At 33.9% G+C, this 72,089-nt stretch overlaps 1 pseudogene; it reads right to left on the bottom strand.

Annotated features, from left to right (window-relative positions):
• Positions 1-39,967: 39,967 nt before the first annotated feature.
• Positions 39,968-58,999, bottom strand: LOC149570258 (mannan endo-1,4-beta-mannosidase 6 pseudogene; annotated as a pseudogene).
• Positions 59,000-72,089: the final 13,090 nt, after the last annotated feature.

The following is a 72,089-nucleotide window of genomic DNA, read 5'->3' as shown; positions in this document are numbered from 1 at the left end:
AATATATAAATATAAATAAATTATATAGAGAAACTTCAGATACTTAGCCACTAAGTTATGATGAAGGAAAAGATAAGATTTCTAGAAATGAATTAAAGTTGATCTATTGACATGCCTTCAACTAATCAAGTAGCTCATGCTCCTGCAAGCTCCTAGAAATTTAATAAGCTACTTGGAAAAGAGTTTTATGGTTCTTGACAAATCTGATTGAATAAATCAGAAAATTCTAATGAAAATACTAATATTACAAATCCAAACATTCTCTTTTTCTGATAGAGTATTCTAATATAATGTACAGGCTCATAAGTCCTATAATTGAAAAGGTTACATTTAATGTGCTTTCTTATTAGTATCACCAATTCCATTTATCAATCACTACCTAGTAGAGAATATAACCTTTCTCTCAAAAATAATATCATATAAACAAGTTATACTTCAAATATTTTTCTCTGTTCTTGTTTGATAAACACATAACTGCATTCACTAGAACTTAAGTAACAAGAGTTAGAGTTAGTATTCCTACAATCATTGTTAACCACATGTTTAACTCACTTCATCCTTCCTCCGTGTAATCTTGCTAGTCATTTTATGATCTCAAGAACAAGTTTCATTCAAAAAAGTACACTAATCTAAACCATTTTCATTCTTAGACAAATTTCTAACTACCAAAATCTAAGTATCTTTAATTTTGAGGCTTTCTATAAGTATGTACATCATATGTGTCCATTAATAACAACATTTATATACCTAAATATATCCAATTGTCAATAATCTCTCCCTTTGGCATTGATGGCAAAAAAATAGGGAAAACTGGCTAAGTATAAAAACTTTACAAAAACTTATAACATTACTACAGTTACCATCTATTACAAATGCACCATCTTCATTTATTCAAGTTCTCTCCCTTTTTTATATAACTATAAAATGCATAACTTACTTACAATTTTCTTATACAACTTATCCCCCTTTGACATCAATGAAAAAGGTTAGAATGTCTAAAAAAAATTTGTCAAAAAGTTCTATCTAACTACTATAAAAAACTATCAAAATTTTTGTCTTGCTACTGGACATGCTGATAAAATCTTCATAAAAACATTAATATTTTTCTATATACTATCCATACCTTTCTCCTATCTTTCATTAGTTGCTTTGATAGTAGTGAGAATTTCACCTAAGACATATGATGTTATCTCAACAGCATTAAGGTCAAAATATATGAATTTGGAATAAGTGTCCTTTGTTTTAACACATTCCTCCAATTGTCTTTCAATGGCTGATAGTTTCAAAGCTATAGATTCTTTGAAATTTGATAAAATTTTCAAAATTTTCTCTTTTTCAAGTTGTAGTTTCATGATGTCAGTGTGAAAACTGACAACTTGTCCTTCAAAATCATCAACTCTACTAGAGAGTTGTTGTAACCGACTTGTCAGAGCTTCTAGCTCATTCAATTTCCCTTCAATCTTATTATCCAAATCTATATTCAACTTGTGACATAAAGTACATTTTATGTATAGTACCTTCTCATCTTTTTGACATCCTCCAAGTTTCTTGTTATAAGTATCAAGACTCAACAAATTATTCTTTATGTTTTGACAAATAGAGCTAAAAAGATTTGCATCATGAGAAATTTGAGTCTTTGACTCTACAACACTTTAAAAATTTTTAAATTCATCATCAAAAGACTTTATTACTACTTTGGCTCTTTGTTCAAGGTCTTCTTATGTATGTTTGGCTACTAGAGTGCTATGTAATCTATCAGTCACCTTTTTTAATGTCCTTTGTAGACTCTTGAATTTTTTTCTTATCAATCAACTTGGTCAAAGATGATATCAAGTTAGATTGATCATCATCATCACCTATAAGGTTGGCAAGAGATAGTGGAGTGGATGAGCTAGATGCTTTAGTCTCATCTTCCTTTTTGTTCTTCTTTGTTGCCTTCTTTTCCTATTCTTTCTTGTCTTCTTCTAGCTTCTTTTGTTCTTCCTCTTCTCTCCTCTTCTTTTCTTCTTTCTACTTCTTTTCCTCCTCAAGAAATTTCAACTTGGCTTCTCCAATATTTTTCCTTTCCTATTCTGACAACCATTCTCCTCTTCAATCAGTTTTAATGAATTTTGAATTTTTTCAGAATATGAGTTAGGCTGATCAAAACTTACAAAAGTATCATAATCAATATTATTAGTAACTTTTTTTTGATCAATTTGCATTGTATCACTACTTACTGCCACTTCCAAAGTTTTCTCTATAGTGGTAGGTGTTTCCTTTAACTCAAACATCATCTAGTTGATGGATACAATTGTTTTGCTTCTTATGACTTTCTTCTCATCTCCCATAAATAGAAATGAACTCATCTTACTCCGTAAGTAAGGAGCTCATTTTTTCATCAATTTCCCAATTTCTTCATCAACTTTAGTTTTATACATAGTTGTTATAATAGATTTCCAAAGTTCCATATCTTCCTCATGAATTGGTTCCTTCTTTTCTATAAGCCCATCATAGACATTCTGATTCACAATGCCTTCAATCTCTTCAAGTTTCAAATTATTAAGAATAATATATCTCATAGTAGAGATATAGATCTTCTCTTTCTCAATATCATTGTATAAATAATAAAATGTATTCATTTGTACAAATTTTCCCTCGTTGACAATAGATTTTTTAATCTTTTCTATCTTCTATTTCTAGGGTTGCCTTGTTTTACTCGCCGGTTGTTTAGAAGCAATAACATTTTTAGGTCATTTGACTTCTTGTTCCTTTTCTTCTTTCTCATAGGAATCATTAATTGTAAACAATTTTTCCTTCCTTTTTCTAGTTTTAGTAGCATGTTGCTTGACTCTTTGTGACTTGTGAGTCTACACTTCTACTAGTCTTTCAAACTTCCTCTTGGGTTCACTAGGTTTCTCAGTTGATACAACAACATATGGGATGCTTTCCTCTATAGTAGTTGCTACAATGGATACACTAGATGCTTGACTAAATAATAGAGGTGGCACATAAATCACACCTTTTTCACTAGTTTGTTTTAGTCTAGAGATTGTTTATCTAATTTCTCGTGATTCTATTTCTGTCATACTGACCTTAATCAATGCTTTCTTCATCATAGTCTCAACCTTCTTATTAGATTCTTTTTTAAAGGATTCCTGATAAGCTAACTGAGTTATCTCTTTAGTAACCAATAACTACATCATCACTCAATTGATAACCTAAGGGTTCATGAAATATTTCCCTTGGTTCTACTACTTAAACATATGTTAGGTTTGTATCTACAATAAAGCATATGTCATCCTTAAATCTATCAACAATTTCTAGTGCAATTTTGAATCTCTATTTCATTTCATTTTGGAATGTTCTCATAATCAAATTGATGCTATCCAAAGTTTTATTTGTAGGATTCCTTCTGCATACATCTATTATCTTATCCATAGTACATCTTTCATTTCTCATGATCTTTGTAATTGATAGAAATGGAAATCTATTAAGTACATGAAAGAAAATATGGTTGATTAGTGACTAAAATCTAATTTCACTATTCTTAGATCTTTTAATCTTCCCTAGATTCTCAAGGAATGGTGTTGATCACCATTTCCTTTCCATTATAAATTTCTTTAGTATTGAGTGCAACCTTCTTCTTGACTGATTTCTCACCAATGGGTACACTACCTTGTTTGCTAAGACTAGTATGGTCTTAATGAATAAGGTTGATAGATATGTCAACTACATTGTCTTCCATCCAAAACTTCCCATTATGAATTCTACTTAATATAATTTGAATCTATTCTTCATTCTGAATTTCATAGTCGAAGTAATATCTAAATAGGTCTAAATCTTTCAGATGTTCAAATCTGGGCTTTACAGTCATATCATGGTTGAAAATAATTTTCATATCCTTGTTCATAAGTTCACCTTCAACAACTTAAAACTTTCTAGACAAGTAACTTCCTACATCTTCCAAATAAACTATGTTCTACAGAATTATTGATAGAGATGAATTAAGGTTTCCTTCTAAGGGTTTCATAGGGACAACCATCAATTTGGGTCTCTCAATATTCTCAACATTGTGTACTACTATCATATCCATGATTTCATCAAAATCTACATGAAAAATGATAAAATATCTTTTAAAAGTAAGGTTTTCTTGAAATCACTTTGAAAAATTGCTTCTAGGTGCTCTAAGCTTCTAGGATGCTCACGGTGTGAAAGTAATTAAGTTTTTACTCTATTTATTTATCTAGCTCGAAATTGCATCAATTGTATACTTTGCTAAATCAAAAAAGGTTTTTAATTTCACTTTGAAATCAAATATCTGCTCAAAATATTTTGTCTAATCTTCAAATGCTACCTAAGCTTAACCATAGCTTCATTTAATCATGGCAATGCTCCAAAAAAATTTGCTCCATGAAATTTTCTATGAAAACATAGATTTCATCTTCTATCATAAAATAAACTTGTTTTGTTATAATAGTAACTCTTATTTCATTCATACCTTGTTTTGATAAGCTCCTAATTGAAAGCAAGCATAGCTATAGTCTAATGTCGTCTAGATAGATCTTTTCCCAACCTTGCTACACATAGTTCAATCTATAAATGAAGTTTTAAATTTTGGTGTTGTGAACAAGCTTAATTCAACTTGGTTGAATTAAACTCAATTACTGACTTGAATCTTCCTTTCTCTACATCATCTAAGTTTTCATTAATTCCAATAGTTAATCCCTTTACTAATGTTTGATCAAGTTCTTCTTGAATTTTATGAACTACAGTTCTTTGATATTCATTATCTTTGTTAGTTCCAAAGTTCCTTTCATGATTCTTTTTGTCATTTATTAAGTTTATTTCATTGTTCCTTCTATTTTTGAAGTTTCTTTCATTGTTCCTTCTATCTATTCTACAATACTTTCCTATTTTTCCCAATTTATTATATAAGTAACATACTAGAGTTCTACTTCTAGCATTTTGTTGATCAATAAGTGTTTGAAAATCCTAGGCTATGTGTCCAAAGTCGTTACACTTATAACACATGATTTTCTTTCTTTCTTTATAAGGTCTTCTTTCCATTGATGTCCTCTCATTAGATCTTCTTATATCTACAAGGTTAGTATTTCCAAACATTCTACTATTCCTTTCATCATTATCATATTTAGATTTCTTACAATCAATTTCTTTATGACCAATACCATGAAAATTATGAAAATAACATGATTAAATGACTTATTTGTATAATCCCTTTTCATATGGCTAATTTCATTAGATAAAAAACACTTACCTCTAAATTCATACCTAGTTTCTTTAGGATATTCAATGTGCTTAGGTTCATCCAATTTCTTAGTTTCCCTATCTTGTCCAACTTATTTAGAATTATCACAAGATTTAATGGATTCAATCTTATCATAAGATTTATCTTTTTCTTTTAGATCTGATCCACTTTTAGATTTATTTACAAACATGCTAAATAGGTAACAAAGACCAATCTTATCATAAGTAGGTCTTTGTACCAACATCTATTCATCAAGATTTTCTCTACTAGAACAAAGCTTTTTAGGATGTAGCTTGCTTTGTGTTAGTTCACCTTTCACAATAGTGTTGTACTTTTGAAGTTCTTCATGATCTACTTTTAATGCTTCAAGTTCAGATCTACTGTTTGCTAGATTGACTTTAAGATGTAAATCTTCAATCTTCAAATCAAATTTAACTTTACTAAGATTATTCTTCAAACTAAACTTTTGATTGGTAATCTTAAATTCATGCTTCAAGATCTTGTACTTTGTCTTTAACTCTAAAAATTCATCATCACCAATTGTAGATTCAATAGACTTAGACTTGGATTTGAGATATTCAATCTTTACCTTTAGTTGTCCAATGTACACTTTTGAATCTCATGTCTATTTCTCAAATTATCTCTTTCTTTAGAGAGGAGATCAATTTGTTCAAGTGCATCTTCAAGGTTCTTCATCAACTATTCCATATCCATAGGGATCTTACTCAAGTTTTTAAGCCTCTTCTAAGTAATTTCACTCTGATACCAATTGTTAGAAATATAGAATATTGAGAGGTTGTGGGGTGAATAAATATTCTACAAAAATTTTGTCACCAATTCTAGATATTATTTATTACTTTGAACCATACATAAGAAAGTGAAAAGGTAATTTTGAACACTAATAGTAATCATGCACAAAGAGAACTCATAACAACGTATTGTGTTAACTTGGCAAACCTTGTCCAAGGGAAAAAATCAATGGGGATGATACCCACAAGATGATGTACTAATATAATTATTCCTTGTTAGAGGATGGACCCCATTAGGAGTCTATAAACACATTTAGTACTTAGAAATCTCTATTAGGGGACTTTGAATCCTTGTTAGGAGATTCTAGCCTTGTTAGGAATTGTGGTACAATGTACATGCAAGAAGATCGCATTGCCCAAACATGCACTTTCAATTACAAGAAGAGCTCACTACCCAAATAGGTAATTTATCCTTTAAGTTCATCAAATATAGTGGCAGAGGTGTTGTAAATTCTTTCTAGATAATCTCTAACCTTGGCTCAATCTCATATGACAAAATTAGGTTATTAAAAACTTGATTCTTGCATATGATAAAAAAATTCAAATTCATGACTTCTGAATAAGCTCACAAGATGTATTTGCATAAATACCATAACTTTTCACAAATTTATACTAGGTTGGGTAGGACCAAAATAAAATTTTCAACTTAGAGTAAACATCTAGGATGTCATCCCTAATTGTTCAAGTAATTATTTTGAAAACAAAATAATTCCTTTATCTTTCATTCCATTGTTTTGTACATAGTTATGTTCAAAAATCTTAAATATCTCTTTTTCATATTGTCTATATTAATTTCCATAGCTATATACATTATCATTAACATGTAAATTATTTCCATATAACCTTTCTCTCAAAAATAATATCATATAAATAAGTTATACTTGAAATACTATTCTTTGTTCTTGTTTGATAAACATATAACTACATTCACTAGAATTTGAATAACAAGTGTCAGAGTTAGTATTCCTACAAGTGACATTAACCACATGTTCAACTTAGTTAATTCTTCCTCATGTAACCTTGGTAGTAATAGTATGATGTCAACAACAAGTTGCATACAAAACAATACATTGTTGTTAACCATTTTCACGCTTAGATAATTTTTTGAGTACCAAAAAGCTAAGTATCTTTATTTCCAAGGTTTTCTATAAGAATTCACTATTGGAATAATGATACATTTGTCATTAGTTACAACACTTATTTGATTTTGAATGCTTACCGAGTTCATCACTCAGTTTACAGTTTATACTGAGCATTCGTTGGTTACTAAGTATGTTCAGTAGTGTTTACTGAGTCAGGAAGGTAAACGAAGGATTTAGTATTTACTGAGTTAGGAAGGTAAACAAAGGATTTAGTGTTTACCGAGTCAGGAAGGTAAACGAAGGATTTAGTATTTATCAAGTCAGGAAGGTAAACGAAAGATTTAGTATTTACCGAGTCAGGAAGGTAAACGAAGGATTTAGTATTTATTGAGTCAGGAAGGTAAATGAAGGATTTAGTTTTTACTGAGTCAGGAAGGTAAATGAAGGTTTCAGTGATTACCAAGACAGAAAGGTAAAAGAAGTATTCAGTGGTTACCAAGTGAATCATCAGAGTTAGTTTCTACCGAGTGACACAATGTTTACCAAGTCACTAGTGGTTACCAAGTTCCAAGCTACTCAGAATGATTAGTATGGACCATACCCCTGCTCTTACTGAGTACATGACAATGCAGTGTATTGTAGTGGATTCCAAGTGTCAGAAGGTCACCGAGTGAGTTTGAGGAACCTGAGTTTTCTACTATCTGGCTGACTCAGTAATGTTTTTTCCACTTGTGTTTAGCTGACCTTGTTGCTATAAATATTAGAATGGTATAGATGTAATGTATTGTGCCATTTGCAATTATAGCTAAGTAAGAACGTAATTGAGCGAATTGAAAGAGAATCAACAGCAGAGTATTCAGAAAGGTTATCAAGGAGCAACAAAGATATATCCATCACATCAAGTGATCAGTACATAAGATCTAATCAGCAAACCAGTTGCAAGCAAATCCACTGCTTCATCTTAACAGGTGAATCAGTTTGTAAATCCTTTAACAGGGTAGACTTAAAAGTCTTTTGTAAATCTCCTAACAGAGTGCATACTTCATTGTATGTTTGTAAATCCTCTAACAAGGTGGATCTAGCAGTCTTACTTGCTCCTAACAGGGCAGATCACCAGAAGTGATCATTGTAAGCCTTAACCGGCCAACTTTATACTGCAGTATTGAAGTTTCGTGGGTATCATCCCCACCCCAGTTTTACTTTCAAATTGAAAGGTTTCTGGGTCACCAAATCAGTGTGTTAATCTTTTCATGCGTACAGTAAAGAAGATGAAAGAATGGTGAATTTTTTATTATGCAGAATTGGTTTATATTTTTTAAGTTTACTGATTCACCCCTCCCCTCTCAGTAACCTTGTTAGTCCTGAATATTTCCAACAATTGGTATCAGAGCATTATGGTTCTCAGGATAAAATTTAAACAACTTGAGAAAAGATCAAGGACAATGGAGATATTCAAGCTTGATAAAACTATTGAGAATGAGAAGCTAGATTTGGAAATGGCCATGATACAACTCAAAAAAGCAAAAGAGCATCTTTCTCTATCCCTAAAAAGAAGGAAAGATCTTGCAAAAGAAATGAATGATCATCAGTATACTGAAACAAAAATTGAAGATCTCATCCCATCAAGTAGTTCAAATGAAGCTAATGAGGCAGACAAGGCAATCAAAGAACTTCTACAAAAGAATGGATCTTTGCAAGAAGAAGTAAGGATGCTAAGATTGGAACAAGAAACTCAATCAATAAGATTTTGTGAAATTATAGAGCAAAGAAACATGATGCAAGAAGAAATAGAAAGAAGGGACAATGAAACTCAAAATCAATCCCTTGAACATGAAGATCTAGCAGATCAACTATCCAATGCAAATGAAGAAATTAGGATTCTCAAAGCACAAAGTGAAAGAATGAGAAATGAATTGAATATTGAAGGACAAATCAATGAAAGCCTAAGAAGAGACCTAAGATCTGAAAGGAAAATCAATGAAAGGTTGGAAAATGATCTAAATGTTGAAAAACAAGTCAATGAAAGGATGATAAAATCTCAAGCAGACATGAATCAATTGAATCAGAAAAATGAGCAGAATTTTTATAAGAAAAAAGGTAAAGCTGGTCTTGGATACAAGGAAGAAGGTCAATCTTCTAAACAAGGTACCCAAAGGAATCAAAGACCCACTTGTAATCATTGTGGAAATATAGGTCATACATCTAACAAATGTTGGAGTAATGGTAATGGTAAATTCAATGGAAAATGTTTCAATTGCAATCAGCATGGTCACAAAGCCAATGAATGCAAGGAGAAACCAAAGTTTGAAGGCGAATGTCACAAATGCAAGAAACAAGGACACAAGGCATTTGAATGTAGATCAAAATCATTCAATCCATCAGAACAAATTGTCAAAACAATATTTGGTTGGGATTACAATACTTGGTGCAGATGTCACTATTGTGGAGAATATGGTTACATAGGAACAAACTATAGAAGGCATCACCTAAGGAAGAAAGATACAACCATAAGATGCTATACTTGTACTAAACTTGGTCATATAGCCAAGAATTGCATGAATATAGGCAAGGTTGAAGGTGAAAAGAAAACTAGAGCTGATAATATTCGAAAGCATATGAAACAACAGTGGATTCCTAAGTCTACCGAGCAAGAAAATTCAAATGATGGAAATGTCACTCTAAAAGTGGGTGACTCCACCATTCCTAATTAGACTTATCAAGAAGGATAAGGGACTGCATCTTCAAGCCATATCCTAAGCAGTTCCAGAAAGGAGTGGAAATGATAAATCGGTATTGCAGATACAAGTCATAATTCACAGTGTTGCATCTACCGAGTAAGGTTGGTTTTCAGACTTTACCGAGCTTGGTTGGGAAAATAAAAAAGGTTTTATGTGTTCACTTAGTTGCAAGGTTTACCAAGCAAGTCAATGACTATTTGTTAAACCCTAATTCTCAGCTACCTTCATACCTAAGCATTAATGATAGAATTTTGATCAAAAAGGTAGAATTTGATCTCATTTTTCACCGTGAATCCAGAGTTCACAAAGAAAATATATTTTCAAGTGCATCCAAGTGAGTTCAAGTGATTTGAAGTGATTTTCCAGTGAAGAATTTGTGTTATGAAATCGTTCTCTCACCGAGCAGCAATGGCATCCGCAAGCACTAGTGGTAGCAAGGCGAAGAAAGGTTTTGAAATGCTTGTGAAGGGAGTCGAATGGAAGGCGCCCAATTTCAAAATCGTTCCTATCGTAGCTGAATCACTCAACCCGCATGGAGCGCAATCGTAGATCCCTCCAAAGGTACTTCTTATCAATGATATTCGTACTCATTTCAAGTGTACTGTGCAAGAAATAGGGAAACTAGATATGGATAGTACCCTAGCCAATTTATGCGTGGATGGAACCCTAAAACTCGAGTTTAAACATTTGGAAACCAAAGGTTTAACCCATATCCTGCATCTACCAACGAGTTTCCAAGTGAAATGGGTAAGGTATATCTTAAGCCATGTGCATAATGGACAATTGTGGTTAGAGCAACCCATCCTCATAATGAAGAAGATGATCCACAAGATCACAGGTTTACCAATGTTGACCAAAGCCAAAACCACCAAAACCCTAGGTTGAGATGAACTTCAGAAATTAACCCAAGCTGTATGGGATGGCAGAGGTTTAAAGCTTAACAATGTTTGAGATATAGAACTAAAATTTGGTATTTGTATTATTGCATAGAAACTGTATAGTTCCAGCAGGCTGAATAGTGTACCCTATGAGGCTGTAGATTTGGCATATAAGATTGTGAAGAAAAACATGGAGTTTGACCTAGTTGATGTGCTATTAAAATAATTGAATAAAAACATGGATAGCATAAGGACTGCAAAGAAAAACCCCTATAAATTTGGTTCTTTGCTAGTTTGTTTATTTTTCTATGTACAAAAATTCTTTCCATCTAAAGGTGTAGTTGTATGGAGGAAAGATACTCCAATTTTGTATCAAATAAACGAGTTCATAGTAGAAATGGGTATCAATTTTGACAAGGTAATGGATAATTATTTTGAAGATTTCAAGGAAAGGATGAACAACAGGTTCAAGATACCTCCAAAACTTGTTGAAGATTATAAGGATGATGTCTGTTTCATGGTTGACTATGAAAGAGTCTACCTCCAGGCAGTCAAACCCCGAGTGGCATGGGTAAAATCATTGCCCTATGAGCTAAATATTGATGATACAAGAGATATCATTGAGGCACTGGTAAATGAACCGGTGGATCCCAAGTTGCCTGCATTTGGAACCTATGAAGAGGCAAAGGTTAGAATAGAGCTTGAAATCAAGCTTCCTCAAGAAATCTCTAAAGGCAAGAGAAAGATAGAAAAGCTGAAAGCTGATATTGGACCTCTTATTCTTACCAAGGGCAGCGGTGAGGATGAAGAAAAGGAAGAAGAAGAAGAGGAGCTAGAAAAGGAAGCAGAGCCAGCAAAGAAAAAGGGTAGGGTAATCATTACCAAACCTCAGGCGTTGTTCACAAGGAGAACTAGGAGAGGCAAGAAAGAAGTTGTGTTCAGCAAACCTCCTCTAACATTCGAAGAAAGGATGAAACAACTAAGGATTGGTGTAGGAATCAGCAATTTCAAGGCATTGAAATATGAAACCAGAACTCCTACTGAGCAAAAAAGAAATTGAGGATCTAATAATGCAGAAGTTGGGAACCTGGAAATTCTCCCCAGACCAATTTGTTTCCCAAATTCCTGCTGAACTGTTTGATAAAATAAAGGTCAGATGGGAGAACACCGAGCAAACAGTTAAAGACATTTTTGAGCAAAGATTAAGAGAATTGGTCTCCAACCTAATAAATGCAGAAATCAAAAGCGCATTGAAGGATCATGAAGGAAAAATGAATATGAGATTTAATACATGTCTGATATTGCTAAAAAGCATTGAGCCAGTTGTTAAAAATGCATCTAATGTCTGGAGTGATGCATATAAACTGCATAAGACAACTGAGGAACCCATAGAGATCAAGGATGATGACGACTATGGTGATGATGAAGAGGATATGGATGGTGGCAACACCATTTCCATGGAAGTAACTAATGAAGACCTTGAACAGGTAATGAAAAAGAAGAAGAAGAAAATGAGGAAAAAAATGTTAAGAGGATGATGCAATCAAAATTGCTGTAGCTATCATTGCCTCCCTTCCTCACTCTGCACCAAAGACTGTAAAATCTACTATGGAGATAGGATCTTCAAGCAAGATTGTGAGCACAACAGAGACATCCATTGCTCAATTTCCTCCAGTCTCCTCTCAGCTCCAGGTTTCTGCAATACAAGTACCAAGCACTTCATCTCCGGAGCTGGCAGTCACTTCTTCATTTACTGAGCTTCAAAACACATCATCAACAGTAGTTACTTCACCGAGTCTTCCACCTGCAGCTTGTATAGTAAGTCTTCCAAGTTTCTTATCAATTTTGTCTTCCTCAGCCACATTGGCCCCAATTTTTGCTCCAGTCAGCTCTCCAATTGTATTGGGAAGTATATCAAGTTTTGATACAGCCAACACTTCTCTTAGTTTACCTTTAGTTGGTCCCATTCTAGTCTTCATTGCTAGTCCTGCATCATCAGCCATTGTATCTACTTCAAAAGGAAAAGAGGTAAGTACTGCAGATAAACCAAAGACACCATTGAAACTGCTGCTTACAGGAAAAGTATTAGATGGTGATATAGATTTGGATGAAGAAATTGTCATTCCAAAGATAAATCTAGAAACTACTACAGTTAATGAACTAAGATTGGTTAGTCAGCGTCTAGAGCAAAAGGCACAGCAAATGCAGCTAAGGAATGAAAGGGATAGAGAATTCAACATAATTGAGAGTGCTAAAAACATAATAACTGAGGCTATAAGTGTTGATGTGGATTTATCTCAACACATTTTCTTGCAGCTAGAAGAAGCGGTGAATAAATTTAATGAGGATATCTCAGGACAAGAAAAGTTAATGGAGAAAGCAGAAAGGAAATTTGAAAATAAGGTGCTTGAGTACATTGCTCAGCACTTGGCAATAAAACAGGTTGAATTAACCTCAATTTTGTCTAACATTGAAAATTCTTTTAATTACGTAACCTCACTTTTTGCAAAACTTTGTGATGTTACCGAGTATACAAAGGAAATAAGAGAAAAGTTAAATAAGATAGATAAGGATCTACAGATAAGTGCCCAATCATTGAAGCTTGACCCCAACTCAAGCTCATCTCATCATCTTAGGATCAAATTTTTGGCAGAGAAGCAGGCAGAGCTACTCAAAGAGGAAGGAAGGATAAGGTCTACAATGCTAGAAATCTAGAACATGATCCTTCCCATCATGAACACAATGCAAAAACACATTGCATATTCAAAAACATTGATCCATGACAATAACTTCTCTGTTGCAGACCATATGATTGAACTTTTTGCAGAAGTTCAAGTAGCTCTCTCCACATGTAAAATCTTGCAAGACAATTGGGATAAAACTCTGCAACTAATTCTTCAGGTACATTCTGAGTTTATCACACATTTTGGTGTCTCCATGTAAATACATTCTTTATTCTTTGGCATTATTGTCAAAAAGGGGGAGAAAGTAATGTATAGAGGAGAATCAGACACAAAAAGCAATAAAGAAATAATGATAGTGGTGATAAAATTAATAAAGACATATAACTCATGTAAAAACCTTATGTATAATGTATGGGGGACTTATATGTAAGGTAGCCCATGTATATTCAACACAGCAGAATCAAGTCAATGTTGTCAGATCTTGTATATAAATTTTGGCTCATAAGTGTTTTTGTCACTAATGCCAAAGGGGGAGATTATTGGAATAATGATACATTTGTCATTAGTTACAACACTTTTTTGATTTTGAATGCTTACCGAGTTCATCACTTAGTTTACAGTTCATACCGAGCATTCGTTGGTTACCGAGTATGTTCAGTAATGTTTACCGAGTCAAGAAGGTAAACGAAGGATTTAGTATTTACCGAGTCAGGAAGGTAAACGAAGGATTTAGTATTTACCGAGTTAGGAAGATAAATGAAGGATTTAGTATTTACCGAGTCAAGAAGGTAAACGAAGGATTTAGTGTTTACTGAGTCAGGAAGGTAAATGAAGGTTTCAATGATTACCAAGATAGAAAGGTAAAAGAAGTATTTAGTGCTTACCAAGTGAATTGTTAGAGTTAGTTTCTACCGAGTGACACAATGTTTACCGAGTCACCAATGGTTACCAAGTTCCAAGCTACTCAGAATGATTAGTATGGACCGTACCCCTACTCTTACCGAGTACATGACGATGCAGTGTATTGTAGTGGATGCCGAGTATCAGAAGGTCACCAAGTGAGTTTGAGGAACCTGAGTTTTCTATTATCTGGCCGACTCAGTAATGTTTTGTCCACTTGTGTTCAGCTGACCTTGTTGCTATAAATATTGGAATGGTATATATGTAATGTATTGTGCCATTTGCAATTATAGCTAAGTAAGAATGTAATTGAGCGAATTGAAAGAGAATCAACAGTAGAGTATTTAGCAAGGTTATCAAAGAGCAGCAAAGATATATCCATCACATCAAGTGATCAGTACATAAGATCTAATCAAAAAACCAGTTGTAAGAAGATCCACTGCTTCATATTAACAGGTGAATCAGTTTGTAAATCCTTTAACAGGGTAGACTTAAAAGTCTTTTGTAAATCTCCTAACAGAGTGCATACTTCATTGTATGTTTGTAAATCCTCTAACAAGGTGGATCTAGCAGTCCTACTTGCTCCTAACAGGGTAGATCACCAGAAGTGATCATTGTAAGCCTTAACCGGCCAACTTTATACTGCAGTATTGAAGTTTTGTGGGTATCATCCCCACCCCAGTTTTACTTTCAAATTGAAAGGTTTCTGGGTCACCAAATCAGTGTGTTAATCTTTTCATGCGTACAAAAAAGAAGATGAAAGAATGGTGAATTTTTTATTATGCAGAATTGGTTTAAATTTTTTAAGTTTACTGATTCACCCCTGCCCTCTCAGTAACCTTGTTAGTCCTGAATATTTCCAACATTCACATCATGTGTTTCCATTAATGACAACATTTACATATATACATATAGCCAATTATCAGCTCTTCCTTGGAGCCAAAAACACTCAAATCCTCTATATCCTTCTTCTCCATAGTGCAAACATTTCCCATGGAAGCCTCCTCTTCCAAATCCTTTCCCTTTGCCTCTTCCTCTCTGATCTCTATTATTTTGATCATGGAAAGATTTGAAATTATTTCCCTTCTAGTTCTAATTACTACTTCAAGCCTCATCCTTATTCTTCTAAACATCATTTTGACCTCCATAAGACTGTCCACGAAATATTCTACCACAACCTCTTCAACTATTCTTTTTATCAAGTTTTTTCTCAGTTTCTCCTAAACTTTTAGGGAAAAATAGTATGCCTCCTAATTATTAATTATTCAAACTAGACTTATCTCTTCTTGAATTCTAATGCAGGAGCATCCAAAGGTATAAGGGAAATCATGTGTCACCCAAAAAATGTACTTAGAGTTAGTTTATGTTTAATGTGTTTTCATTTTTGGATACCCATTTAGGTCAAATAAAGGTTCCAACACTCACAGTTCCACTATCAGTGTTCAAGGATAGAGTATTTGAACACCTTGGGATATGTGTAAATGCTAAAAAATAAGAGTATGTAATTGAGCCATCATTTTGGTGAACTATGAGGTGTAAATTGGCTAGATGAATGTAATTGTAATTTAGAGCATTCCACAAAAAGAATCAGGTCAAAAGGCCCCACGGTTTGAAAGTTATCACAATTTTTTGAGTTTTGGAGACCTCCTAACAATGCTTCAAAGTTAGGTTAGGGATATTAAATGAGCTCAAAAAGGGCCAAAAATGGGGGATGAGTGAAGCTAGTCCATAGGGCTATAGACCATTTTGAGAGCTTTCCAAAAATGTAAACGGTTTGTCAATGGGAGCTACGGTTCAAAAGTTATGCCTCCCAGAAGTTCAGTTACCATTTTTGGATTCTTCTAGATTTGCACCAACTTCTAACATAGTTTCTGGAGCCTTCTACTTGGTTGGTGGATGTCTACTAGCACTTTATAGAATGTATTCTTAGTCCTTAACCCTCCAGGGTCTATTTAAGGACCTTTCTAGCATTGTAAAAGGTAGTTTGGAGTGGAGTTTGAGAGAAGGTACTGAAAGGAGAAATTATCTCTAGATTTATGTTATTGTAAGCCCTTAGGACATGTTTTGAAGTATATTTTCTCTGTACTAAATGTACTAGCTTATTTTCATAGTTCATACAATTTCCCTTTTCCTGTTGTGTCCATTATGTGTGTGGGTTGTGTCTCCATCAAGTGGAATCAGAGCTAGTTTTCCTGAGTGTGTACACAAAGTGCCGAATGTGAGGCAGTTTGCACCAGGACTGTGTGGTTGTGGGTTTGAGTTAAGAAAATGCTTCCATGAAGAGAGTGTGGTGGAAGGGCCGGAGCTATTAATCCTGAGGAGGTTAGAGCCCTCCAAAGGCAAGTACAAGCATTGCAGGAGGAGCTCCATAGAGTAACAAATGTTTCCATAGGCAACGACAGTGAGGATGAAAATGAAGAAGAAGAAATTAGACTAGAACGGGAATTTTATGGGGAAGTTTTGAATCAGATAGAGGAAAGGCTTTTTAGGGCCATTACTAAATTTGGAAAAAGACCTACAATTGATGTGAGTGTATTTTCAAGAAATCTTAAACTAGATGAGTTGATTGACTAGATCAATGAAATGGAAGAATACTTTGAGTATGAGGATATTAGTGACCTAGATAGGGTTAAGTTTGCAAAGACTAAATTGAAAGGCCATGGCAAAATCTGGTGGCAAGAGGTTCAATTGGAAAGAAACAGAAGAGGAAAGGAGAAGATCATAAGGTGAGATCGCATGGTGGACAAATTGAAGAGGCAGTTCATTCTTGTTGACTACAAGCTTGATTTGTTTAAGAAGATGCATGGGCTAAAGCAAGCAGGAAGATCAGTCCAAGAATATACAAAGGAGTTTTATCAACTTTTGATTAGAGTAGGGCATGCAGAATCAAATAAGGAGAAGGTTGCTTGTTATTTTAGTGGGTTGCGACCTAGCATCTAGGAGGAATTAAGCCTGGTAAGAATGACCAACATTGAAGAGGCATACCAGTTTGCCCTATGAGTTGAAGAAAAGTTGACTAAGAGGTTTGTAGGGAGACAAAGAGGGCATGGTCAAGGAGGAAGGGGAAGCAGTAGGTAATCTAGAGGTCAAAATGAAACCCAAAACAAAAATGAAGATGTGGGTACTAGCAGGAACTAGAGGAATGAGTGTTTTAACCGCTCCTGTGATCAAGACTTTGGAAATTAGAGAGGAAGAGGTAGAGGACATGGACAAGGAAGAGGAGGCTTCCATGGTATCTATTTCCATTGCAATGAAGAAGGTCATCGTGCCTTTGAATGCCCTCAATGACAAGGAAGGCTAGATAGGAGAGTTGAGGGTCAAGCTAGGGTAGCTCATGTGGATGAGGATGCACAGTCATCACATTCAAAGGATGTAGAAAGAGGAGAGACCTTGATAAATGACAGGGTTTTACTAAGTGGTGAGATTGAACTAGGACAAAGGAGGAGTTTGTTTCATACCAGGTGCAAAAGTGAGGAAAAATGTTGTGATGTGATCATTGATGGTGGTAGCACTGACAACTTGGTGTTAGAGGAGATGGTCTCTAAGTTGAAGCTCAAGAGGGAAAAACATCACCAGCCCTATTGAATTGCTTGAGTAAAAGATGATCATAAAGTCCTGGTAAGTGAACAATGTCTCATGAAATTCAAAATTGGGAGTTACCATGATAAAGTTCTCTGTGATGTTATTCCAATAGATGTTTGCCATCTATTGTTGGCTAGACCATAGCAGTTTGATAGACATGTAGTACATGATGGTCATGCAAACACATACTCGCTAACAAAGGATGGAGTTTGCCACAAACTGAAGCCCATGAGAAAGGAAGGTGAAAAGGTATGTAGTAGTGCTAAGATTTGTCTTATAGATGGAAGAAAGTTTTTAGATGGAATGAAACATCAGCATATGTGCTATGGTTTGATTCCTCAGAAAGAAAAAGAATGTAGTAGTGAAATACCACTTGAAGATCTAGATTTACTAGGTCAATTTGGAGATATTATCTCTGATAATGTTCCAGAAGGATTGCGACCAGAGAGGCAAATCAGTCATCAGATAGATCAAATTCCAGGAGCAAGTTTTCCTAACAAGGCTACTCACAAGATGAATCCTACTGAAACAAAGGAGCTAAACAGACAGGTTCAAGAGCTGTTAAGGAAGGGCTTGATTCGGGAGAGCTTAAGTCCATGTGCAGTACTAGTAGTACTCACACCAAAGAAGGATGGAGAGTTTAGGATGTGTATAGATTCTCGGACTATAAATAGGATAACCATCAAGTACCAGTTTCCTTTGCCAAGAATGGATGATCTTATGGACTGCTTGAGTGGAGCTCAGTACTTCACAAAGATAGATCTCAAGAGTGGTTATCACCAGATATGAATACAAGAAGGAGATGAGTGGAAAAAAACCTTCAAGAGCAAGGAGGGTCTTTATGAGTGGTTAGTCATGCCCTTTGGATTGACAAATGCCCCAAGAACCTTCATGCGGCTTATGAATGAGGTACTTAAGAAGTTCTTGGAAAAATTTGTTATTGTCTATTTGGATGATATTTTAATTTTCAGCAAGACTTTGGAGGAACATTTATTGCATATTCATAGCATCCTTGAAAGGTTAAGGGAAGAGAAACTATTAATTAATCTGAAGAAGTGTATCTTTGCAAAAAGGGAGTAAGTCTATTTGGGGTTTGTTATATCACCTAAATGTCTCAAAATGGACCCAAAGAAGGTATAAGCCATCTTGGAATGGCCTACTCCAAGGTCTGCTACTGAGGTAAGATCATTTCATGGTCTAGTTAGTTTTTACAGGAAGTTTATTAAGAATTTTAGTGGCATATGTGCACCCCTAATTGATACAATAAGAGGGGATAGAAACAAGTTCAAATGGACTGCAGCAGTTGCAAGAAGTTTTGAATTGCTGAGAAAGAAGGTGACAGAACAACCTATGTTGGTGCTTCCAAATTTTAGAAAGGTGTTCCAAGTGGATTGTGATGCTAGTGGCAGTCCTATTGGGGCTGTATTAAGCAAAGAAGGTAAGCCTATTACATATTTTAGTGAAAAATTGAATGATGCAAAGAAGAAGTATTATGTTTATGATCAGGAGTTCTATGCAATAGTTTAGGCCTTAAAGAAATGGAGGCATTATTTGTTACCAAAGGAATTTATTTTGTATACTGATCATCAGGCATTATAGTACCTAAATAGCCAAGGTAAATTGAATAAGAGGCATATGCAGTGGGTAGAGTTCTTGTAGAGCTATACATTTGTGTTGAAGCATAGAAGTGGAAAATCTAACAGGGTTGCAGATGCACTAAGTAGGAGACAGTTGTTGCTTATAGTAATGCAGGTTAAAGTAATCAGGTTTGATGAACTCAAGAATTTGTACCCTGAGGATCCTGATTTTGCTAAAGCATGGACAACTTGTAAAGAGTATGTTGCTATAGATAGAACCAAGTGGTTAGACTATTTGATTCAGGATGGCATGTTGTTCAAGGGTAGTTAATTGTGCATTCGAAGGAGTTCCATGAGGGAAAATATGATTAAGGAGAAACACATCAGAGGGATGGCAGGACATTTTGGTCGAGATAAGACCATTGCCATTCTTAGATAACATTATTTCTAGCCTCAAATTTAGCAGGATGTGAAGAAGTTTGTACAGAGTTGCCAGGTTTGTCAAGTTACCAAGGGATTTAGTCACAATACTAGACTATATCAGCCATTGCCCATTCCATCAAGGCCATGGGAGGACATAAGTATGGATTTTGTTCTTGGATTTCCAAGGACACAATGCGGTAATGACTCAGTATTTTTGGTGGTTGATAGGTTCTGAAAAATGGCACATTTCATTCCATGCCACAAGACTCATGATGTTGTCCATATTGCAGACTTGTTTTTTAGAGAGGTGGTAAGACTACATGGTCTCCCAAGGAGTATAGTTTCTAATAGAGATACTAAATTTGTGGGGTATTTCTGGAGGACATTATGGAAGAAGTTGAGAACAGACTTGAAATTCAGTTCCATGCATCACCCATAGACTGACGGCCAAACAGAAGTAGACAATAGAAGTTTGGGCGATTTGCTGAGATGTTTAGTTGGGGATAAGCCCAAGGGATGGGATTTGATTCTACCACAAGCAGAGTTTTCTTATAATAACTCTATAAACAAGAGTACTGGAAAATTGCCATTCCAAATTGTATATGGAAGTAGCCCAAGGACTGCGCCAGAATTGAGGAAGATAGAGCAAGGAGAAAGGACAAGTGTTGAAGCTAAAGAATTTTCTGAACATATCAAGCGTCTACATGAGGAGGTTCAAGCACACATTACCAAGATGAATCAAGAGTATAAAGCTAGGGCTGATCAAAGGAGAAGACATAAGGAATTCCAAGTAGGGGATCTAGTTATGGTGCACTTAGGAAAAGAAAGATTTCCAACCGGTACTTACAACAAGCTGGAAATGAAGAAATTTGGCCCCTGCAAAATTTTGAAGAAACATGACTCAAGAAATGCATACAAGGTGGAGCTGCTAGATGGTGTTCACATTTCTCCTATTTTCAACATTGCAAACTTAACAGAGTATCATGATGATGGTGTAGATGAGGAGCTGGTGTTAGAGCAATGTCCAATTCCTGCTTCTAAGAAGGAGGAGATAGAAGACATTCTAGATAATCGTGTGGGTAGAAGTACTAGAAATAGGTAGTATGAAGAGTACTTGGTCAAGTGGAAAGGACGTCCGATCAAAGACTCAACTTGGAGTTCAGTAGTTGAGATTTCCTATTTGGGGTATCCTCTACCATTCATAAAGTGACAGGGTCACTTTTCAATCTACCCAGGGTGTCTAATGCAGGAGCATCCAGAGGTATAAGGGCAATCCTATGTCACCCAAAAAATGTACTTAGACTTAGTTTCTATTTCATGTGTTTTCATTTCTGGATACCCATTTGGATCACATAAAGGTTCCAACTCTCATAGTTCCACTATCAGTGTTCAAGGATAGAGTATTTGAACACCTTGGGATATGTATAAATGTCAAAAAAATAGGAGTATGTAATTGAGCCATCATTTTGGTGAACTAAGAGGTGTAAATTGGCCAAATGAATGTAATTTTAATTTATAGCTTTTCAAAAAAAGAATCAGGTCAAAAGGTCCAACGGTTTGAAAGTTATCGCAGTTTTTCGGGTTTTGGAGACCTCCTAAGAATGCTTCAAAGTCAAGTTAGGGGAATTAAATGACCTCAAAAAGGGCCAAAAAATGGGAGATGAGTGAAGCTGGTCCATAGGGCTATAGAGCACTTTGAGAGCTTTCTAGAAATGTAAACGGTTCGTCAATCGAAGCTACGGTTCAAAAGTTATGCCTCCCGAAAGTTCAATTATCATTTTTAGATTCTTCTAGATTTGCACCAACCTCTAACATAGTTTTTGGAGCCTTCGAATTGGTCAGTGGATGTCTACTAGCACTTTCTAGAATGTATTCCTAGTCCTTAACCCTTCGGGGTCTATTTAAGGACATTTCTAGGATTGTAAAAGGCAGTTTGGAGTGGAGTTTGAGAGAAGGTACTGAAAGGAGAAATTATCTCCAGATTTAAGTTATTGTAAGCCCTTAGGACATGTTTTGAAGTCTATTTTTTCTATACTGAATGTACTAGCTTATTTTCATAGTTAATACAATTTCCCTCTTCCTATTGTGTCCATTCTGTGCATGGGTTGTGTCCCCATCAATTGGTATCAGAGCTGGTTCTCCTGAGTGTGTAGACAGAGTGCCGACTATGAGGTAGTTTGCACCAGGGCTGTGTGGTTTTGGGTTTGAGTTAAGATAATGCCTCCATGAAGAGAGCGTGGTGGAAGGGCTAGAACTATTAATACTGAGGTGGTTATGACCCTCCAAAGGTAGGTACAAGCATTGCAGGAGGAGCTCCGTAGAGGAATAAATGTTGTCGCAGGTAATGACAATGAGGATGACAATGAAGAAGAAGAAATTGGACCAAAAGGGGAATTTGATAGAGAATTTCTAAATCAAGCAGAGGAAAGGCTTTTTAGGGCCATTACTAAATTTGGGAAAAGACCTACAATTGTTGTGGGTGTATTTTCAGGAAATTTGAAACTAGATGAGTTGATCGACTAGATCAATGAACTGGAAGAATACTTTGAGTATGAGGATATTAGGGACCCAGATAGGGTTAAGTTTGCAAAGGCCAAACTAAAAGGCCATGCCAAAATCTGGTTGCAAGAGGTTCAATTGAAAAGAAATAGAAGAGGAAAGGAGAAGATCACAAGGTGGGATCACATGGTGGACAAATTGAAGAGGCAGTTCATTCTTGTAGACCACGAGCTTGATTTGTTTAAGAAGATGCATGGGCTAAAGCAAGTAGGAAGATCAGTCCAAGAATATACAGAGGAGTTTTATCAACTTTTGATTAGAGCAGGGCATGTAGAAGAAAATAAGGAGAAGGTTGCTCATTATATCAGTGGGTAGCGACCTAGCATCCAGGAGGAATTAAGTCTGGTAAGAATGACCATCATTGAAGAGTCATACCAATTTGCCCTACGAGTTGAAAAAAATTTGAATAAGAGGTTTGAAGGGAGACAAAGAGGGCATGGTCAAGGAGGAAGGGCAAGCGGTAGGTCATCTGGAGGTCGAAATGAAACTCAAAATAAAAATGAACATGTGGGTACTAGCAGGAACTAGAGGAATGAGGGTTTCAACTGCTCTCATGATGAAGACTTTGGAAATCAGAGAGGAAGAGGTAGAGGACGTGGACAAGGAAGAGGAGGCTTTCGTGGTATCTATTTCCATTTTAATGAAGAAGGTCATATTTCCTTTGAATGCCCTCAACAACAAGGAAGGACAGATAGGAGAGCTGAGGGTCAAGCTAGGGTTGCTCATGTGGATGAGGAAGCACAGTCATCACATTCAAGGGATGCAGAAAGAGGAGAGACCTTGGTAAATGAAAGGGTCTTACTAAGTGGTGTGATATAACCAAGACAAAGGAGGAGTTTGTTTCATACCAGGTGCAAATGTGAGGAAAAATGTTGTGATGTGATCATTGATGGTGGTAGCACTGACAACTTGGTGTCAGAGGAGATGGTATCTAAGCTAAAGCTCAAGAGGGAGAAACATCCCCAGCCCTATCAAATTGCTTGGGTAAAAGATGATCATCAAGTCCTGGTAAGTGAAAAATGTCTTGTGAAATTCAAAATTGGGAGTTACCATGATGAACTTCTCTGTGATGTTATTCCAATGGATGTTTTCCATCTATTGTTGGGTAGACCATGACAGTTTGATAGACATGCAGTACATGATGGGCATGCAAACACATACTCGCTAACAAAGGATGGAGTTCGCCACAAACTAAAGCCCATAAAAAGGGAAGGTGAAAAGGTATGTAGCAGTGCTAGGATTTGTCTTGTTGATGGAAGAAAGTTTTTAGATGGAATGAAACATCAGCGTATGTGCTATGCTTTGATTCCTAGGAAAGAAAAAGAAGGTAGTAGTGAAATACCACTTGAAGTTTTAGATTTACTAGGTGAATTTGGAGATATTATCTCTAATAATGTTCCAGAAGGATTGCAACTAGTAAGGCAAATCAGATATCAAATAGATCTGATTCTAGGAGCAAGTTTGCCTAACAAGGTTGATCACAGGATGACTCCTACTGAAACAAAGGTGCTAAACATACAGGTTTAGGAGCTGTTAAGGAAGAGCTTGATTTGAGAGAGCCTAAGTCCATGTGTAGTACCAGCAGTACTCACACCAACGAAAGATGGAGAGTGGAGGATAGGTACAAATTATCGAGCTATAAATAGGATAACCATAAAGTACCAATTTCTTTTGCCAAGAATGGATGATCTTATGGACTGCTTGAGTGGAGCTTAGTACTTGACAAAGATAGATCTCAAGAGTGGTTATCACCAAATATGGATACAAGAAGGAGATGAGTGGAAAATAGCCTACAAGACCAAGGAGGGTCTTTATGAGTGGTTAGTCATGCCCTTTGGATTGACAAATGCCCCAAGCATGTTCATGCAGCTTATGAATGAGGTACGTAAGAAGTTCTTGGAAAAATTTCTTATTGTCTATTAGGATGATATTTTAATTTTCAGCAAGACTTTGGAAGAACATTTATTGCATATTTGTAGCATTCTTGAAAGGTTAAGGGAAGAGAAACTGTTAATTAATTTGAAGAAGTGTATCTTTGCAAAAAGGGAGTTAGTCTATTTGGGGTTTGTTATATCACCTGAAGGTCTCAAAATGGACTCAGAGAAGGTAAAAGCCATTTTGGAATGGCCTACTCCAAGGTTTGCTACTGAGGTAATCTCATTTCATGGTCTAGTTAGTTTTTATAGGAAGTTTATTAAGAATTTTAGTGGCATATGTGCACCCCTAACTGAGACAATAAGAGGGGATAGAAAAGAGTTCAAATGGATTGCATCAGCTGTGAGAAGTTTTGAATTGCTGAGAAAGAAGGTGACAGAACAACCTGTGTTGGCACTTCCAAATTTTAGAAAGGTGTTCCAGGTGGATTGTGATGCTAGTGGTAGTGCTATTGGGGTTGTATTAAGCCAAGAAGGTAAGCCTATTACATATTTTAGTGAAAAATTGAATGATGCAAAGAAGAAGTGTTCTGTTTATGATCAAGAGTTTTATGCATTAGTTCAGGCCTTAAAGAAATGGAGGCATTATTTGTTGCCAAAGGAATTTGTTTTGTATACTGATCATCAGGAATTACAGTACCTAAATAGCCAAGGTAAATTGAATCAGAGGCATATGAAGTGGGTAGAGTTCTTGCAAAGCTATACATTTTTGTTGAAGCATAGAAGTGGAAAATCTAACAGGGTTGCAGATGCACTAAGTAGGAGATAGTTGTTGCTTACAGTAATCTAGGTTGATGTAGTCAAGTTTGATGAACTCAAGAATTTGTACCCTGAGGATCCTGATTTTGCTAAATCATGGAAAGCTTGTAAAGAGCTTGTTGTTGTAGATAGAACCAAGTGGTTAGACTATTTGATTCAGGATGGCATGTTGTTCAAGGGTAGTCAATTGTGCATTTGAAGGAGTTCCATGAGGGAAAATCTGATTAAGGAGAAACACAGTGGAGGGATGGCAGGACATTTTGGTCGAGATAAGACCATTTCCATTCTTAGAGAACATTATTTCTGGCCTCAAATTTCACAGGATGTGAAGAAGTTTGTACAGAGTTGCTAGGTTTGTCAAGTTGCCAGGGGATTTAGTCACAATACTGGACTATATCAGCCATTGCCTATTCCATCAAGGCCATGGGAGGACATAAGTATGGATTTTGTTCTTGGATTGCCAAGGACACAATGCGGTAATGACTTAGTATTTGTGGTGGTTGATAGGTTCTCCAAAATGGCACATTTCATTCCATGCCACAAGACTCATGATGCTATCCATATTCTAGACTTGTTTTTCAGAGAGGTGGTAAGATTACATGGTCTTCCAAGGAGTATAGTTTTTGACAAATATACTAAATTTGTGTGGTATTGCTGGAGGACATTGTGGAAGTAGTTGAGAACAGACTTGAAATTTAGTTTCGCACATCACCCACAGACTGACGGCCAAACAGAAGTGGTAAACAAAAGTCTGGGCAATTTGTTGAGATGTTTAGTTGGGGATAAGCCCAAGGGATGGGATTTGATTCTTCCACAAGCAGAGTTTTCTTACAATAACTCTATAAATAGGAGTACTGGAAAATCGCCATTCCAAATTGTATATGGAAGTAGCCTAAGGACTGCGCCATAATTGAGGAAGATAGAGCAAGGAGAAAGGACAAGTGCTGAAGCTAAAGAATTTGTTGAATATATCAAGCGTCTACATGAGGAGGTTCAAGCACACATTACCAAGATGAATCAAGAGTATAAAGCTAGGGCTGATCAAAGGAGAAGACATAAGGAATTCCAAGTAGGGGATCTAGTCATGGTGCACTTACGAAAAGAAATATTTCCAGCCGATATTTACAACAAGCTAAAAATGAAGAAATTTGGCCCTTGCAAAATTCTGAAGAAACATGACTTAGGAAATGCATACGAGGTGGAGCTGCCAGATGGTGTTCACATTTCTCCTATTTTCAACATTGCAGACTTAACAGAGTATCATGATGATGGTATAGATGAGGAGCTGGTGTTAGAGTAATGTCTAATTCCTACTTGTAAGAAGGAGATAGAAGACATTCTAGATCATCATGTGGCTAGAAGTACTAGAAATAGGCAGTATGAAGAGTACTTGGTCAAGTGGAAAGGATGGCCGATCGAAGACTCAACTTGGATTTCAGCAACTAAGGTTTCCCATTTGGGATATCCTCTACCATTCATAAAGTGACAGGGTCACTTTTCAATCTACCCTGGGTGTCTGATGCAAGAGCATCCAAAGGTATAAGGGCAATCCTGTGTCACCCAAAAAATGTACTTAGACTTAGTTTTTGTTTCATGTGTTTTCATTTTTGGATACCCATTTGGGTCAAATAAAGGTTCCAACTCTCACAGTTCCACTATCAATGTTCAAGGATAGAGTATTTGAACAACTTGGGATACGTGTAAATGCCAAAAAAATAGGAGTATGTAATTGAGCCATCATTTTGATGAACTAGGAGGTGTAAATTGGCTAGATGAATGTAATTGTAATTTAGAGCATTCTAGAAAAATAATTAGGTCAAAAAGCCCCACGGTTTGAAAGTTATCGCAGTTTTTCAAGTTTTGGAGACCTCCTAAGAATGCTTCAAAGTTAGGTTAGGGGCATTAAATGACTTCAAAAAGGACTGAAAAATGGGGGACGAGTGAAGCTGGTCCATAGGGCTATAGAGCGCTTCGAGAGCTTTCCAAAAATGTAAACGGTTCATCAATCAGAGCTACGATTCAAAAGTTATGCCTTCCGAAAGTTCGGTTACCATTTTTGGATTCTTCTAGATTTGCACCAACTTCTAACATAGTTTTTGGAGCCTTCTACTTGGTCGGTGGATGTCTACTAGCACTTTCTAGAATGTATTCCTAGTCCTTAACCCTCTGAGGTGTATTTAAGGACATTTCTAGCATTGTAAAAGGCAGTTCAGAGTGGAGTTTGACAGAAGGTACTGAAAGGAGAAATTATCTCCGGATTTATGTTATTGTAAGACCTTAGGACATGTTTTGAAGTCTATTTTCTCTGTACTGAATGTACTAGTTTATTTTCATAGTTAATACAATTTACCTTTTCCTGTTGTGTCCATTCTATGTGTGGGTTGTGTCCCCATCAAATTATTGGCCTTAATCTATTTAGATAACAAATAACTATCCCCTTATCATCTTTTGCATGGCCAATTTTTATGACAACTTGGTAGAACTCCATGGTAAACTCTTGAATAGATCTTCCTCCTTCCTTGAACCCTTACATTTTCTTCAATAGATCAAGCTAATAATAAATAGGAAGGAATTATTTCTTCCTTTTAGCTGTCATTCAACCCCATGTGGTGATTCCTTACTTCTCTCTTTGATTTCTCTCCAACTAGATCTCCTATCACCAAATCTTTGCATAACCCTTCAATTTAGCCTTTGCAAACTTGATCATATATAGATCTTCAATATCTTTATTTTCAAATTAGTCTCCTAATTCATTAATTCAACGAATCTGCACATCTAGGTTAATATTTCCCAAAAATGTGGGAACACCAAACTTATGTCTTTTTCCAATCTTGGAAATGCTTTTAAAAATCCTTTCCTCCCATCTTCTATAGTTTGATCAATGTTTCCTTGTTGTCTCTCATCCTCTCTTTCTTCATCTCCTACTCTATGCATATTTTCTTGCAAGCATTGCATTTTCCTCTAAAGAGATCTAAAACCCTCAAGTCTAACACCTATGACTCTCCCACCATGCTCTCTTTGTGGAGGCATCTTCTTACTTTTGTAAATATCCTTGTACAAACTGCCCTACAATCGATGATCTGTCTACACACTTAGTCCAAACCATGGTCCTATTGTGAACTACCACATGATTGGCAATCTATCAACAAACTTAAGAACTCTAGCTCTACTACCACTTGATCAAGTGTGCTCCCGTCAATACCATAAACACATAACAAAAATAATGAACAACAACAATTTATGAGAACAAATATGGGCTTCTTATTATCATTGCCGATGCAAAATTACACAATTTGGAAATATTATATTCTAACCCACATAGGCATCTTCATTAGAGTAATTTGCAAGACAAATCTATGAACTATCACCTAGAGTTGTCCTAGAAAATGTTTGGGCATTTCTTGAATAAGAAATTGTATGTTGGTTGAGAAGGTTTTAGACACTCAAACTTAATATCTAGGGTAGACTAACTCTAAAATTACATATAAAGTCAGCCAAATACATTTTTGAAAATTTTTTATGGACCAACTTTGGAAAGCCATAATTCTCAAACAATTGCTCTGATTGGCTATTATAGCCACTTTTCAAAATCCTCAATCATGATCTATAGGCTCAAATCCTTGCATGCTCACATCTGTCAACTTTTTAGGCATCATCCAAGAACATTTGTGCCTTTAATAGCAAGCCTAAAGTTTATATACCAAAATAACAAACCAAAAATTCATGATAAATCCATGAATATGCATGATATGAAATTGACCCTCAACTAGTAGGCTAATATATCCAAGATGATTATCCACCTCTAAAATTAGGACATTCTAAGCTCATAAGACTAAGTAGCAAGCCTCCACAAATAACTACTCTCCGTCAAGGCAACCCTTATTAAACCAACTAAAATGTAATATATTTGGCTGATGGAAGATTTTTGTTAAACCTAGGATGCTGCTACATCAAAGAATTTTTTAGCATTCAAACACCATGTAATTGTGATATTTACAATTTGGAAAATCTCAACATTTGACTTTCCAACTTGAGAGATCATTAAAGTCTTATATATATTTATACCATTTTATACAAAAGCCTCAAACCAATATATTAGGACTAAGGAACAGGTTCACTCACCTAGGTACTATAGAACCTAAAGTGTAGGGGAATAGGATCTTCATTGATCATTCCTACCATTTGGGAAAGTTTAATTAAATATCACAAAAACTAAGAGGGAAATCTCATAGTATATCCAATATGTTCATTTGGACACAAATAAGTTATTTTATTAGTTATCTTGTTCATAGTTTCACAAGTTAAAATGGAATTACTGGATAGATAATGATGCACGAGTATCCTGTGGTGTAAGAAAAATCCTGTATCACCTAAAAATATTCTTAGTGTTAGTTTCTACTCAATGTGTTTGTATTTCTAGATACCCATTTGGGGAAAATAGTGATTCGAACTCCCATAGTTCCCCTATTGGTTTTTTGGGCTAGTGTTTTTGATCTAGGTGTATCTTAAAGGCCTCAAAAATTTAACCCACTCATAATCTCCCAAGATTGGCATCAGTTCAAAGAGCATGATGAAACTTTCCTATCACAACTTAAACTGTATCAAAAGGAGTCTATTTGCTCAAGATATGCTTGGTAAAAGTTTGGGTCAAACTACTAAAGTAAGGGCTAACCAAAAAGGTGAAATTGGACAATCTTAAAAGTGGTCAACAATGATTCTTAATGAAGACCTCATTGAGATCTTTCCAATGTATTTTGAATGAACAAAATCTAAATTCATATGCAAAAGTTATGACCAAATACAATTTTACAATTAAAAAGATAACCATGTGGCTATTAATGACGTAAGCATGAAATGGAAAACACGATGTTTTCATAGATAGATGTGAATGGCAAGTCAATCATATTCGAAAAAGGAGGTCATGGGAATAGAACATGAAACCTCCCACTCCTAATTTTGCATCTCCACCATTACACCATTCAAGTAACTTTGGAAATGTTTGGAGGCATTTGTTTTTTTATCACACAAAAGATAAGACAAACAAACATGAGGTGTAGGGCCAACCCAAAATCCCATTCATGGACTATTAAAAGAAGATTTTGTTTGCTTTAAAATAATAAACATGATACATATGTGCTCATAAACTTAGTAGAGGTAAAAATAAACATTGTTAAGTTTGTTAAAATAATACCTCTATTTAAACAAACTAAAATGGGTATGTTAAAGGTTTGAGAATTATGAGCCTTTGTTTAAAAATATATTTTTTTTTAAAGGGGTGCTTATAATTTTGCTTGGGTTATTTTGTATGGCTGAAGATTAGAAAAGTCAAAAGGGTTTATTTTGTTATTTTAAGTGGGGTTTTGTACTTATTATTTAGTTAATTGTTTTTGAACAAAATAAGGAAATTATCTTGTATAAAAAGGGGATATTCTTTGTAAGGGGGCAATTATCCTAGGATGAATAGTTAGAGAAAAAATAGTCCTTGGGGAGAAGAAGACTTCAATAAGTCTTTCTAATTTTCTAGAGATGAAATTTAGAAGAATGCTCTAGAGAATGAAGTGGTCTCATAATATGAGATAAAAACATAGAATTCTCTTGAGAAAAAATTACATGACCTTATGTTGTTATTGTAAAGGCTTAATGCCCATTTAGAGAGAGTTACCATTTTATTTCTTAGAATTGTAAAAAGTGACGAAACAGTTAAGAACAAATATGTTGCTAGCAATTTCTTTTCATCACAATCTGGAAGTGGGAAGTAGATTGTAACTCCATGGAGGACCATGGTGATGTATGAGTTTTAAATCATAATAATAGCATCAATCTTGCAAGTTTGTAGATCCAAAGACATAGCTAGACTCTAGTGAACTCTGAAATCAAATACTTTGTGTCTTATTCTCTTGATACATGGTTTGCCTACTTAGTTATTTTCTACATTTCTATGTATTGTTTGCTCATTTCACAAGAAATGTTAGTAATGATCTTTATGTAATCTATATGGGTAAAAGCACAAACCTATGTCAACCTTTTGTAAAGGAAAACGCTAACAAAAGTATAATTATTCATCTTCAATGACATAAAATTAGTATTATTATTTAGAATTTAAAAATAAAGTAAACTAATGAGATATGTACAAATGGTTGGAGTTTAATATTATAATTTTCAATAATTATTTGCAATAAGAAATGATATATTTTCTTAATTTTTATAGATAATTTTTTAGTTGCTAAAAACCTTGAAAATTAGGGGTTTAGTTCCCACTACAAAACTATATGAATATAAACTTATTTCCATTTGAACTCAAACTTTATTATAGATAACACATATAGCTAGAATAATCAAAAGTAAAAATTGACTTTAGACCTATATTTTCTCTTTTTATAGTGATTCAAATCTCAACTCACCTAAACTCAATAGTTTTCAACTCCCACCACATTTTTTAAAACAAATCTATTCTAACTAGAAGAAAAATCATACATTCTGAAAGAGGACTCTCTCCTCTATAACATCATATAATTTTAATATTTTTTTGATATGATTTAATATTTTTTTATTTCTCAAAATCAACATCTTTTTAAGTGTTAAAATGCATGCTTGTAGAATTTTTTAATTACAATATACTATATCTAATTTAAAAACTATAAACTGTACATATGAAAATATTCTTGACTTTGAGCTCTACAAAATGGTGTTTATATTTTACCAAAAATATATCATAAAATATAGTAAGAGTTATTCAAATGCTAGTTTTTTGAAATAATTTTATTTCATTGGTAATTGGATTCAAACTAGTATAAAACATGCATTTAATAGAAATTTCCAATTGGAAATGTGTGACACCATATATAACTTAGCTGGAATGAATTTATATATCACATGTTCTAGAAAAAAGAAATTTTAGATAGAAATACCAAAATTCAATTCTTCTAATAAGTCAGTTTGAAAGGTAACACATCTTTGTACTTTTATCCATATCCTAGTGAATCTTAAAATTGTAAGTGATTCATAACAAGGAGTTTATAGATCAAGTTTTCTATCAAAGATAGTCTGAAAAGTTACAGGTTGTGAGATAGTTGGAGAAAATTTAAGAAAGGTGAGGCAAGATGGCTTCACATAAGGAAAATTAGTTTCATATTATCTTTGATGTAGAATTTTACAAGGTCTTTGTGGAGATGAAAGCCAAGGTTGATGAGATATACAAGGAATGGAAGTCTGAAAAAGAAGGCTTCTTGAAGGAAGATAGAGATGTAGACTAACTAAAATCCTCCAATTCTTCAAGTATTCTATTCTTTGTTCTCTTGGAGATTCTCATAAAAAATATCAAATTTTTGGATTTTGGTTGTTAACTAAGATGGGTAACAAAGGAAAAGGCCTTGGAGTTCATAAACAAAGTATGGTTTAACTTATGATGGTGGAAGATAGACCTCTTTATGCAAGATTAGGGGTTGATGAAGGATAATGCTCCCATGTAGTGGATGCAAATAATTCTCTAGATGAAGAATAATCTCACAAACAATTTGAGACAGGCAATGCCACATCATCTTTAGGCAGTGGTGACACATGCAAGATGTCTAAGAGAAGAGTGAACATAGATTCTTCTTGACATGCATGCACCAAGGGTGACCATAAAAGGTATAGAAAGCCTTGTAATTCCAATGTTTCTTTTAATTATAAGAACCTTGTCAATGTAGAAAGTTTATGATTTAGAAAACCATGCACATTTTTGGTGTTGAATAACCATAGTGTTGCCAAGTGTTGGAAAATAATGGCTTTGTACATGAAGTTAGAATGAAGTGGCAAAGGGAAAACACATAAAGAGTCATCTCCAAATTAGAAGGAAGAGAAGGGAAGGAAATGTTGGATGTTGAAAACACCTTGCTCTTATTGCAAGAAAGGTGGACATCAAGAAGCTAGCTATTGGAAGCTTCATCCAGAGCTTTGTCCAAAGAAGAACACAAAGAAGATTGTAGTTGATTCTCTATTAGAAAACACTAGGGAAATGAATAGGTTTGTTTATCTGAGAAAAACTTCTTCACTCATGTCTGTAAAGGTGGGAAAACAAAGTGATTTGAAGCATGAAAATGATGTAGTTTCTTATATGCCTAACTATCATATGCTTCAAGGATCATCAATGCCACAATTTATGGGTTTTCATGGAAACCTATTATGAGAATTAAGAGTATTCCTAGCTTATTTTCATTATTATATTTGTATTTATTAGTGCTTCTTATGTGTTGCACATGGATAGTAGCTAGGGTAATGAATGCAGAAAGATGTGAGAAAATGCAAATTGGTAGCAATGTAATTGTAATTTTCATAATTATTTTACATTGTTTTGGTGAAGAAGGTGCAAAAATAAGGTGGAAAAATACTAGACAAATAGGAAAGTGTTTTTCTCACTTAGTGTTTGATTAAGAACCTTTTGGAGGTCAAAAAGTCACTTTAGTTTGCTCAATATATGCTTGGTCAAAGTTTGAGTTAAAATAGCAAACCAGGGATTGACCAAAAAGGTAAAATCCCACCATCTCAAAAGTGGTTGATAATGGGTATTAAATTGAAGACCTCATTGAGAGAAACACATTTTGAATGGAAAATACCAAAATTCATATGTAAAAGTTATGGTCAAATAATGTTTTACAACTAAAAATATAATCATGTGGCTGTTGATGATGTCAACATGAAATAGCAAACATGATGTTGTCATAGCTAGATGTGAATGGTAGATCAGCTAGATTTTAAAAAGGAGTTCATGGGAATAGAACATTGAGCCTCCCACTTCCAATTTTTTCTATCCACCATTACACCATTCAAGTCACCTTGGAAGTGTTGGCAGTATTTGATTTTTTATCACACTATAGATAAGACAAAGGAGCGTGAGGTGTAGGGTTGATCCAACTCCCCATTCATGACCTATTAAAAGAAGTTTTTTGTTATTTTAAAATAATAAAAAAGATAGATATGTGCCCATAAACTTAGGAGAGCTAAAAATAAACTTTATTAAGTTTGTTAAAATAATACTTCTATTTAAAAAAATGAAAATCAGTAAATTAAAGATTTGAGCATTATGAGCCCTTGTTTAAAAAAAAAGAAATTTATTAAAGGGATGTTCATAATTTGGTTTGGGTTATTTTGTATGGCTGAAAATTACAAAAGCCAAGGGGTTATTTTGTTATTTGAAATGGGGCTTTGTAATTATTATCTAGTTGATTAGTTTTGAACCAAATAAGGAAATTATCTTGTATAAAAAGGGGATATTTCCTTGTAAAGGGGAATTAGCTTAGGATGGGTCCTTGGGAAAAAAATAGTCCTTGAGGAGAAGAAGACTTGGATAAGTCTTTATAAATTTTCCAAAGAGGAAATTTGGGAGAATGCTCTAGAAATCAAGTGGTCTCATAATATGAGATAAAAACTAAGAATTCTCTTCAAAGGATTTTTCATGAACTTATGTCATTATTGTAAAAGCTTAGTTCTCATTGAGAGAGAATTACATTTTTATTGCTTAGCATTGTAAAAAGTGATGAAGGGGATAGGCACGAACATGTTGCTAGCAAGTTCTTGTTATTGTAGTGTGGAAGTGAGAAGAAAATTGTGACTCTATGAAAGAACATGATGATGTATGAGTTTTGCATCATAATAATGGTGTTGATCTAGCAAGTTTGTAGATCTAGAGATGTAGCCAGAGTCTGGTGAACTCCAAAATCAAATCCTTTGTCTCATGTTCTCTTGATGCATGGTTTTCCTACTTAATTATTTTATGCATTTCTATCTATTATTTTCTCAGTTCACAAGAAACATTAGTAATAATCATTATTAAATCTATATCCTAGTGAATCTTAAAATAGTAATTAATTCATAACAAGGTGTTTATAAATCAGTTTTTGAGCACCTCAGGATATGTGTTAGTGTAAAAAATGGTTTATTCTATAATTGAGTAATAATTATGATGAGTTAGAGGGTGTTAGTTGGAGGGACAATTTTACTTGTAATTTAATGAATTCCACAAAAAGAATTAGGTCAAAAGACCTTATGGTTTGACAATTATTACAATTTTAAGTTTCCTAGAGACCCACTAAGGGAACTTCAAAGTTAGATTTGGAGCACTAAATGGCATTGTATAGGCATAAAAAATGGGGAAAAAGGATAGCTGGTCCACAAAGCTATGGAGCACTTCAAGAGCTTTTGAAAAATGTAAATGGTTCATTTAGCAGAGTTTCAAATCAAAAGTTATGCCTCTTGGTAGTTGAACTACCATTTCTAGATTCGTCTAATTTTATAGCAACTTCTAACATGTCTTCTAGAACCTTCTGCTTTGGAAGTGGATGCCAAATGGAATATTCAAAAAAAAATTCCTAACCCTAAACCTAATTTAGGTTACTTAAGGTTATTTTTGGTATTCTAAAGGCAATATTTTGTAGTGTTTAGAGAAGGTACTATGAGAAGAGTTTTTCTCTAGAATCTAATAACATTGTAAGCCCATAGAGTATGTTGTTGAGTTTGTCTATGCTATACTGAGTTTAATAGCATATCATTTTTTATAATAATATTCTCCTTTTCCTATTGTGTTCATTTTGTCTTGGATTGTGACTTCATCAAGTAATAGATTTGGTATTGGTTAATGGTTTTTGTGAAGTTGTGGTTAAGGTTTTAATTTAGTGGATTATTGATTCATCCCTCTCTAAGTAATCTTGGACCTTAATTATACAACACAATGAATGTTATCTTGAGCTAGATCAAATTTGGAATTGATGACAAATGGCATGAGAAGGTTAGTTGAGAAGAGGAAAGGTACTTTGTAGTACTCTTGGAAGAATTCAAATTAAACTTAAGGCACTCTTGGAATATTTCTAAAATTATATCATGTGGTTAGAAAAAAGTATTGACCTATGAAAATGGTACCAATGATTCTAAACAAATTCACTAGAAACAAACTAGTCTTGGATGGAAACTGGTCCTACTCTTTTTTAATATTTTTTTGTATTTGTAGTTATATTGTCTTAGAATGTGTTAGTGTTTTGAAATGCTATAGTTTTCAAATTACCCCGATGAGAATATGGTACATCTAGGGGAAACTAACTCCCATATTTAATATAGAATTTCAAAAATTGGGCCAACTATAAGGCTTGACCCTTCTTCCACTTTAGGCTCTACAAAACCTAGCCGGGTGGACCTCAAATTCAATCAATATGGTACCAGTGCAAAAACATACTCTCAAGTCTATCAAAGAAGATTTAACCCTTATATCTCCTAATAACTAATAAATAATATAGATCTATAATAGCTAAATGAAAATCTATGAAATTCATAAGCTGAGTAAGGGTTAGATTTTTTAGCTCTTCAACATGAAAGCAGGAAAAACATTTGATTAATAATGTTGAATTTAGCAACACCCCAAATATGTAGTAGTAAGAACTAATGATTCTGTAGCTGATTAGTGCCTTATCTATTGGTAAATTCCATGAATCAATCACATACATATTGATACTTGAGACATATTTGTATCTTCAGTTATTTGATCTATTCATTCACCTTGTAAATAGACATCTATGTTCAATCTAAATCTCATTCTTACCTGATATCCTCATCAATAAAATTGCGACCCTATTGATTATCCTAAAGAATTTAGATAACTCTTTGAATTATAAGCAAAAATGAAACAACATACAACTTTAAGGGACTGTAACTATGACCTAGGCTCTTTGTTCAAAGATCATAAAATATTGAAGATTATTGATAAAGGAGACAAGATTTAAGATATAACCCAACACTTATTGTTCTTTGTATTGATTTCTTTGAAATAATACATTCATATGCTTGAAATTAAAATATAGAAACACCTAAAAGATCTAAACTATCTATGTTCTCTTCATTACTATTGTTCATACAAGAGAAATTGCTAAAAGAATGGTGTCTTAGTAATGAGTCAATTTTCTTCTCAAAACTATAACCAACCCTTACAAAGAGAAAGAAAAAGAATTATATAGAAGGAAAGAAATCCTAGATTTGATCAAAAGATGACAAGTTTCCCCTTAGAATTCTTTCCCAAGAAGCTAAAAAACCTCTCCCTACCCTCTCTCTATAACTGTAAATCAAATCCCCATCATTTTGTCTTTCAAAAAGCAAGAAATATTTGAGATATTTGATTCAAAAACATAACTTATTTTGATGCCAAATTTTTACTCAAAGAAAAAGTTAAAATCGGTTAAAAATGAACTCTCGATGCACAATGCTTTTTTTTAGAATTCATTTAGGCTTCAACCAACTTCAATGTTTTCCCCCTAGTTGATTTTAATGCTCCATGATGAAAAATGCCCATTTAGGAGAGAATGCCCTAGAAATCAAAAATTCACTTATAATTTGAACTGGTGAGCACCTATACAAAATTTGAGCTAAGAAATGGATAGCTTATCTCTTCCTAATTCTAATGGTATATTTGAGTGCCTAATTTGGTGAAAACATCCCCTAGTTATGCCCCTTTGAAGTTCAAGCTACTGTTCATGACTTTCATAAAACTTTGCAAATTTAAAATTTGACATTTTATAAAGCTTAAACTATGTCATAAATCAAAATTTTATTTAAAAAGAACTTGCATGTGATTCAAGGAAGGCATAATAAAATATTTAAATTTTAAATTTTTAAAAAAAATTCACCACACTCCTCTGGGTCAAACTGGTTGACCAACCCTCACCACATGTCAACATGTAATTGGCTAAGTGCTATGACACTTACCATCTAGATGCCACATGGCATCATCTCATTGGTCCTTTATTTTTCCTTGTCACTATGCCATGTCATTGTGCCATGTCATTAGTCTTTATGTTGCTATCCTAGTCAACATTCTACCACATCATTAATGACATAGTGACTTTGCAACATGTGTTACTCTCTACCACATTAGCACCTTAAGAAGAGTGCCATGTTAGAAACCTCTACCATGTGTCATTGTCAGACTCATCCACTTCACTGCCAACTCATTGCCATGTCAGCACCATGTGTCAATCTTCTATTCGGTCACCATGTCACTATGTTAATCGATGTGCATGTTTTCTTTGGTGACATGGCGATGACAATCAGATGTGCCAAATGTCACCATCTAGTGCATTGTGAAGTTTGATCTTCCATGTCATAGCATTCCTTGAAATTTGTGCCACATGGCACCTTGTGGTTGGTCCAATCATTTCCTTGTCATCATCTCATTACTACACACTACCTGACTACCACTTTTCATTATCTAATTTGTTGTCTACATCTAGGTAAGACCCATGACCTTCTTCCTAGATTTCCATGGTTTTTTGGTAGGTTGCTCTATTGCTATCAAAAAACCTTGCCATTTTCTAGTGGCAACATAGAACTTTGTCAAATATTCATCTTTTCTAGTGGGCTTCCTTGATCATGCTAATGTCATCATCATGAGTTGCACATTCATTCAAAATAATAGTTTTTGTGCCTCCAGCTATCCAAGTTAGGCCCACCATTAGCTATTCATGTCTCAAAAGATGTTGCCTTTAAAGACATCTTGAGGATGAGCGTTTGGACATAAAAACACATTGAAGGAAACCTTGCCTTAGCAATGTGGGATTAAAGGAAAAGAGAAACTCCATGCATATAGATCTCCTCTGGTTGCATAATATTTCTCTATTATTTAAGAATGGACTTGTCTCCATCTCTTCATTTTCTGAGCCTAAAATTTGAAATGCCCTTCTTATGCATGAATTACCTCTTTTTATCAATGCGGCTCTTCCCTTTTCTTAATCTCCTTGCTGCATGGGTTCCTCTTTAGTCAATGGCTTCTCATACTACTTTGGACTCAAAAGCATCAAAAAATTATATCCACATTTCACATATGTCCATTACTTCGGAAACACACACATCTATCCTTGTTATGCAATGTCTTTCTCTTGTGAAAAGAGAGTCAAATAGAGTATGTATGCCTCCTCCTCCTCCAGTTCTTTTGCATTGCCTTTCTTAGGTAAAAGGAATAAAAATCACCAATTCTAGTGACCATTCAATTTATTTACATCTGATCTTGATAGAGTGCCAAATTTAAGGGTTCATGCATTGGGCATGAGGCTCCTCTCCTTTATGATCGCTGGTGTATACTCTATCCTTCAATGTATGTACTTCTCCATGCACTGACTACCCCTACTACATTAAAACCAACTTTCCTATGATATGAATCAGGAATGAGAGTCTTATAACTAGAATCCATTTTAGCTATATTAGCTGGATGATTTTTAATCTCAAATTCAACTCCCCACCACTACTGCAGCACCACAATCTTAGGTGCATCTTCTCTTTCACTAGTCTCTCTTTCTTTTCTTTTTTTATATTGGGTAGCTTACTCTATCTTTTCTTTGACGTGAGGCTTTGACATAATCTAAATTGCTGCTCCTTTAAGTCGATTACAAACATATGCTAAATATAATATCTACCTTTCTTGCTTCTAAATGATCTTCTATTGCATTCATCTGCTTCCCTACTTTTCCAATGTGTAGTGCTCTACATGGGGTTCTCCTTACTCACATGGGCATCTTCATTTTAAAATATGGCTCCCCCAGTCCCTACTAAAGAAAATATAGTTATGAGAATGTGCCTTTTCATAGAAGATTTTAACCATTGGGAGGGAAGATATATATCTACTTTCAAATAAGAGATCTTGAATCTAGGTTGAAGGATTTGCTATGAGATTTTTATATATCAGTTGCCTCCACATCATAAAGTCTTAAAAGGATGACACAAAATGGAAACACTCTTAAGCATAGGAATTCTTCCCTTCATATCAAAACATGGGGATGCTTCTTCAACATTTGACCCACATCTCATGTGACTTATCCTCTTCCATAGTTGCATGGATATCTTCATCTTCTTTGTGGACCTCTTGCCAATCTCCATATGTAGTCTTTATAAATGTCTCTCTATAGCTAATGTTGTATCCTCCATATCTCTCAGATACTGTAAATTTAGCAAAATGAATTGGCATCTTTAGAGTCTTTTTTGCATTTTCAATATGAGCTTGTTTCCAACTCTTCACAAATGGTAGGTGTTTTAGAATAATGTATTGATCAATCTAGCCCACTGTATAGATATGAATAGATTAAAAATCAATACCAAAAGCCTTGTGATTTCTAATGGAGTTTGTACCCTGATCTTGAGTGGTACTATATGTATTGAATTGTAGTCTATATGGAGCTAAAAACCCATAAATCCCCCCCATTCCTATTTCTAACATATGTTTTGAATCCATCAATTTTACATATGCTGCAATTTCTTCTATCCATGCTTGCAATGTGTTTCCAAATAGGTTAGACTAATAATGGGGTTCATTCATGAGTTCTCATGCAAAGATGGTGGGATCATCCTTGTATATCATGTTTGTCACTATATTCACCCTATTTAACAAACCTTAATATGGGCTTTGAAATAGGTTTCAAGGGTTCGATCAAGAAAAATCATCATTAGATTTGAGAGTTAAACCAACCTCCTTCCCCCACTCCACATATTGTGCTTTCCCTCTGTAGGCTTCTTAGTTGTTCGACAGGGTCAAAATCAACCTAATTTTATTCTTCTTAGCTTCACTTACAACCAAGTCTAAAGCCTTAAAGACATTCTCATAAACACCAAGGAATTTTCAAAGGGCTCTCCATCCTCCATACTATGAAGTGAATGTTCTTTTACTCCACAGTCTCAACATTGGGATGCACAAGTTTTAGAACCCCATTCTTTTCCTTGGTTGATCTTAACCTTTTTGTGAAGACATGAAGTTGGAAGTTCATGTTTAGCATAGGATACATTGAAAAAAATATTAACAAAGTTGGATATTGGCAACATGATACCACCATGCATAGTATGTTTCACCAAGTTTCAACTCATATAGTATGGTGGTCTTACCAGTGGCATCAAGATCCACCATCAGAATTTGCATCTTCTTCTTAGCAAATAACCATTGAAAAAGCTTCATGAATGTAAGACTCATATTGCCCAATTGGTGAGATTTTTAGAAAAGAAAAACCCTATTCTTGAAAAGACTTCACAAGTTTGTGTGCAGGGCATATAATAAGGTCTACCGTTTAATATATTAAATCTCTCCACCTTATTTTTATCACCTTATTAATTTGACAGGATTAGTCAGGCCCCAAAGTGGGTCTGGTTAAAAAAAAATTGTTTCCAAATGACAAAACTGACTCATTCACCCTCTGGTACTAATTTGAAACAAATTCAATCACTAAAAGCAAATTTGAAGCTCATTTTACATCTTTCTACAAACTATCAATTTTGTGTCAGGAGGTCCTTTAACTAGCCTAAAAAACTGACCATAACATCTAACTAGGCTCTCAAATTTGACACACTGGTTCCTTGTTCCACATACTCCTACCCTATCAAATCTTGTCTCATGAAAAAATTTTAGTCAAAAGATAAATTGCATTCGGATTTGGCTTTGAAAGCTAGGAAAATGGACACTTGGTAGAACAAAAAATGGGGCATTGATTCACTATCATGAGGAGAGTATAAATATGAAATTTGGGCTCATGAAAAATAACTGGGCAAGTGTGGTGAGCTATCAAAGTAGGCAACTTAGAATTTGATGACTGGAAATGATGATAGAAAAGCATTTTTTTCAAATGGAATTAACTTGGGAAAGTGCGTAGATAGATTCGTCAAGACTTGAAAATTGGCACACTTGAAGATTTTTGAAGGACAACATAGTTGTATAATCCATTTGATTTCACCTATCATGGATTTTAAGTGATAACATCATGAACAAGGGTTGCAGTCATTTTTCTCCTTTTGACACCAATAAAAAGTTAGAAATTGCTTTTTGAATTGCATTTGAAAAATGATCAAATGGATTCTTCATAAGCTCAAAATTGAAACATACCAAGTCTTTGACCTCTAAAATGAAACACAAAAAGATTTTCATCATTTTGATCAACTATGTCAAAGTTATAACAAGTCAAATAGAGCCTTCTAGAATTCAGAACAATGTGCATCAGTGTAATGCTACACTAAGCATAACCAAGAAAATTTGAAACAAAGAACAACCAGAAAGAACGTAACAATTTTTTTAATTAAATTCAACTTATTACAAGCACAAGTACAAAGATTGAGCCACACTCAATCTAAAAACCTCAAAATACAAGAATATATCATCCAAATATATATCCATAATGATGTGAATACATATTGATTTCAGTAAAATAATGAAGTACAACATCATTCTTAAACACCTATATCCAACATATGGACCCTACAAGTAACTAGTATTGTTTCAGGAAGTAACTTCAATAGTCGTCCTTAGCTACTTGCTAAACAACTTGAAGCAGCTGAAAAAAACACACAGAAATGCAACACAACACAAAAGGGAGCTCAATACACACTGAGTTGAAAAGCGTAATCCACCTGCATACATGTTAGATTAAACATATACATAACCATAATGTAGATATCTGATCCACTTAACATAGTGCAATTCCAAAATCAATATGCAAGAAGTAAACATTTACTTAACAATGCAAAATTAAACTTGCACTAAGAATAAATCGTAAATGAATCATATATATACTGAGGTGTCATCGTTATGGCACTAAGATTCTGCATCCATGTATGGTATACTCATAGTTGACACATAATGGTATTCTCTATTATACTTGTCAATGATAGAATAGAGATATGCCTTGTTCTTCGTACTTAACCATATAGGTTTAAGTCATAGGTAAGGCCAATTATCTTTTTAAACGTAATTAACCCACCCAATTCATTTTAAAGTTATCACTGAATTAATTAACTAAATAGGATAAACCAAATTCAACCACCCCAATATATGTTCATTACAGCTATTCTTAAAATACACATCAAATAGATTTACAAAAGAATGTACATGCAACAAATATAAAATCAGTATACAACATGATACTACATCCTTTAATCCATTCGTAATACATCTTATTCTACCAATTTCAAAAGTAACCTAGATTACTATAACAATAGGAACAAAACTATAATATTAAGATCTCATAAATATAATTAACTTACATATCACCTTAACGATATTCACCAAATCTTAATACTACACAATTGAACCCTGCTATCATAATAAACTAGATTAATCTTCAAAATGAATAAGATAATAGAATTAGAGTAAATATGATATTCCTATTTTAAATGACATTCATCAAACAAATATCATAAATCTAATTTTTTGTAAAAAATTTCCAATTTAATAATAAACAGAATAACATAGTTAGAAATATAATTCCAATTCTCGTACATATGATTTTCATATAGTAGATATCACAATCCCATTTCATTCCAGAATACAATGGTTATTCATTTCAATTCCCTGCTAACTATAATCACTAACTAAATTATCACGTACTGCCATAAAACAGTTTTCTACAGCATCCAAGTAAACAATAGTTCAATCATTACCAATATTTTCATACAAATAAACTTAATCAATAATGCTAAGTTTTTTTTTTTTTTTCTTATTTCAAAATTCCAAATTGTAAATTCTATTTATAATCAACTTACAAGCTCAAACCTTTTTTTTTTAATTACTACACAAACATGTTCGACAAAACTACTACCCAGTTACAACTTACCAAACAGCATAAGACAACTAAAATCTCAATAACATAAGAAACTCTAGAAACATAATCATATCAAAAAGCCTGATTACACAAGGTATCGGCTATTCCATTGACAATTTCCTATATGTCGATGACCACAATAACTATGCTGTCAAAGTAGAAATTCAACTATGGTTTAAAATTGCAAATGAAATCTACAATCATAATGTCTATGATTGATGTCACAGGATAGCAACCATCTAAATTTCCAAATATCGTATATAACCAAAACAATTGACAAGTAATTCAAACCACAACATTCGCTCATAAACATCCAATTTAAGTTACCTCTCATTTCCACAAGTTTTAAGTTAGAGTAATAGATCCAAACCAATGACTTTTAATGCATATCAAAGAAACAAAGTACAGATCCAAAGTATTTGGTAAAATGTCAATACTTACTGACAGTTCATCAACCCCAAGTGATTTCAACAAGTATCGACTAATTGACAATATTACAATTCTCATCATAACACTTTACCGTTTCAAGGTAATTTAACATAATTTAAATTCCATGCTAACTGTTTGATAAAATTTCTCAGTTCTATACTAAGAAGATTCAATAATATTAACATTACAGGTTAACTGTTTGACAAAATGTCTCAGCGCTTGACTATGATCATGAGCTCAAAATTTAAGTGAATTTGAAATTAAGGCCGAGCCTCTCACATCTTTATCGTATAAGAGAGCTTTGATTCATGGATGCTCATAGAGCTCGATAGAAGGTTTTAAAACTTATATGTTATTACAAAATCTTCCAGCATGATAACTGTCATGTGCATGTAATTCTCACATAGCTCGACTCTAAGGAATACACAAGTATGTTTATATATGTACATATAAACCATTTTACCCAAAGATCGAGCTCAAACAAAACCTATTCTTATTATAACTGTGTCCCATGTCGTATGCTATGTATATGACAAAATACCAACAACATACATGGAAAATGAAACACACAAAGAACCACAGACTTCTAAGACTAAAAATGGAAACCCATATTTTAAACATTAACTAAACCCAAATGCAAACAAAAAAGCATGAAAATATATATATTACCCATATCCAAATATGAATATATACAGAACTCGGCAAATCAATTGCCCAATCCTACATACACCCATACTTGGGTATCGATAAGCATATTTTAACCACAGATTTCTTATTTTCTTCAACAAACTAACACTACAAGAACAATAAGGGATTTAAGTTAGAAAATGCCCCCCACCTTAAATCACAGTAGGTGGAAAACCCCAAATAAACTTGATACAAAAGCCCGAAATGTCCAACTGAAAGAAATCTCCACAGAGCTACCACACAAAACTCATAACTGACCTCCACAATGAAAGATAACAGCAAAAAATCAAACATCAAATAGCAAATAACTCCCCCTAAGTAATCTCCTTGCTCGACTTCATAAGCAAGTATTTCTTTCCAACCGAAACCCTTCATGATGTCGATACTCTAGTAACAGAACACAAATGTTATGCGTTCGCAGAGCAATGAGGCCAAATTATCAACATTTCTTCCTCAGAAATCCAACTTGAAAAGGTATGGCAATCAAAACCATCAGTGCCATAAAACCTCATTAATCTTGCATTTAATTCATTAGTGACACAATGCAGACCAAGTACATATGATAGTCCCATTACCACCACCATATTCTGGCTTTCAAAACAATAAACATATTACCATTAAACATAGCATTCAAAACAAATGCAAAAATCCCTTTAATATGATAGCATGCAAAACCCATTGGGTTTTATAAATATAAACCTTATTTCATATAATCAAAAACATTTGATAAGACATAGACAATAGGTAAATGGTATTAGCCACAGGTTTTAACCCCTTCCAAAAGAAGACAAAGTATATAAATACTAATGCCATTAGGATATTTAGCCCTTATCAATACAAAGAATATATGTTAGAATAATCAAACTAATTAAAATTACATATACATATTTAAGATGAATAAACCCACTAATATCACAAGTCACAAGTAAATAATCCCATATTCACTTCAAATTATTGAATGCTCTACCAACAAAACTATATAATTTGTATAAATACATATTCATTTGAAGCAAGAAAATCTTTTAACACCTATGCATCATGAAATACAAACTGTAACATAACATCACAATTGAATTCATTTCCTTAAGTTTATTAAATCAAATAGAACTATTTTATAAACAATATATCTAGGCAAAGAAAATTCATACAACATATCATGAATTTAACATTGGCCAATAAATAACTCGCAATGTTTACAAATTAGTTTTGCCAAAACAACTGAAGTAAAACTTTCTAATATTAATCCAAAAGTATTGTGCATACACAACAATAACGTAAAATCAGAGATATCAAACATGATAATCTTGAGACAACAATATGTAACTGACATAAACTCATGTTCCTAGGACATTAAAAACCAAGTTCTACAGATAACACAGACATAACATCAGAAAGAAACTTATAACCACAAAGTCATAATATGCAGTAAAACCAAAGTAGTGGTCAGGCATGACAATCAGCACAACATCAACAAATAACCAACTTTGAGGGATTCAAAACCTAGTCAAATGGACTCGAAATGACTTGTAATTTGACACATGGGCTCTCTGGTATGGACACTAGAAACTTTCAAAGTGGAAATTCATGAAAAATTACTAAGTGTGAGATATTTAAACAAAAACTAGGTTTCTTGTCATTGTTTGACACTTAGGTGAAAATGTAGAATTGTAAATTGCTCAAAACAAGACTTCATGGAACAGCTCGAAATGTCAATTTATCTTCATGAAACATATAGACACACTAAATGCAAGGTGTTGAAAACATTAAACACCTCTTGGGCTTCCCAAGTACAATCAGGTACAAATGCATTAAAGAGCACTTATAGGGCTTAATTTCTTCAATGGTACTCAAAATCAGGGCTACAATTTTGATTGCCAATAGAATGAACATCATATAATTATCTATGCCCATATTTTCTATGTATTAATTATAAAATATATTTATACCAACAATGTCATTAGTATAATTTTTAATCTTCTCTACTCACTATAGATTTCCAATATTATTTGTTGATCCTCTAACACTTTGCTTACATTTCTTAATTATTGTAGTGGGGCTACCCTTCAAATTTCCTAAGATGATAAGAAGTTCGTGTGAGAGTTTTACTTTACTCTTGTTCTCAATAGTTGAATAATTAGACCATTTTGTATGCTATAAAATAATATTTATGTCTAAATAAACCTTATATTTGTTATTGAAATATGAATAAATAATTTTGTATTGACAAATATATTTAAAAATATGTATATAATCTTTAACATTAACGCTTCAAAAAGCCTCAGAGACTTATGTATTATATTTTAACAAGGAGAGTAAAGCATTCCAAAAATAATACAAAAATACAATAAACATCCCATCTCTTTTAAAAGTATCACTAAATACAAATTATTTTGTTTTTGCTTATATGAAACTATTTAGAAAAAAAAATCCTCAAAAGATATAAATTAATAATCTTAAAATAAATAGTATCTAGTTCTAAAGAGGTTATTTAATAATGACATATATGTTAAGGGCAATAGTTGACTTATTTAGAGGGAATGACAAGTGTATATAGTTTCTATAATAAAGGACAATATTTTCATAGTAGAGAAGCCTAACAGAGAAGAGACCCTATTAAACTAATTATCACTAACTTTTGTTTAAAAATACTTTTTGTTATTACTAAAAAATGCATTCATGAAATTAAAAATTAATGAAGATTTCACAAATATTCTTACCTATCTAGCTAAACACGTTTATAACATTCTATATATTTTTTAAGAAAAAGAGTCTTGAAATTAAAGTTAAATAGTTTATCTAGACTTCACAAATTCTTTCTCCAATTCTTTTCATTCTAACAACATTTTAAATATTCTAAAAAAGGCAATCCAATATACATCTAAAATCATCATGAGATGATTTTATAAATGACATTTGAAATGGACAAAAAAGAAATTTTCTAGAGTCTTGTGTGATGCCCAAATTCATAAATTTACAAAACTAAATTTAGAAAAAGAGACTTAAATTAGAAGATTCACAAAAATCATCTAAAATTCAAAAGATTTGGAAAATATTTAAAACACCCCAAAAGATATAGATTACTTATTCTCCATATAAAACTATCAAGAATTTCTAGAATGGTTCCTTGTTCAATATTTTCTCTATAACAATAGTTTGAAAGTGAAATGAACATGAAAATCCCTATTTTGATGACCTAGGGGAATTTTTGAATAGACCCTAATGATGCTAGACAAAATTATCAACATCTCAAGGTTAGCTCAAAATATTACTTGTTAAATTTATTTATCTAATTATAAATTATAATATTATATTGTTATTAGTGTAAGGTAGATTTTACATTAAAATATTAATTTTCTTTTATGTAAATAATGCATATTAATTTTTTTTGATGATGTGGACACTAAATTAAATATATAAATGATTGTATGTAGGAAAAAATATTAAATATTCTTTATAAAAAATTGCATTAAATTTAAATATGAAATTTTCTAATATTATAATAATTCATTTTAGTTGGCAATGGAAATTTGTGGAGAAGACTAATCTAACAATAGAGGAAAAAAAAATCTTTGGTCAATTTTTAAAATGTAGACAAGCAACATAAATAGATAGGAACGATAAATTATTTTGGGTTGGATCAAAGAACATGAATATAGTGTTAAGAAAGGATATGGAATGATTATAAATTCATAATGATGGGAAGAGATAGACACTCTCATAAATGTATGTAAAATGTTTGATTTTCAAACAACATTTCTAAATAATCCATGGAATTTTCTAAAAATATGGCCCAAACATGTGTTATCTAAGACTTGTAGCAATTAATACAAAATATCTCCTCTAAATTAAGGAAAGAGAGAAATTGAATTATTTTCAAATAAAATTATGGACATGTCATCTTTGATTCATAAGTAGAGGAAAATACAATAGAAATAGAAAATAATAACTTAAGAAATACCTACAAGGAAGAAGGTTCCTTCTCATATGGGATACTTAAATGAAAAACAATTGGTCTAATTTAATAAATACACCCTTAACTTGTACTAAAGAAAGTAGACAAGCATGAGTGGAGTGTTGGGCACCTCCAACAAGATAGGCAAAGCTAAACTAACTCAAGAGCTACATGATTAGGGTTAATTATCGAGTTAGACTAACACTCTTGGTTAATAAAAAGAGTTGAACACTTAGGGATGATGTTTAGGTTAGAAGATATGTCTTGAGGTAACCATTAGCAATTTAATGATTGAAGAGTCACAAATTATTATTAATGTACTGAAAAATAAAAAACCAAATTGCAAACTAAAGTCCAAATTGAAAGACACATTGAAACTAGTTGATAGTTTTCAAGATATTAGGATCAATCAAATATACCTCTAAAACAAGAAGTAGAAGTATTTTTAAAATTTATAATACATAGCTAAGCACGTATATAGTAAAAATTAGAATGTATGTTTAAGGAAATTAAGTTAAGTAGTATTATCATTTTCATTATCTTGATCCATATATAGGTGCTAGGCTACCATCATTATACATAGAAAATTAGTTTTATACAGATTGCAACCTAGAGGGAAGATTAAGATCTTTCTACTAGTTCCTCTAACTCTTTACAATCTTAGTTTCTTCCTATTCACTTCTTCTCACATCATATCCATTTGATTTGATAATATGTTGTCAATCATCCTACCAAATTTTTTTTGGAGCACCAAGTCCCTTCTAGGTGTTTTGCGAGTAACTACAAATAGCCTAAGATCCTTTGTTTTTATGCCTATACTTTGGTTAGTATTTCTATAGGTTAGTATTATGGAGTTAGCTATTATTCTATTTCATGCATTTGAAGATAGAACACTAGCTTTTAAAGGTGCCACTAAGCCCAAGTGATGGAACCACATGTTAAAAGAGGTTGAGGACATGACTCGATTAGCCATCATTAGGGTTTTAAAGCTCTTTAACTTTGAATGCACTTGGAGAAATTAAAGCTCTATCATAAAGTCTCTGATAGCATGCATGGTAAAATAATAGGTTACCCATTAGGATATCACCTACTTATGTGCAAAATTATTTGATGAAACTTAGCTAGAAGGTATATACAACAATATTTTTAGTAGTACTCATAGACTATCTAGATTATGTAGCCTAAAGTTTATATGAACAATTCGATGGAAATCCTTCTTTATGAATGACTAAATCAAAGTTAGATTATAAATATTAGGTATCAAAATATATTTTGACCTTGTTTTCTCTATTTGACCATATTTTGGATTGACATGAAAGCTAGCATTAATTTTCTTGTTTACTAGGAGGGAATCGGGCAAGGTGTCAACCATGAATGGCTCTTCAATTACATAAGAGATTTTGGATACCATCCTTCTCTACTTATGGATTATAGTAGTTTAAAATAACAAGAGTTTGTTCTCCCTAACATGAATAAGTCTAGTAGGAAGTAAGCATCATTCATCTATGTACTAGGACAACCACTCTACAACAACAAGAAGTAGTGGGAGAAAGCATTTTTGTTTTTAGGCATTACAAGTAACCCTTCTAATCTCTAGTTAGTACCCCTTCTATGTATAGACATGTTTCATTTTCTATAGCACGTCCTTAGCTGTTCATAAAGATTTTATCCTATTTTTATAGTCAAGTTTAGTATTCTCGCAATGACAAGTAGTCTCTTCCTTCTACACATGATCAATTAGGTTATGTATTGATTGTGTAGATATGTTCTGTAGTCTTCTTATACTCTACATTTATGTCTTTTATTACTGATAGACAGTTTCTCCCCTAAGCACTTTCATATTGGTGACATAGTATTATCATCTCTTGGTGACATAGGCTTCCAGCCTATCCTTTTTAATCTCCCCTACCATTTTACTTATTCCAACTACTTTATTTATTGTTGTCTTCTCATGGAGAGTTCTAGACCTCTCATTTTATAAACTATATTTCTTGATTATTAGGTTTAGGTTTACGGTGTGTCAGTTAAAGTATTTTCCAAAAGTTTTTGTCAGCTGTAATATTTTCTAGAAGTTTATAGATGTTTTTTCTTCTTGGCTAATGCTATATTTATTTAGAATATTGTATGCTTTCCTATAAAAGGGCACTATGTACTCATGTGAGATCATGGTGAATGAAATATAATATATTTTATTGTGTGGCAGCATATTGTGTTGTTCTATGTCTTTTGTTATTTTTACTTTACCCATCTATCAGATTGGTATCAGAGCTGTAGAAAATCTAGGCATTTTTTTTATGGGCAGATGTCGTTGTGGGTGAAGGCCAAATGAGAGTAAAGCTGAAGATCTAAGGAAGAGATCATAGTTTCTATGTGAGGAAGGAAGAGAAAGGGTTTGTAGTTGTTACAAGAGATAAAGTTTTACTATTAAATCATGGCAGGAACCAGTGGAAGTATTTCACAACCAAAAATTCCAAATTTTAATGGAAAAAATTTTGATTATTGGAGCATCAAAATGAAAACTCTTTTTCATTCTCAGGATGTTTGGAATTTAGTTGAAAGTGGGTTCCCTAAACTAGCAAACCAGTAGGCGTATCAAGCTCTTTCACAAGTTGAAAAATATTTATTAAAGGAAAATAAGAAAATGGATGCTATGGCATTATTCTTTTTTCATCAAGTAGTGGAGGAAGCAATATTTCCAAAGGTAGCTACTCCCACAAGCTCAAAACAAGCATGGGACAACTTGTAATCAACATACCAAGGCATAGGAAAGGTAAAAACTTCAAAGTTACAAAATCTTAGAAGAGATTTTGAAATTTTATAAATGAAAGATTTAGATTCATTAGACTCATTCTTCACTCAAATAAAGGGGATATTAAATCAGATTAGATCTTATGGAGAAACCCTTGGGGATCAACAAGTTGTAGAGAAAATACTTAGAAGTCTACCAAATAAGTTTGATTCAAGAGTTGTAACCATTAAAGAATCTAAGGATCTCTCATTGCTTCCAGTAGATGAGTTAATGGGTTCTCTCTTATCACATGAAAAAAGGTTGAATTTTTCGAGAACTTCATCATTGGAGAATGCTTTTGAGACTCTACTTTCATTTGGAAGAACAAGAGGAAAATTAGATTACAACAGAGGCAAATGACATTTTACACCAAGAGGAGGAAGAGAAAATCCATAGTTTGAGAATAGAAGGCCAGAATCAAGCTCACAAACCCATTTCACATCAACAAGAGGAAGGGGGAGCAACCATCCTCACAACCATAATCAAGGAGAAAGGTATGACAAATCTAACATCCAATGTCATTATTGTAATAAATTTGGGCATTTCACGTCTAAGTGTAGAAAAGGACAATATGACATGAATAGGCAAAAGGCACATTTTACAAATGAAAGTCAACCCAACACTAGTGATCAAAATACCATCTTGGTAACATTCAATGTTGCACAAGAGAGTTCTAAAGAAGTGTGGTTCTTAGATAGTGGTTGTAGTAACCATATGAGTGGGTTTAGGGAGATATTCTCAATAATAGATGAATTAATAAAATCAGAGGTTAAGTTGGGGAATGATCATCAAATTTTAGTGGTGGGAAAATTGGTCAATTAGCATAAAAACTAAGAAAGGTGAAGAAAATGAAATTCCTAATGTATATTATGTTCCTAGATTGCAACACAATCTCATTAGCATTGGGAAACTAGTACAAAAGGGATATAGAATATATTTTGAAAATGATGAATATTTGATTCTAGATAATAGACAAAGCAATAGGCTGATTGCTAAAGATGAAATGACTCAAAATAGAATGTTCCCACATAAAATCCAAAGTGAACTATTCTTAGAGCCAAATGAATTGCAAAACTAGTTGAATCTGCACTCAAATCTTACAAAAATGAATCTTGGCTATGGCATTTAAGGTTTGGTTATTTAAACTTTAAAGGGTTACAACTCTTATATAAGAAATGAATGGTCTATGGGTTGCCGTCAATAGAGCCACTTAAGACAATATGAGAGAGTTGCATTTTGGAAAAGCAACATAGAGAAAAATTTCTTGTTTGAAAGTCTTATAGAGCAAAACATCCACTTGAGATAGTCCATTTAGATCTTTATGGTCCAATGCAAACACCATCCTTAAGAAGAAAACTTTATTTTTTGACATTTATTGATGATTTCAGCAGAAAATTTTGGGTTTATTTTGTGAAGTATAAATCAGAAGTATTTACTATCTTTAAAGAATTCAAGGTAAAAGTTGAAAAAGAAAGTGGATACTTTATTAAAACATTAAGAACCGATCAAGGTGAAGAATACATATCAAAGGATTTTCTAATTTTTTGCAAAGGAAATTTGGCATACAAAAACAATTTATAGCAAGGTACACTCCATAAAAAGATGGAGTAGTGGAAAGAAAAAATAGAACAATTATGGAGATGATAAGGAGTATGTTAAAGGAGAAACACTTACCAAATGAGTATTGGTCTGAAGCAGTTGCATTTTTAGCATACATACTAAATAGATGTCCAACAAAAGAAGTAATAAATAAAACACTAGAAGAAGCTTGGAGCAAAAGGAAGAACAATATAGCACAATTGAGAATATTTGGTTGTCTGAGATACTCATTGTTACCTCAAGAAGTGAGACAAAAATTGGATGATTGAGGAGAGAAGTGCATATTTGTGGGATGTAGTAAACAATCCAAGGCATATAAGCTATACAATCCCATCACAAAGAAATTAATAATAAGTTGTGATGTTGAGTTTCTAGATGAGGAAGCATGGGATGGTAGCTTAGATCAGTCAATTACGGCTATAGCTAGTGTTCCACAAGAAAATAAAGAAAATGAAACTCAAGATGTGCATTCTACAACACAAACAAATGTTCCTAAAACACCTACAAGGGCACCTACCACTCTATTTGTAAACAGATTGTTCTTTTCAATGTAACTCTTACATGTCCGAACCTATGAGAAACAATTTGATACCAATAGTTGGATAATCTATCATGAGATTGATACATTTCCTCTAAATTGAAAGGTACAGCTCCCTTATCAATGATATTTAATGAATTTTTTTGTTCCTAAACTAATTGGGTACGTTCTTAACCCGAGGATGGAAGAGAAAAACCAAGCTAGCCCCAGATAAAACTAACTCAAGCAGATTTTAGTTCCTAAACCTATCAAATTCCAAGAACCCACAATTCCTATGACTTCTTGATACCAGTAATGCAATATGGATGCAAATTATGTGAATTCAATGAAGAAATGAAGATTAAATATTTACATTTATGCAATAGGAAAATATGCAAATATTGTGATCTACAACACATTCATTATTTTACATAAGATGCAAGATAATGTCCAAAAACAAATACAAAAATGCTTTGATTGAGTATATTCAAAAAATAAAACCCAAAAACTCTTCTTTGTTTTGAACACAACAAACACAATGCTCTAATTTTTATTTTCCTACAACTCTGGCCAAATCTATTATAGAAATCAATGCATGAAATGAAATGCATAAAATAAACTTCTATCTCCCCTCTACTCTAGCAATAGCTACTCTTGCAGAAAAGAAGAACCCCTTCAAATGAAAAGGCTTTACAATAAATATATTCTCCAGCAACCGTTTGGTCTCTTCCAGTGACTTTTTAGTTTTGTAACTGATCTTGTCTCTTCGACTTCTCATATTTTTCCTTGTGAAAAATGATATGCTTATTAACTTTTAAATTTAATAATGATATATATTAACATATTTAAATTATATTTTAACAATTGACATTTAAATATGTTAAATCAATTTCAAAATCTTTCCTTTGTTGAGCAGATAGCAAAATAAGTACTACTCCCAAGTAAAAATGGGTCATGTTTTGGGGGGTATATCTTTTGATTCCACTATTGGATTGAGATCATCTTTGGATATGTCTTTTCAAACCTAATTATCTTCATTTTGACTAGAGAAAGAGGAAAAATAATCATCGAGTCAAAAGACATGAGCTACTGAATGCCAGTCTATATGACTGTTGCAAAATCAGAATTGATAAGATAAAGTTTTCAGCCACTCTTCTTTCACATGTTATGTAATCCAGATGTCTTTAATTTTCCACTATGTTATCTTTCGTGCTTGCCATGTTTATTCCTTGCCAAATTTTGGAAGTGATTTTATTGAATGCTTGTGGCAAAAAATCCCAAATGAAGGTTGAAAAGCATACCAAGTTCTCATTTTTCCACTTCTTTGTTGTAGGTGAAATTCACACATTCTAGTAATAGCTGCACTTTGAAAATAATTAACAAGCAATACGTCTTCTTTACTATCAGGTCACTAGCTATGAAATACTCTAATTCATCCTTTGTGGAAAACTCCAAACTAACTATGAAAGGCATAGCAGAAAATGTGTTTTCTACTTCATTTTTAATGTCATGTTGATATCCAAGTCTTTAAGCAATAAATCATTATGAGATTACCATTCTTTGTTTAATCGATTAAGAGCTCTTTTCCATCTCTCTATTGTGGATTTAATGCTTGGTGGAAATTCCATTTTTGAGTGTGAAAAGTGCACCCAATCTTCAATTTTCCATTCTCATGTAGTGGGCACCATTTTGATGTAAATTGATTCCCAAATTATTTTTCTGTAGTGATCTTGATATTGGACCCCATATATCTTCATTTTAGATTGAGATTTTCCTTTTCTCTCCTCATGTGGAAAACTGAACTTTGACTATGAAAGGCATAGTGGAAAATGAGTTTTCCACTATGCTTCTCCCTTTGATGGAAAATGAAACATTTGCTTCTCTAATGGAAAATCTAAAAATGACTGCGAAAGGTGCAGCAAAAAATGAGTTTTCCACTCTGCTTTTTCCCTTTGGTGGAAAATCTCAAGTTGACTACTCCATTGCGAAAAATTTAAAAAGCGCTTCTCCAATGGAAAATCTGAAAATGACTACGAAAGGCATAGCAGAAAATGAGTTTTCCACTGTAATTTTCCCCTTTGGTGGAAAATCCCAAGTTGACTACTCCACTGTGGAAAATTCAAAAAGTGCTTCTCCCATGGAAAATCTAAAAATGACTATGAAAGGTGCAGCAGAAAATGAGTTTTCCACTCTACTTTTTTCCTTTGGTGGAAAATCCCAAGTTGAATACTCCATTACGAAAAATTCAAAATGTGCTTCTCCACGGAAGAAAAATAAACTTTGACTTCTATTGCTTCCACATTTGCGTAATTGGACTCAGAAATAATTCAATCCTTCATAAAAACTTTGTTAAGCATACTGGGAACAATTTTGGGAAATTCTTTATGGGAGGCAACTTTAAAAGTTTTAAAAATGGTGGACTAAAAGTGCACCTATACACTCAAAACACTACTACTCTAGCAAGCACTAATAGTAACAAATCATCTAATCCAACACTTGCATCATTAAGATTAAGATCTATAAATACTTCAAGGAAGACACGAAGTCTTAGAAACATATATGATGAATTACGAGAGGCTAAAAATGATGATATATGCATTAATTTTGTACTCTTAGCACATGATGATTCAATTTATTTTGAAGAAACTATTAATGATGACAAATGGATTTTAGCCATGGATGAAAAATTCAATCAACAGAAAAAGAATGATACTTGGTACTTAGTAGATCTTCCTAAAGCCAAGGATATGATTGGAGTTAAGTGGATATACAAAACAAAATATAATGCTGATGGAAAAGTAGAGAAACACAAGGCAAGACTAGTAGCCAAAGGCTTCACACAACAACTTGGGTGTTGCCTATTGGTGTTTCAAAACGTTACCCGTTTCTAATTACCTTGATGAGAACAAGACACATCTAGGGGCAGCTAACTCCCATTTTCAACATGCCCATTCAGACACCAAGCCAACTATAAGGCTATACTCCTTCTTCTTCAGGCTCTGCAAAACCTAGGCGGGTGAACCTATAGATTCCTTATATGGTACCAGTTGTCAAAGCATACACTAAATCTATTCAAAGTAGATAAAACCCTTATTTCCCCTGAAGACTCATCCAATAACATATATCTGCACTAGCTAAATCCAAATCCATGGCATTCATAAGCTGAGTGAGGGCATTCTATTATAGCTCTTCAACATAAAAAGTAAAGATCATTTGATTAATGATGTTGATTCAACAAAACCCCTAAAATGCAGCAACATGAACAAGTGATCCCATAAACAACCAGTGTCTTATCTATTGGGAAAATCCATGAATCAAATGCATACATATAAATATCTGAGACATATGTGTATCTTCAGATATCTGATCTATCCATCTAACTTGTAAATGTACATCTATGCTTAATCTGAACCTCATTCTTGCATGATATCCCCATCAACAAACCTACAATCCTGTTGATTCTCAGGAGCATTTACATAACCTCTTGGGTTATAAGAAAAAATGAACTAACATACAACCTTAAGGAGCTGCAATTACAACCTAAGATCTTTGTCCAGAGATTGTAAAACATTGAAGATCACTAATAAGGCAGACGTGAATCAGAAAGAAACTAATGAAATTCATGTTCCTTTGTATTAATTTCCTTGAAAAAATACATTTAAAAGCATGCAATCAAAACATGAAAACACCTAACATGTCTGGACTATCTGTATTATCTTTACACTTGCTGTTCACATCAGAGAAATTGCTGAAAAATGGAGGTGGAAACACAGTTCTAGATCCAAAGAAATGGTCTCATGGAATGATTGCAAATTTCCTACCAACAATGGTTTCTCAGTCACAAAAAACTGGAACCCCCCCAAATGAGGAAAAATGAAGTAGATATAAGAGAAGGGAGAAATTTTTGGATTGCAAATGCAACTGACATCTGTCAACCTGGAATAACCTTCTCAACAGGTTAAAATCAACCTTCAAATCTTTTCCCTCAGTGCTAAATCAAATCTTCAATTAGTTCTAGCTCTAAAAGCATCAAAATACTAGAAATTATGATTGAAGAACTAACTGATTTGATTCTTGATTTTACTCACGGCGAAAAGTGAAAATCAGTTTAGCAAATGATTTCAAAAAGGCAAGAAATTGTTCTATAACTGATTTCCCTCATGTTCAGACCTTACCAAGCCTTTATAACTACTCTACAACCACCTCTGATGACTCACGATTAAATCTATTCATCCTACTGAGAAAGCCCCAGAATTTACAAATTTGCTCATAACTTGAACCACTATAGACCTATACAAAATCTGACCCCGCATTTGAAAAATTCAAGCTCTCTCGGTTCCAACGGTATATTGAAGTGCCCATTTTTGATAAAAAATGCCCATGTTATGGCACTTTGAAAAACAGGCCCCTGGACTGAACTTTGGCATTAAAATGGAAAAAAATTTAAAATTCTATATAGTCACAACTATATAAAAATTTAAATGTTTCAAAACTTAACCATTTTTTACTTTCATGCATTCAAATTTAGACTTTTCATTTTATATTCACTTATCTCTACCCCTTTGCCACTTGTTGGAATCTGATTGGCTGCCATCACCATTTTTGAAATATTTTTAATTAAATAATTAATATATTAATTCATTAATCCTTTTTAATATTCATATCACCATCCCGTTGAAATATCTTTATGCCCTCACACACATATGAGTCTATTAATATTTTAATAATATCTTCTGAACCTTCAAAATTTTGTTTACGCTTTTATGCTGGACGTAAGAACGTAAGCCTATTATTTGCATCTCTCGTTCATACGCGAGACTTTCCCGTCGTAGCACCAGAGGCTTTGAAAAATCTCCTTTCGATCATATGTGGATACAGTCCTTTACAAGCATACGCTGGGCCTGTAACACCGTGAGGCTTTTATCTTCAATCCTCCGCTCTTACGTGTGGGCTCACAATCTGCCAAGTGTCACTTTCTTAACGCATTTTGAGAGTTAAAATTTGGTTAACCTTCCTTTGCGAGCTGTCTCCACGTGCACGGGTCTACCAACATACATCTCCACGTCCACAATCATGGACTACTGATATTTGCTATTTGAGCATTCATTATTATAAAGCAATGAAAGTTCATAATCACCTAGCGTGTGGGACAATGCAACTCGTGGCTTCCTCCGTTGCTTCACTTGGAAAGAAAATGTCTGTCCTCCATTTGATGCAAATGATCCATACATTAGCTCCTTCCTTTTTATGGCGTCTGCTCTATTCCTTGGCATGTGTAGAATGTGTCTTGCCCCTACTATGGTCTTTGATGGCATCCTTTTTTAATCAGCGTGGAGCCCCATGCCTTTGACCAAAAACTTCAAATTGAAGCTTAGCTTTGTCATTGTTTCCATCTTGCACCAGTGAGTTGGAGCTTTCCTTGCACTAGTTTACCCTGTACTTCTTTGCACGTGAGGCTCCCTCCTCTTCTAGGCTACGTTCTCTATTTTGCTTGCAAGGCGTTTTGTTTGTCCTACACCTTCTCCTTGGTGTCTTCCCTCTTGTTCACACGTTGCCTTGCCTGCGAGTGTTTTTTATTGTTTCAAAAATTTACCTCTTTTTGGCATGATGGATTTTATACCGTTGGCGGCTTAAATTGATGTGGATCCTCGCTTGGAAATTCTTCCTATCTTCGTTGTGTCTAGAAGCCGCCTGCTGCCTTTAATGGCAAGGATATCTTCCATATATGCTTCCTCTATCTTGGACGTGGGTGGCCTCCATGTAATTTGCATAGGCCATGGATGCCTTCCTGTGAAATGCTTCCCCTGCAAATCACCTCCACTAGTGTGGATACTCCCCTATGGACGTAGACCCCTTTTGAAGAATGGAGGTAGCTATGAGGATTTACAATCTGGTAAGCTACTGATTGATCCGCATTGTGTATTGATGTTGTACAATTACAACCTTATAATGTCAATGCAAGGATAAGTTGATGTTTGCATTGAATATCTAATCAATGGTAGTGGTCTTAGATATCCAATTAGCTGATGACTTAGGTGAAAATATCTTATCACAATGTCTCCACCTCCACAATGCCAAAATGTTGATCATGTCATTTCTGTCATTGCAATGAGATATTCCATCTGTGAGAGCCTCTCATTTGATGTCACTTATACGCTTATTCTTTTCTTGTATAATATTATGCAAGTCTTCCACAGGCTTATTATTCTTTCGCAAATCTTCATTATACATATTTTACTTAGTCTGATGGAATCAGTCGAACCCCAAAGTGGGTCTGGCTAAAAAAAAAAATTTCTTCTAAGCAACTGATCTGGAAAACTAATCCACTGACCCCCTCAAACTTTTAGGCATCAAATTCGAACACAAATTGATCATTTAAACTTATTTTGTAACTGTTCCGCATCATAGTGAAACTAGTTACTGGAGGCTTGTTGCCTGGCTTTAAAAACTTTCATGAGCACTTGGCTGGGCTCCGAAACTATGAATCTCTGTTCTCTCTAACACATTCAAAAAGCCTTCCAAAACTCGTTACATGAAGACATTGGGGTCAAAAGTTATCGACCCCCGAACATGCCTCCTTCAAATTGCCTACAAATCAACATATCAGAAAGAAACAAATTGTGTTTGGATTGAGCCTTGAAAACTGAGCTAACAAGTACTCGGGATTCTAAAAACTGGAGCACTAGTTCTTTGCCACGGGGAGAATATACTTCTATGATTGGGACTCATGACGAATCACGGGGCGTATTCGGTGAGCATCTAAAGATAGGCACTTGGAAATGCAGCGCACTGATCAACAGCAAAAAAGTGTTTTTGGCAAAGGGAATGGCCCTGGTAAAGTATGCAGACGGATTTTTCATGTCTTGAAAACTGGCATGCTTGTATTATTTTGGGAGTAGAATGCAGTGGAACAAACCTTTTGATCCCACCAATCCCAGATCAAAAGTTATATGATCACGAACAGGGCAGCTGAACATTCTGCAGTTTTGACTACCAGTGAAACTTGATAAGTTGCCTTCGAAATCGCATTTGAAAACTGATCAAACGGATTCATCAAGACTTGAAATCTAGAGCATAGCAAGTCTCTGACCCCTAGAATATGATGCAATAGGAATTTTTTCATTAGGGTCAACTGGTCAAAAGTTATAGTCTGTCACTGTTTGACAAAAGAGTAAAATGCAGATTTAAAAATTGCTCAAAATGGGACTTCATAGAATAGATCAAAATCTCAATTTAACTTCATAAAACACAGGCAGATTGAATGGAAGGTATTAGAAACATTAAACACCCCTTAGGCATCAAACTAACAGCCGGGTACATAGGCATCAAAAAGCGTTTATAGGGCTTAAATTTCTCAATGGTGCTCAAAATGTGGGCTACAATTTTGAGCATCAACAGTGGCTCTATCTGGAGATGCATGCCCCTTGCGGACATGGAAAGATTTCAGATCTCTTGAAGAGGTAGACCACACACCTGAACAGCAAAACTTTCTCTTGAACAACTTTATTGAAAGCAGGGAAACTACTCTAACTATGTACACACGATGACCCCGAGTCACCAAAAAGTTTACAAAACTTCTTACCTCTATGAAAAACTTGATTCTTATTTACATCTCCCTGAGGTAAACTGAAATTTTCATTATCATTTGTTTCACCCATCATATCAACACTTTCAATTACTTCATTAGGTAAAACAAAATAACTTCCTTCATTCTCATAGTGCATATAAAATTCAAAGACTATTTCCTCTTCATGCTCACTATGAGAAAAAACATCAGCATGCTCATGACTACAAAAACTGAACTGAGAATCAAAGTCCAACAATGATTCATGCACACTGATTGGAAACACAAAAACTTCATAATCTACATCATTCACCAAGTTGCAAACATCAAAAACTTGCAACTCACTTTGTGTCTCCGGCTGCAAAGAACTTTTGGAATATGATTGTTGCCTACTTGCAGTCGTATCATTCACTAAATTAGATTCATTTTTCATTGAAACCTCTTCACACTCAAACAACTGATTAGTCACCAATAATGAAAACTCATTCTGAAAGTGCTGATCCAAACTATGCTGATCACTGTCATCTTCTTCATCAAACTGAAAATCAGAATACACCTTGAACTTATCTTTACACGACTTATCAACACATGAAGAAAATTTATAATCAGATTGACAATACTCACTATTTTCCACTTCACTACATGAAACATCAAAACAATGTTCAACAAGATCAACATGAAAAGAATCTGAAACAACATTAACCTTTCCTTCATTTACATAATCGGCATTCAACAAATCATCATGTGCAAAGACATTTGAGGAACTGTCATGTACACCTCCAAAATCTGATAAGGATTGTTTGGATTCTACCTCTTTTTCCACATCAAACTTTGGGGAAATGATTTGACTGAATGAGAAAGTATTATGAGAGAAAATATGAAGATCCTCAGAGATATTTACGTGCTTTTCAAACTCATGAGCCAACAAATCATAAATTTCATCAGAACTCAAGAAGACTGCCTCATAACTCTTCTCATGGCTGTGATTGTCATCTGGACAACATGAAGAACTTACAACAGGAAGATCATTACTGTAACAATCTGGAAAATCAGAATTATTACAACATTCTTTCGTATCATGGCAATCATTCCCCTTACTGTTGTTACAACTTTCTTCAACTTCATACGCACTGTAACAAAATTTATCTTCTCTTTTATATCCATCTTTTTCATGTTGATTGCTATTACCTGACTCAGTAACATTTGAATCCACCTCTTCACACTCAGAAGACATATTATCTTCCTCTACAGATTCATTATATTCATTGCTACCTTGGCTTTCAGCACATTCATTATCATTAGGAGATATTTTATGAAATCTATAATCACCACTTTCCATCTCCTCAATGAATTTGTTAGTCTGCAAAATTATTTGTAACCTTATAGGTGCTAGCCAATCGACTAAATTGGGTACTAGAACATCAAAGAAAATATTTGGTAGGGAAGATTCCTCGGGTCTACAATGAAAAGGCATCTTACTGATTACTGACTTAAGCCTTAAATAACATTTTTTGGTACTCAGACCTTGAGTACTGCCTACCCCAATTCTTATAAGATTTACAATCCTTTTGTAAACCATTGTATTCAACCTAGTAATGTTATTATTCACGATTTTCAAACTCTCAGAATTTGGTAAACTAATCTCAAATCTGAGATCTGACTCCATCTTACAACAAAATTTCTACCTCTTCTTACTAGTGCTAAAAATCACTGAATAGAGGCACCGATTCTAACATTTGACTTTCATGAAAAGAAAACATGAAAACCAAAATACCTCAAGTGCTGATGGAAAACTTTGATCTGTTGATCTGGCATAGGTGCAAGACTAACAATCCTTTACACCACTGGTCAAAACTTTGTAGAGTTGCCACCTCCTTTCAAGAGGATAAATAGATCACTACTATGATCTACTTTTTACATTTTAATTTCTTTATAACAGCAGATTTCAAACAACACTTCAAAAGTTATCAAGAATTTAGAATTCCTTTCCAAGAAACTACTAACAATTTTAGATCTGCCAATACAATTGAAAGTCCTTCAAAATTTTGCAATGAAATCAACTAGGAACAACTGGTACAGATATTTGAGAGTCGCCACTCACACTTTGTGAGAAATAAAACATAATTTGTCACTTGAAAAATCTGAACCAGACCTTCACTGTAGGAAAAAATTGCAGATCACTGACATCTTGAAAAGAAAATATACTTTATAAATGAATTCTTGACTCTAAAACTTTCTCAAAAGTATTTGCAAACTGGACTGATTGAAGATAGACCTATGATAGTCATAGAATACAATTTTCATCTAGTTTCAACATACTGCTGATAATGAATAAAGCTTAACTGGGGAACATGAAACTTCAACAAGGGAAAGGAACACATCTTGTTATTAATATGCTATATCCAATCTATTTCATGGCAGATATTTTTATTCTTTCTATATGCAACTCCCCAGCAGAGTCGCCATTTTGTTGGTGTTTGAAAACGTTACCCATTTCCAATTACCCTGATGAGAACAAGACACATCTAGGGGCAGCTAACTCCCATTTTCAACATGCCCATTCAGACACCAAGCCAACTATAAGGCTATACTCCTTCTTCTTCTTTAGGCTCTTCAAAAGTTAGGCGGGTGAACCTATAGAATCCTTATATGGTACCAGTTGTCAAAGCATACACTGAATCTATTCAAAGAAGATAAAACCTTTATTTCTCCTGAAGACTCATGCAATAACATATATCTGCACTAGCTAAATGCAAATCCATGACATTCATAAGCTGAGTGAGGGCATTCTATTATAGCTCTTCAACATAAAAAGTAAAGATCATTTGATTAATGATGTTGATTCAACAAAACCCCTAAAATGCAGCAATATGAACAAGTGATCCTGTAAACAACCAGTGTCTTATCTATTGGGCAAATCCATGAATCAAATGCATACATATAAATATCTGAGACATATGTGTATCTTCAGACATCTAATCTATCCATCTAACTTGTAAATGGACATCTATGCTCAATCTGAACCTCATTCTTGCATGATATCCCCATCAGCAAACTTGCAATCCTATTGATTCTCTCAAGCATTTACATAACCTCTTGGGTTATAAGCAACAATGAACTAACATACAGCCTTAAGGAGCTGCAATTACAACCTAAGATCTTTGTCCAGAGATTATAAAACATTGACGATCACTAATAAGGGGGACATGAATCAAAAAGAAACTAATGAAATTCATGTTCCTTTGTAATAATTTCCTTGAAACAATACATTTAAAAGCATGCAATCAAAACATGAAAACACCTAACGTGTCTGGACTATCTGTATTATCTTTACACTTGCTATTCACATGAGAAAAATTGTTGAAAAATGGAGGTCGAAACACTGTTCTAGATCCAAAGAAATGGTCTCACGGAATGACTGCAAATTTCCTACCAACAATGGTTTATCAGTCACAAAAAAATGGAACCCCCCCAAAATGAGGAAAAATGAAGTAGATATAAGAGAAGGGAGAAATTTTTGGATTGCAAATGCAACTGACATCTGTCAACCTGGAATAACCTTCTCAACAGGTTAAAAACAACCTTCAAATCTTTTCCCTTAGTGCTGAATCAAATCTTCAATTAGTTCTGGCTCTAAAAGAATCAAAATACCTGAAACTATGATTGAAGAACTAACTGATTTGATTCTTGATTTTACTCACGGTGAAAAGTGAAAATCAGTTTAGCAAATGATTTCAAAAAGGCAAGAAATTGTTCTACAACTGATTTCCCTAATGTTCAGACCTTACCAAGCCTTGATAACTACTCTGCAACCACCTTTGATAAATCACGATTAAATCTACTCATCCTATTGAGAAAGCCCTAGAATTTACAAATCTGCTCATAACATGAACCACTACAGACCAGTATAAAATTTGACCCCATATTTGAAAAATTTAGGCTCTCCCGGTTCCAACGGTATATTGAAGTGCCCAATTCTGATAAAAAATGCCCCTGTTATGGCAGTTTGAAAAATAGGCCCCTGGACTGAACTTTGGCATTAAAATGGAAAAAAATTTAAAATTCTATATAGTCAGAACTATATAAAAATTTAAATGTTTCAAAACTTAACCATTTTTGGCTTTCATGCGTTCAAATTTAGACTTTTCATTTTATATTCACTTATCTCTGCCCCTTTGCCACTTGTTGGAATCTGATTGGCTACCATCACCATTTTTGAAATATTTTTAATTAATTAATTAATGTATTAATTAATTAATCCCTTTTAATATTCATATCATCATCTCGTTGAATATCTCTTTACGCCCTCACGCACATATGAGTCTATTAATATTTTAATAATATCTTCTGAACCTTCAAAATTTTGTTTACGCTTTTACGCTGGACGTAAGAACGTAAGCCTATTATTTGCATCTCCCGTTCATATGCGAGAATTTCTCATCGTAGCACTGGAGGCTTTGAAAAATCTCCTTTCGATCATACGTGGATACAATCCTTTACAAGCATACGTTGGGCCCGTAACATCGTGAGGCTTTTATCTTCAATCCTCCGCTCTTACATGTGGGCTCACAATCTGCCAAGTGTCACTTTCTTAACGCATTTTGAGAGTTAAAATTTTAGTTAACCTTCCTTTGCGAGCTGTCTCCATGTGCATGGGTCTACCAACATACATCTCCACATCCATAATTGTGGACTACTGATATTTGCTATTTCAGCATTCATTATTATAAAGCAGTGAAAGTTCATAATCACCTAGCGTGTGGGACAATGCAAGTGGTGGCTTCCTCCGTTGCTTCACTTGGAAAGAAAATATCTGTCCTCCATTTGATGTAGCTGATCCATACATTAGCTCCTTCCTTTTTATGACGTCTGCTCCATTCCTTGGCATGTGTAGAATGTGTCTTGCCCCTACTATGGTCTTTGATGGCATCCTTTTTTAATCAGCGTGGAGCCCAATGCCTTTGACCAACAACTTCAAATTGAAGCTTAGCTTTGTCATTGTTTCCATCTTGCATAGACGAGTTGGAGCTTTCCTTGCGCTACTTTTCCCTGCACTTCTTTGCATGTGAGACTCCTTCCTCTTCTAGGCTGTGTTCTCTATTTCACTTGCAAGGCATTTTGTTTGTCCTACACCTTCTGGTTGGTGTCTTCCCTCTTGTTCACACGTTGCCTTGCCTGTGAGTTTTTTTTATTGTTTCAAACATTTACCTGTTTTTGGCATGATGGATTTTGTACCGTTGGTGGCTTAAATTGATGTGGATCCTCACTTGCAAATTCTTCCTATCTTCGCTGTGTCTAGAAGCCGCCTGCTACCTTTAATGGCAAGGATATCCTTCATATATGCTTCCTCTATCTTGGACGTGGGTGGCCTCCATGTAATTTGCATAGGCCGTGGATGCCTTCTTGTGAAATGCTTCCCCTGCAAATCACCTCCACTAGTGTGGATACTCCCCTATGGACGTAGACCCCTTTTGAAGAATGCAGGCGGCTCTGAGGATTTACAATCCAGTAAGCTACTGATTGATCAGCATTGTGTATTGATGTTGTTCAATTACAACCTTATAATGTCAATGAAAGGATAAGTTGATGTTTGCATTGAATATCTGATCAATGGTAGTGGTCTTAGATATCCAATTAGCTGATGACTTAGGTGCAAATATCTTATCACAATGTTGCCACCTCCACAATGCCAAAATGTTGATCATGTCATTTCTGTCATTGCAATGAGATATTCCATCTGTGAGAGCCTCTAATTTGATGTCACTTATATAGTTATTCTTTTCTTGTATAATATTATGCAAGTCTTCCGCAGGCTTATTATTCTTTCGCAAATCTTCATTGTACATATTTTACTTAGTCTGATGGAATCAGTCGGACCCCAAAGTGGGTCCGGCTAAAAAAAAAATTTTCTTTTGAGCAACTCATCTAGCAAACTGATCCATCGACCTCCTCGAACTGTCGGGCATCAAATTCGAACACAAATTGATCATTTAAACTTATTTTGTAACTGTTCTGCATCATAGTGAAACTAGTTACTGGAGGCCTGTTGCCTGGCTTTAAAAACTATCACAAACACTTGGCCAGGCTCTAAAACTATGAATCTCTATTCTCTCCGACACATTCAACAAGAATACCAAAACTTGTTACATGACAACATTGGGGTCAAAAGTTACCGACCCCCGAACATGCCTCCTTCAAACTGCCTACAGATCAACATATCAGAAAGAAACAAATTGCGTTTGGATTGAGCCTTGAAAACTGAGCTAACGAGCACTCAGGATTCTAAAAACTGGTGCACTAGTTCTTTGCCATGGGGAGAATATAATTCTATGATTGGGACTCATGATGAATCATGGGGTGTATTTGGTGCGCATCTAAAGATAGGCACTTGGAAATGTAGGGCACTGATCAACAGCAAAAAAGTGTTTTTGGCAAAGGGAATGGCCCTGGTAAAGTATGCAGACAGATTCCTCAAGTCTTGAAAACTGGCATGCTTGTATTATTTTGGGAGTAGAATGTAGGGGAACAAACCTTCTGATCCCACCAATCCCAAATCAAAAGTTATATCATCACGAATAGGGCAGCTGAACATTCTGCAGTTCTGACTACCAGTGAAACTTGATAAGTTGCCTTCAGAATTGCGTTTGAAAACTGATCAAACGGATTGATCAAGACTTCAAATCTAGAGCATAGCAAGTCTCCAACCCCTAAAATATGATGCAATAGTAATTTCATCATTAGGGTCAACTGGTCAAAACTTATAGTCTGTCAAACAGGGCTTCCCAGAATTTTGAATATTTCGCAAGAGCATGAAAATAGTAACTGACCAACTTTGAGGGATTCAAAACCTAATCAAACAAACTCAAAATGACTCAAAATCTGAAACATATGTTCTCAAGTATGGACACTAGATTCTCCCAAAGTGGCGAGTCTTGAAAGATTTCTAAGTGCAATATATTCAGTTGAAAACACAGCCTCTTGTCGCTGTTTGACAAAAGAGTAAAATGCAGATTTGAAAATTGCTCAAAATGGGACTTCACAGAATAGATCAAAATCTCAATTTAACTTCATAAAACACATAGGCAGACTGAATGGAAGGTATTAGAAAAATTAAACACCCCTTAGGCCTCAAACTAACAACCGAGTACATAGGCATCTAAAAGCATTTATAGGGCTTAAATTTCTCAATGGTGCTCAAAATGTGGGCTACAATTTTGAGCGCCAACATTGCCTACAATGAGAAATTTGCACCCATGGTAAGATGAGACACTATTAGAATGATTTTATCCATAGCAACCCAAAATTATTGGAAGGTTTAGAAAATGGACGTGAAATCAGCATCCTTGAATGGAATTTTAGGAGAAGAAGTGTATATAAAAAAACCACCAGGATATAAAATTTTGGGAGAACATAAGGTATACAAGCTAAAGAAGGCACTATATGGCTTGAAACAAGCTCCTAGAGCTTGGTACAATAGAATAGACTCTTATTTTGTATATAATGGTTTTAGTAAGTGTGGCTATGAATCAACTTTGTATGTCAAAGTTAGCAATGAAGGAGAAATATTGATAGTTTTCTTATATGTAGATGATTTTATATTCACTGGTAATATGTCAATTAACAATTTCAAGGCAACCATGAAAAATTAATTTTATATGACTAATTTGGGACTCATGAGATATTTTCTTCTGATACAAGTAAATCAAAATGATCAAGGCATTTTCATTTGTCAAAGTATATATGCTACTGATTTTTTGAAAAGATTTAAAATGACAAATGTGAATTTAGCCCCTACACCAGTTGCATTGGGTTTAAAACTTAGCAAGAATGATGAAAGTCCTAATGTAGACATAACTTTATTCAAACGATTAGTTGGTAGCATTTTATATTTGATAGCTAGAAGACTAGATACAATGGATGGAGTTAGTTTCATTTCTAGATTCATGTACAAACCAAAAGAAACTCATTAGAAAGATGCAAAGAGAATTTTGAGGTATATAGCTAGAACAAAGAACTTTAGGATCTTATATGCACATTCAAATCATTACAAGTCGATTGGCTATACAGATAGTGACTAGGCATGTAGCTTAGATGATAAAAGAAGTACTTTAGGACATATCTTTCACCTAGAATCAGGAGCTATTTCTTGGGCATCAAAGGAGCAACCAATTGTGACATTAACATCAAATTAAGTAGAATAAGTTGTAGCAACATCAACAGCTTGTCAAGCAATGTGGATGAGAAGAGTACATTCAAACTTGAAGCATCGACAAGAAGAACCTACAAGAATATATGGTGATAATAATTGTACAATTGCATTATCAAAAAATCATGTCTTTCATCAATGTAGTAAACATACAGATATAAGATATCATTATATTTGTGAATTAGTGAACAATCTTGATATATGTCTTAATTTTTTCAGGCCAAAGAACCATTGGTAGACATTTTCACAAAGCCTCTTGCAAAGAATGTTTTTTAACATCTTCGTGAAAGTACTAGTATTTAACAAACATACATGATAGTGAAGATTAAGGAAGAGTGTTAGTGATGTAGGCTTCCAGCCTGTCCTTTTTTAATCTCCCCTACCCTCTTACTTTTTCCAACTACTTTATTTATTGTTTTCTTCTCATAGAGAGTTCTAGACCGCTCATTTTGTAAACTATACTTCTAGATTATTAAGTTTAGGTTTAGGTAGTGTTGGTTAAAGCATTTTCTAGAAGTTTGAGTCAGCCATAATGTCTTCCAAAAGTTTGTAGATATTTTGTCTTCTTGGCTAATGCTAGATTTATCTAGAATATTGTATGCTTGCCTATAAAAAGGCACTATGTACTCATGTGAGATCACGATGAATGAAATATAATATATTTTATTGTGTGCTAGCACATTGTGTTGTTCTATATGTTTTGTTCTTTTTGCTCTACCCATCCATCATCATCATCATGACTGGCTTCAATTTAATTTTTTGGAATGAATTTTATAAAATTTGTATACATTTTGTAGTATTAAATTGCAACACATTGTTGAAGGGAACTTTAAATAAATCTAAAATTAATTTGATAGAAGGACTTCAATGATAGTTTATATATTGAAAGAAAGTTAATGGTTATCATGACTGTGGTAATATTAAGAGGATATCCTCTATTTTCAAGTATTGTATTTATAATCATCTGTACTAGGGAGGTATAGGTAAAACACTTACCAAACTAAGATGCCAAAATCTTGGACATAGACACATATATAATCTACTCTATGTGATGAATTTGTAAAAATTTAATTGCAATTGTAATCGTATGGGCCACAAAGAAATCATTTTAAGAGATAAATTAAAAATTTTAATAATGGAACACATCCTTTTCATGAATTGATTACATTGGCTTTCATAAAACCATCAATTTGATAAGAGATCTAATAGTCCTTAAATCATAGATGATAAACATTAAACATCTAATAAATTTATTCTAACCAATTTTTCTTCCCCATCAAAAATTCTTGTTTCCTTCATTGAAATGGGTTTCCTTCGTCGAAATGTTAAATGACACCTAGCTATCGTGTTTTTGGAAACTAAGATGGATAATCACTTTACACAAGCCAAAAAGTAATTAGATAAAGAGCTCAAGAAATAGGAAAATTGCATTGTAGCATAATTATAAACAAGATATAAGTAATGCACATTATATCTCAATTGATCACTCAGTCCTCAACTTTGTGAATCAGACACATTATGTCTCATTCGATAGATCAATCAATGCAAATTTATAGGTTATCTTAATAAAACAAACACACATGATGTTTCATTCAATCACTCAAGCCAATAAAGGTGTCTGATTAGATTTCTATTTATTTTTTAATGTGATTGATAGTATAATCTTTTATTGTATATAAATTGGGCTATCAAAGACACATGAAATATTTGGCAATGGTAAGTATCAAAATGAATAAATTAGTTAAATCTATCAATCATCCTTATGTATTCAGTAGATGTTGGTCTCCCCTATTCTGTCGATGATTTGCAAACTCCTAGATAGTAAAGTTTAAGTAGAATTTTTTGTTTCAGTCTTCTATGCTATAGAGATACTAACTACACTACTAATAGATTTTTAGTCTCTATATAGGTGGAGACTATAGTTTTCAATTCAATAATTTTCAATATTTCATATTTTGGTTTATGTGGAAAGAGTAATATATTTGTAAGGTTTTTTTTGGGGGATCCTTTTAGGTTTTTTTTTCAAAAAATTCTCATAAAATTGAACTCAAGAATCATGAAAATGGGTGATGTGATGACAAGTGGTGGAGATCCCTCTACAGAGTATTTGATGTGGTCTTTTTCATGCAGGAATTTCCATCAACTGTTACATTCAATCTACTTCCAAGGGTCAAGTGTATTATGTAATAAATATATTGTTTAGATACTTCTTCCCATCCTCTCTTATCTCATTATGAATAGTATTACCGAACAAGATGGGAGTTGTAGAAGGGTGGAGTTTTTCTATCCTAATGTTTGTTGTTTTGTAATTCACACACCCATAGCCATGAGCACCTAATCATTATTCTTTTTCTTTATCTATTCTATTCTATTCTATTTATTTCATATTCTTTCATTCTTTTCAAATTGATTGTTAGGGTTTTTCTTATACTAGAATAAGATTCCCATTACAATTCAAAGTTTTTCGTAAAGAAGTCTAATAGGGTTCTACATAAATTTTTTATGCTTGTAGTAAAATATTCCCTTATTAGATTGTGACAAAGCTACCAATTCGTGTTGCATAAAGAAACTCTACTACTTGGATTCATTTCAA

Source organism: Cupressus sempervirens, chromosome 3 (assembly GCF_028749045.1).
Source record: "Cupressus sempervirens isolate cs-2001-9-10 chromosome 3, ASM2874904v1, whole genome shotgun sequence".
NCBI lineage: Eukaryota > Viridiplantae > Streptophyta > Pinopsida > Cupressales > Cupressaceae > Cupressus > Cupressus sempervirens.
This window is presented reverse-complemented; position numbering and strand designations above follow the sequence as displayed.